This window comes from Cetorhinus maximus, chromosome 21, assembly GCF_964194155.1.
Source record: "Cetorhinus maximus chromosome 21, sCetMax3.hap1.1, whole genome shotgun sequence".
NCBI classification, from domain to species: Eukaryota; Metazoa; Chordata; class Chondrichthyes; order Lamniformes; family Cetorhinidae; genus Cetorhinus; species Cetorhinus maximus.
In genome coordinates this window covers 7416042-7488130 of record NC_135899.1, presented here as the reverse complement: position 1 = coordinate 7488130, position 72089 = coordinate 7416042, and the positions used below count along the sequence as shown (strand labels likewise).

At 44.5% G+C, this 72089-nt stretch overlaps 1 protein-coding gene across 3 annotated transcripts; it reads right to left on the bottom strand.

Annotated features, from left to right (window-relative positions):
* Positions 1-32358: 32358 nt before the first annotated feature.
* LOC144695621 (cytochrome P450 2K6-like) lies at positions 32359-58041 on the bottom strand. Of its 3 annotated transcripts, none has more exons than XM_078566520.1 (9): positions 57900-58041; positions 44986-45148; positions 43032-43181; positions 41819-41979; positions 40769-40942; positions 38711-38852; positions 36999-37186; positions 36409-36550; positions 32359-32860 (listed from the first exon to the last, which is right to left on the bottom strand). In XM_078566520.1, exons 1-9 carry the CDS (start codon positions 57915-57917, stop codon positions 32670-32672), a joined length of 1329 nt encoding a protein of 442 aa, XP_078422646.1. In that variant the 5' UTR covers positions 57918-58041; the 3' UTR covers positions 32359-32669. The 3 variants fall into 3 exon arrangements, with proteins under 3 accessions (XP_078422646.1, XP_078422644.1, XP_078422645.1); XM_078566518.1 differs by having other exon boundaries at positions 57583-58000; XM_078566519.1 differs by lacking the exon at positions 57900-58041 and adding an exon at positions 56862-56996.
* Between the last annotated feature and the right edge of the window lie 14048 nt (positions 58042-72089).

Here is a 72089-nt window from a genome sequence, read left to right as displayed (position 1 = left end):
AAGGGGAAGCCAGATGAGCACATGAGGGGGAAAAGAATGGATGGGCATGCTGATAGGGTAAATGAAGTAGGGTGGAAGAAACACCCCCCCCCCAACCCCCAAGGACCACGAACACCATGAAATAATTGATGGAATGATCTGTTTCAGTGCTGTGAATTCTATCATAATAATATATAAAAGGACCAATGATATTTTACTGAGGCACTGGGTGGCATTTTCTAATATCTTACATCATCGGTGGGACCGTGCATGGAGCTGGGAAGCCATTGGGAGGCTGCTTTGATGTACTTGGCGGTCTCCCCATGTTATATGTGATTCCACGACTGGGCAGCAATTGCTGAAAACTCCCGAGTGACCATAAGACCATAAGACCATAAGACATAGGAGCAGAAATTAGGCCATTCAGCCCATCGAGTCTGCTCCACCATTCAATCATGGCTGATAAGTTTCTCAACCACATTCTCATGCCTTCTCCCCGTAACCTTTGATCCCCTTACCAATCAAGAGCCTATCTATCTCGGTCTTAATACACTCAGTGACCTGGCCTCCATAGCCTTCTGTGGCAATGAATTCCATAGATTCACCACTCTCTGGCTAAAGAAGTTTCTCCTCATCTCTGTTCTAAAAGGTCTTCCCTTTACTCTGAGGCTGTGCCCTCGGGTCCTAGTCTCTCCTACTAATGGAAATATCTTCCTATCCAGGCCTTTCAGTTTTCTGTAAGTTTCAATCAGATCCCCCCTCATCCTTCTAAACTCCATCGAGTATTGACCCAGAGTCCTCAAACATTCCTCATATATTAAGCCTTTCATTCCTGGGATCGTTCTTGTGAACCTTCTCTAGACCTTCTCCAGGGCCAGAACATCCTCTCTGAGATACGGGGCCCAAAATTGCTCAGAATATTCTAAATGTGGTCTGACCAGAGCCTTATAAAGCCTCAGCAGCACATCCCTGCTTTTATATTCTAGTCCTCTCAAAATAAATGCCAACATTGCATTTGCCTTCCTAACTACCAACTCAACCTGCAAGTTAACCTTAAGAGAATCCTGGACTAGAACTCCCAATTCCTTTTGTACTCCAGATTTCTGAATTCTTTCTCCATTTAGAAAATAGTCTATGCCTCTATTCTTCCTACCAACGTGCATGACCTCACACTTCCCTACGTTGTATTCCATCTGCCACTTCTTTGCCCATTCTCCTAACCTGTCCAAATCCTTCTGCAGCCTCCCAGCCTCCTCAATACTACCTGTCCCTTCACCTATCTTTGTATCATCTGCAAACTTAGCCAGAATGCCCTCAGTTCCGTCATCTAGATCATTAATGTATAAAGTGAAAAGTTGTGGTCCCAACACTGACCCCTGCGGAACTCCACTAGTCACCTGCCGCCATCCTGAGAAGGACACCCTTATCCCCACTCTCTGCCTCCTGCCAGACAGCCAATCTTCTATCCATGCTAGTACCTTGCCTCTAACACCATGGGCTCTTATCTTACTGAGCAGCCTCCTGTGCGGCACCTTGTCAAAGGCCATCTGGAAGTCCAAGTAGATAACATCCATTGGCTCTCCTTTGTCTAACCTACTCGTTATCTCCTCAAAGAATTCTAACAGATTTGTCAGGCATGACATCCCCTTGATGAAACCATGCTGACTTTGCCCTATTTTACCATGCACTTCCAAGTATTCTGAAATCTCATCCTTAATAATGGACTCTAAAATCTTACCAACGACCGAGGTCAGGCTAATTGGCCTGGCTAGTTTACCCTCATATTTAATCTTCAATTTCTTTTTTAGTTGTCCTCTGTTGGTCTTTGTAGGCTTCCCAATCCCCTGGTTTCCCACTGTTCTTCGCTGCATTGTATGCTTTCTCTTTAGCTTTTATGCTGTCCCTGACTTCCCTTGTCAGCCATGGTTGCCTCGTCCTCCCTTTAGTATGCTTCTTCTTCCTAGGGATGAATTTTTGCTGCATCTCCCAAATTACTCCCAAAGACTCCTGCCATTGCTGTTCCACTGTCTTTCCTGCTAGGCTCATCTCCCAGTCAATTCTGGCCAGCTCCTCCCTCATGCCTCTGTAGTTGCCTTTATTCAACTGTAATACCGTTACATCTGATTCCAGCTTTTTCCTCTCAAATTGCAGGGTAAATTCTATCATATTATGGTCACTTCCTCCTAAGGGTTCCTTCACCTTAAGCTCCCTTATCAAATCTGCCTCATTACACATCACTAAATCTAGAATTGCCTGTTCCCTAGTGGGCTCCACCACAAGCTGCTCCAAAAAGCCATCTCGTAGACATTCCACAAATTCCTTTTCTTGGGATCCACTACCAACCTGATTTTCCCAGTCTACCTGCATATTGAAATCCCCCATGATCACTGTAACCTTGCCTTTCTTACACGCCTTTTCTATCTCCTGGTGTATCTTGTACCCCACATCCTGACTACTGTTCAGAGGCCTGTACATAACTCCCATTATGGTTTTTTTACCTTTGCAGTTCCTCAACTCTACCCACACAGATTCTACATCATCTGACCCTACGTCATTTCTTGCAATTGATTTAATTTCATTTCTTACTAACAAAGCAACCCCACCCCCTCTGCCAACCTGCCTATCTTTTTGATAGGATGTATATCCTTGGATATTTAGCTCACCATCCTGATCCCCTTGCAGCCATGTCTCCGTGATGCCCACCACATCATATCTGCCAATTTCAATCTGCGCCACAAGCTCATTTACCTTATTTTATATACTGCGTGCATTCAGATACAACACCTTCAGTCCTGTATTTCCCGTCCCCTTTCTCATTGTCGTCCCTTTATCTGATGTGCTTGAAGTTAGATTCCTAGCCCTTTCCAAACACTCTGTCCTATTTTGTGTTCTGGAGACTTTAATAGCCTCTCCTGGGCTCTCCTTTCTTTTCAGTTTTTTCATAATTTTCCATGAAGTTGAATCCACCCCCCGCACATGCTAACCTGCTGCTTTGCTTCCCATTAGTCATACTTCTTGGAGTTTTACCTTTCCCTTCCCCTCACTTTCTAGTTTAAAGTCCTGTTGACCACCCTATTTACCCTTTTCACTAGAACATTGGTCCCAGATTGGTTCAGGTGGAGACCGTCCCAACGGTACAGATCCCTCCTGTTCCAGTACTGATGCCAGTGCCCCACGAAATGGAACCCCTCTTTCCCGTACCACTCCTTTAGCCATGTGTTTACTTCCCTTATTCTCGCGTCCCTATGCCAATTTGCACGTGGCTCAGGTAGTAATCCAGAGATTATAACCCTGAGGACCTGTTCTTTAATTTAGTTCCTAGTTCCTGATAATCCCCAAACAGGTCCTCTTTCCTAGTCTTACCTCTGTTATTTGTCCTGACGTGGACCACAACAGCTGGATCCTCCCCCTCCCTCTCCAATATCCTTTCAAGCCGGTCAGAGATGTCCCTCACCCTGGCACCGGGCAGGCAACATACCATGCGGGACTCTTGATCCTGCTTACAAAGGATGCTATCAATTCCCCTAATTATAGAATCCCCTACAACTACCACTTGTCTTTTTGCTCCCCCCTCTTGAATGGCCTCCTGTGCCACAGTGCCGTGGTCAGCTGATTCATCCTCCCTACAGCCCTGTTCCTCAACCACACAGGGAGCAAGTACCTCGTACCTGTTGGACAAGATCAAGAGCTGAGGCTCCTCTGTTCCTGAACACAGGATCCCTCTACCTGCCTCACTTGTAGTCACACCCTGCTGACCCTGACCACTGACCGAATTTGAGGTATTTAATCTACCGGGTGTGACCACCTCCTGAAACAAAGCATCCAGGTAACACTCCCTCTCCCGGATATGTCGCAGCATCCAGAGCTCGGACTGCAGCTCATCAATTCTGAGCCGGAGTTCCTTCAGCAACCAACACTTGCTGCAGATGTGGTCACTGCGGCTTGCAATGGGATCTGCCAGCTCCCACATCATACAGCTACAGCACATCACCTGCCTAGCCATCTCGACTTAGATAATTAATTTATTAATTAGCTTTGCAGTGTTTTTTTTTCAAATTTGGTGCAGATTTCCTACCAACCAATCAGGTCACAGCTTTCCTGTGATGTTACTTTTTCAGTTTTGGCTTCAGTTACTCTGTACCCCGAGGTTACCGCTCCGGTGCTCCTTCCTCCGAGTCTGCTCCCTGGAGACCAGGCTGCGAACCCCCGAGGTAAGCTAGATTTATACTCACCGCTCTGGTGCTCCTCCCTCCGAATCTGCTCCCAGGATTTACTCACCAATCAGCTGCTTTTTCTTTAAAATCCATGTTCAGAAGAGTGTCCCTCGCAGGTCTGGCGCACTCCTGAAGGCATTGCCTCTTCCTCTCTTTTTTTTTAGGTTTGAGGAGGAGGAAGGGATGGAAACACTACAGCAATGTAATGTTTGGGGCTATTCCGTTCTTTGACAGTGGATCCTCCTCAATTCCCTCCTGAGTGCGCTAATAGCTACACTAACAAACCAATTTAAGATAATCAGTCGAGCTCACAACATGGCTCATTTACTGTTGCTAGAAGTGACTTACGTTCATACAAATGGACTCATTCTTTGTAAATAAAAGGAATACGTTCAAGCCTTGTGCCATTTACTTTGATTACCTGGGGGCTTGGGGAGCCTATAGACCCCTATTGCTTTTCCCATGGCAGCACTTTGGCCAATCAGAGTAGACTTGTCAACCAATCAGCACCCTTTTTCTTCTGTAGTATAAATTGTTGTGATCATTTGAAATTTGGCATTCTTGCATTTGTCCTGAAGCGTGCAAGGCAAAAAGCTTGAGTAACTTGCCCCTCTTGCCAGCAATATTTGAGTTCTGTGCTACCAAGCGACTGTCAGTTAATTACCTTAATTGGCCACCGACTTCAGGGTCGAAGGTGGGGGGCTCTGGTAAAATTCAGACCAGGCTTTCTCAGGTCAGCTAGGCTTCTCTATGTAAACATCTCCCCACTGCCCCATTCTCCCTCAGCAACTCTGTTTGTTTGCTTTTAATTTCATCGTTGGATGTACTTTTTTTAGGTTTTTATTTACGAGTTTCTCTGCTGCCAGATTTTATTTTGTCACTGAATGAACATTGTCGCATCTCAAGGCTATTGTATGTGAATGAAAGTGACTAAAGCTTGAATAATGTGTCTACTTCGCCTGGGGTCTGGTTTGAGGGATGGGGAGATGGATGGACATGAGATTTTATCTATTGGAATTAATCCAATGCTTTGAAAATAAAGTTAACCATTACAAATTCTATCGGCTTCATTGCAAGGAACGAACACAAAAGGGGAAAAGTATTCTGGAGAGGTTTGTACAGAACAAGAAGAGCGAACGTGTTGGCCAACATGGTGCTATTTACCCAGAATCCCGTGCAACATGGTTCAGGCCCACACTTGGCGCTCGGTCAATTTACAAGGTTATAAGTACCACAGCAATGATTTTGACAATTCTTTGATTTCTGACAAAAATACAGATTGAGTCACATAAGAGTTATTCGGTGCCTTTGAGACCAATGCTGCAACTTAACTTGCTCTCCTGGTTAGGTTTCCATGAGTCGTGATGCCAGCTGGAATTAGTGTTTTGTCTCCCCAGTAGCATTACTGGCACCATTGAGTTTCATTGTGTCAGCTCTGGCTCAGTGGTTAGCATCCTTGCCTTTGTGTTAGAATGTTGTACCAATTCAGGCACTTGAGCAGAAAGAGCCTGACCCTTCCAGTGCTTCACTACAGGGGCGGGCGCTACCTTCGGGATGAAATGTTGAATCAGGACCTTGTCTCTCAGATGTACATTACAGGTTCCATATCATTACTTGGTGGAAGTGGTGGTGTAGTGGTATTGCTGCTGGGCTAGTAATACAGAAATAGAGTAAGGCTCTGGGGATCCAGGTTTGAATCCCACCATGTCAGATGGTGGACTTGAGTTCCATTAAAATCTGGAATTGGAAGTCTAATGAACAACCATGGATCAGTTGTTGTAAAAACCCATCTAGTTCACTAATGCCCTTTAGGGAAGGAAATCTTGTGGTGTGCTGATAAGCTGTGCATATCTGACCTACATGTGAATCCAGACCCACAGCAATGTTGTTGACTGTGGAATGGGCTGTAAATACCTGCCTAGTCAGTGATGCTGCATCCCATGAATGAATTTTTAAAAATGATTTTGATAAAAGAGCAGGGGACTTCTCCCAATTTTTACCCTTCTATCCACAGCACTAAACAAAAAAGGTTATCTGATTACAGTGCTGTTTGTGGGAGCTGGCTGCGTGCAAATTATTTTCTGTGTCTTCTACAAACAGTGCCTGTACCTCACTGGCTGTATTTGAGATGTCCTGAGATTGTGAAAGGTGCTGTTGCAATACAAGTCTTTCTTTCAATGGGAATTCCCCATTCTGATGTGTCCGGTAGGACACTGGTATACTGGATGGATGTCAGGTTACGTGGAGTGCACTGCACCCACCCAACTCCTATGTTTTCAGTCAGAGGTGATCATAGAAATGATTAGGGCACATGGTTCTCGGGGGTCGAAGCATGGTGCCTTGCTGCGCCTGACTAACCATGTTGTGCCAGCTGGGTCTTCAGGATCACTCCCTTGACAACAGATTGTACTTTATAGAATCTTTCACTGATATGATGCAGAAGGAGACTGTTTCGCTCTCCGTGCTTTTGCCAGGTTTTTGAAGGAGCTATCCAATCAATCCCACTCCCTTCCTGTCTGCTCCTTCTGAACTCCCACCTTCAGCCTTCAGGCTTGCGCAATGTCTGTCTCGCACACATATACCTTTAATTGTCCCCATCCTTTTAACTTTTACCTCCTGCTCCCACTGTGACTGTTTATCCATGAGTAAGAGTCATGTTATCCATGAATCAAATGTGCTGACCCATAAAGTTTGGTCGTTATTATCCTGTTACCATCCCAACAAGATTCGAATCATTAACCAACTCAAGCAGCTTTAAACAAAGAAAGAACTTGTGATTTATACAGTGCCTTTAATGACCTTGGGTTGTCCCAAAGCACTTTACAGACAATGAAGTATTTTGAATTGTTGTCCCAGTTGGAATGTAGGAGATGCAACAGCCAATTTGCACACAGCAAGATCCCATAAACAGCGATGAGATAATGACCAGATAATTTGTTTTTTTAATGATGTTGGCAGGATGTTAATGCCTTGGCTGAGTTAAAGAGTCTCAGCAAAGCCTGCTCCTTCACAATTCAGATTCTTGGCCCATTACCAGTCCCATTGTCAGTCCTGACCAGTGGCTGACTTTACAACCTATCAGGTTTTGCTCACCATTCGTCGGGCGCGCTCGATTGGCATGCCCAGAAGCGGGTGCGGAATGTCCTTCTACCTGTGATCCGCCCCCAGACACAACTTCACGCTGGCTGGCCAATTAATGGGCAGCCAGCATGAACCGCGCACTGAGAAAGGCTCGGCGCTGCCGGGAGGGGCGGGAAGAGGGCGGGCGCCATGAAAAGTGAGAGTGCGGGTGGACGCTTCTAGCGAGCTCCCTGAAGGCAGGCAGCTGCTGCGGAGCTGCCTCAGGAAGCTGAAGACCTGGACAGGTTAAATGGCAAGAAAAAAATGCAGCAAACTGCGTCTATTCAGCAGATTCAAGCACCTAACAGCAGAACTCAAAATAAATCACTCCCCAGATTCTTTAAAAATTATAATTCGCCCTGGACATTTTATCGGGATTGAGGTTTTGGCGAAAATGTAAAGGCGCCTAAAATTGATTTCAAGTGCCTCCTTAATGGGCTTAATTGCCCGCTTAATTGTTGGCAGGTGAGTGCGCAATGGCATCGGGAAGTCAGGAGTTGTCTTCTCATGCGATTTCACGTGCTGTCGGGTCAGGCGCACGCCTGCACAACCAGCGTAAAATCCTGGCTATGGAGAATATCGGGCAGGGGTGTAAAATCTTCATTCCACCAATTCCTTGGGACACCTCTCTGAGGACATGGGTTAAAATTAACCTCGAAGTATCATTGGCAACACCTGATGCTTCCCTTGCTCAGACAGCTGCATTCATAGAGCAATTTGCGGATAAAATCGATTGAAGCAGATCTAGTACATTAAACAAAACCTTAAGAGGGTACAGAGGAGATTCACAAGAATGAGAGACTTTAGAAACAAGGTTAGGTTGGAGAAGCTGGGGTTATTCTTAGAGTAAAGGAGATTGAGGGGAAATTTGACAGAGGTGAAGGTAGATAAAGGGCAGAATTTTGCACTCCCCCGTCGGCAGCTTTGTAGGTCGTGGGTGGGGGTGGCTGTAAAATTTCTTGGGCGGCCTTCCCACTGGGCTCCCGCCCGCCCCAACCTCTCCACAATTTTACGCTTGGGCAGGCAAAGGCGAGGCCAGCCTGCCTGCCCTTACCTAAATTGTGCCCCTTAAGTGGCCAATTATTGACCACTTAAGAGCTGATTCCCACCCAGCCTCAATTTTATAGGCTGGTCGGAGGAATTTAGGAGCAGGGGCCAGAGCTGCAGGAGTTCAGTAGCAAGGGGGAAGACCGAAAATGAATTGTGTTTGGACCTTGCGCGGGAAGGGTGGGGTGGTGCCTCCATCAGCAGCCCCCTTTTTAAGTCGGCTCCTCCCTCACCCACCTGCCTCTGCCCACTCTGCTGGGCCTCACCTCTCCTCCCCCATCCTGAGACCCCCACATACCTGTTCCTGGACTCCTGGGGATTCGGCTCTTGGAACTGCATATGCAGTCCCAGTCCTGTCCACTGCAGCTTCTGGCACTGCAGGCACCAGTGAGCCACCAGCCAATCAGATTGCCCAGCAGCTCTCTGAGGCTGGACTTTCTGCTGAGTGAGTGGGGGGTGGGTGGAAGTCCCATCTCCAGCCAATTAATGCTTATTGGAGAGTTAAATGGGTGGGGGCAGGTAATAATGGCGGGGATGTGTACTCTGCCAACTCTTTGGGTTGGGGGAAGAGAAACCCCACCACCCTAAAAGGCCTGGCCAAAGATAAGTTGTTCCCAGCAGCTCATGGGACAAGAGCTAGGGGAGATAAAGTTACTGTTTTGGGTAAGAGATGCAGGGGTGGTGTGAGGAGGAAATTCTTTGACTCAGCAAGTGGTAATGAGCTGGAACTTGCTGCCTATGAGGATGGTGGAAGTGGAGACAATGAATGATTTCAAAAGGAAATTGGATGGGCACTTACTTGAGGGAAATAAATTTATGGGGATAGAGCAGGGGAATGGGACTGACTGGATTGCTCTACAGAGAGCTGGTACCGTCTCAATGGGCCAAATGGTCTCCCGCAGTGGTTTAATGACTCTATGACTCTGTAAGATCAGCTATGATCTTGGGGAACAGATTCAAGGGGCAGTGTGGCCTTACACCTGCTCCTATTTCTTGTGTTCTAATATTGATACATTGATCTCGCCATTTTAATTCACTTTTGTAAGTAAGCTGAGAGTACAACAAGATTCCGTGTACCTCAGTGAGATAGGTTTGCATTTTGGTTCTACAGTATTTTGCAATTATTTGAACACATCTTCATTTGCAACAACAAACAACAACACATTGCACTTGTATAGCACCTTTTAGGCAGCAAACAATCCCAAGGCATTTCACAGAGAGTGTTAATCAGATAAATTGGACACTGAGCCACAAAAAGACACTAGGACAGGTGACCAAAATCATTGCCAATGCTTGGCGTTGTTTGTTATTGGCGGTGCCAGCAGTGTCAGTATTTCTACAGCCATGTGCAAAATGTAAATCCCCAATACAATGGAGAAAGAACCATCTTTGTATCTGAATATCATTTAATAAATGTGAAATATACTTGTTTGAATGCTAAGTCTGAGGATCATAGTTTGGAATTGTGACTAATTGTAACTTTCATTTCGCTTCCATAGTGAAGGCTTGTACAGGGTAGGGATGTGAAAACCACATTAATTCTGTATAGGAATACTATATGAGCAGCCAGAAAAGTACAAGCATTGGTGGCAGAGGCGCTATTTACAGTTCAGCTCTGACAGCTTGGATCTTGTGGATCCTGAGCTAAGGGCAACTGGAGGTGGCCCAGGGTGCTCTAGTGGTAGCAGTGTCATCTCATTTATTTTACAGATCTGTGATTGAAGGTTTGGGAGCCAGTGATACATGATCCATACTATAAATAATACATTGGCAGCAGGTGGCAGAAATTACCCATTCAACCTTCACAACAAGTGTACTATGTAACCGCAAACTACAACCCTCCGAGAACTCTGTGTTCCTCCTAATCTCCACTTGTGCATTTCCCATCCCTTTCATACCACCAGTGGAGACAGTACCTGCAGCCACCTAGGCCTTAAGCTCTGAAATTCCCTTCCCATTCCTCTCAGCCTCTCCAACCTCTCACTCTCTCTTCCCTCCTTTAAGATGTTGATTAAATGACAAATGTTTGCTCAACACAAAAACAGAATTACCTGGAAAAACTCAGCAGGTCTGGCAGCATCGGTGGAGAAGAAATCAGTTAACGTTTCGAGCCTTCACGACCCTTCGGCAGAACCGTTCTGTCGAAGGGTCGTGAAGGCTCGAAACGTTAACTGATTTCTTCTCCACCGATGCTGCCAGACCTGCTGAGTTTTTCCAGGTAATTCTGTTTTTGTTTTGGATTTCCAGCATCCGCAGTAGCTTTTAGCTTTTTGTTTTTATCCAAATGTTTGCTCACTTGTCCTAATGCAACAACCATAACTTGTATGTATGTAGCACCTTTAAGGCAGTGAAATATAGCAAGATGATTCACTGTGTTAATGTCTTGTCAATTACATTGTTAAGATTAAGAGAAATAGCTGATGGGTATTAGTTGTCTTTGAGCACATATAAATAGGGTATAGCTGGGACACTGGGTGGTGTGGGAGGAGAGCTGTGAGACTGAACAAGTCAATAAAACCTCTCAATAAAGAAAAGCTCTGTGTCTTAGTTTCAGCTTCACCAACTTGGCTTGGATTCTATTAACACACTGGAGTATGGAAAAAAAATTTGCCATCGAGCCACTAAAAGAGGTATTGGGACATCAGAACAAAAGCTTGGTCAAAGAGGTAGCTTTAAGAAGTGTCTCTATGGAGGAAAAAGAGAGATAGAGAGGTGGTTGTGTTTAAGGAGGAAATTCCAGTGTTTAGGGCCTCGACTGCCAAATGTGGAGTCATTAAAGTCAGGACTGCACAAGAGGGCAGAATTAAATGAGCAAGATATCTCAGTATGTAGTGAGGCTGGAGGAGATTACAGAGACAGGGCGGGGCAAGTCCATGGCGAGATTTGAAACAAGATGATAATTTTAAAATATCTTCCTTGGCTTGATGGTATTAGATTATGTTTGCTAATGATCCTATGAAATGCTTTGGGATATTTCATGAAATGAAGATTAAGATTTTAAAGGTGCTATCTTAATGCATTAGATTGTCAGTCAATCTAATCTGTACCAAATTGCAGAAAACTCCAGAAAATATTGGTGGGAGGAAGATTTGGAGAAGCTTAATTTCCACAAAAAGATGATCATTAGAAAGAGGGGCCTCTTGAATTTTCATTCTGCATCTCGACCAGGTGCAACAGACTGAAAAACACTTAAGGAAATGAAGACAGATGTGGGCGGAAACCTGGCAGATACGCTTCACAGATAATGGACTGTGAGAAAGCTACGAGGAGTGATAGGAAGCAGCTGATCTTGCAAACCTTAATTAAAGCTTACTTCAGAGACAAGGATAAATTGGAAAAGCTGCTTCTGTTCTCCTTAGAGAAGGTTGAGAGGAGAATTGACAGAGGTATTCAAAATCATGAGGTGTCTGGACAGATAGGGAGAAACTGTTACCCTGGTGGAAACGCCAAGAACCACAGGGCTCCCATTTGAGGTGATTGGCAAAAGAACCAAAAGGGATGTGAGGGAAAACCTTTTTACGCAGCGACTGTTTAGGATCTGGAATACTTGAGAGTGTGGTGGAGGCAGATTCAATTGCAGCTTTCAAAAGGCAATTGAATAACTGCCTGAAGAGAAAAGAATTTACAGGGCTCCAGGGAAAAGTCAGGGGAGTGGGACTGGTGAGTTGCTCTTGCAGAGAGTCGATACAGACATCAGCGGCTGAATGGCCTCCTTTCAAGCTGTGACAATTCTATTCTATACTAAATCCTGGAAAGTGCAACCCTGGGAATTGAACACATATTAGATTGACACTTGTAATAGTTGAGTATTAGAATCTATTATCAAGCAATAAGAGTAAAGGCATTCTGGTGTAAACCTCCAACTGTTTTGGTCACAGATGGAGCTGAATTAAGCATGTATAACCTTATATTTAACGTGGAAACCAATCGATTCCAGCAAACTGGCAACACAAAGTCCTGCAAATCACAGTGTTCTGAGGAGCCATCCACCCAGAAGTCCGTCTTAGCTGTCAGGCTTTTGTTAGGCCAGCATCCCAATAACAACAACTTGCATTAATTCAATGCTTTTAACATAGTAATCCTGAGGCACATCAGAGGAGTGTTATTAGACAATAATTAGACACCGAACCACATAGGAGGTATTAGGTCAGGCGACCAAGTCACTTCGTCGATGAGATCGGTTTTAAGGGGCATCTTAAAGTGGGAGTGAGGGAGACTTATGGAGGTGGAGAGGTTTCGGGGGGAGTTCCAGGGTTAGGCCCTTGCTCTGGCCCAAGACATAGGTTCGCAGCGAATGGGTGTCATACGGTTCATCTGTTATACACTCACCCCACCCACCCCTCCCTAATTAGTTGCATTCACTTCAATAAAACCCAATATTAGATGTTTGGTATAAACAGCTGGTGAAACAATTCCAGCTTAAATGGCTCCCCATCCAAGTCTAATTTTGCCACCCCATTCCATACATCAGTTCATACGAAATCTTAGCCAGGCCCAATTTAACTGGATTTCTCTCAGCTGCTACTCAGTAAGGGTTTGTTTATTTGTGTGTGCAGTTGCATCCATGCACATGGATATGTGTACTGATGGGAGATTAGGACAAATATATAACAGCTCCTCTCCTTTCTTTGGGTCTGCAGAAACATTCAAAGTTACCAATCCAGGCTCTTTGATGTGACAATGCTTCAGGTGGAGAGAGAGATTCTCTCAAGATTGAACCTCTGACCTGCCTTGATTGACAGTCCGAAGTTCCAGGCCCCTGAGGCAAACTCTTGCGATACCTTTAGTCAACTTGCTTCATTTAGCCCCACATTGTGCATTGAGTCACAAGGAACTGAAGTGCCTGAGTTACATTTATGGAAGATACATTTAAAATAGGACATAGATTTCAGGTATTTTGTAAAAGAGCTAAGGGAAGATGAGAATTTTTTTGATGCAGTGAGTTATTGTGATCTGGGATGCACTGCCTGAAAGGGAGTTGAAGACAGATGTGGCTTTCAAAAGGGAATTGGATAAATACTTGAAAAGGAAGAAGATTTGGGGCGGGAGTGGGACTAATTGGATGTTTCATTCAAAGAGCCATGATGGGCCGAGTGGCCTTCTGTTCTGTAGCATTCTGCAAAAGAATGAAAGCAGCTCTAATAATTCAAATATTCAAGGGAAAGTTTAATCACAAAAATCGGATGGGTTTGGGTCAATTGATGCATTAAAGTGTTCAAAGGCTGAATTTTGAACCCCAACCTGCCGCCAAGTCACTCACTTCTGGTTGTACCAGAGGAAGGACAGGGGGTGAGCAGCCTATCTGCTCCCAGGAGGGACCTCCTGGGTCCTCCTTGCACAACCTGCAAGTTAAGCCGAGGTGAGGGACTGCTGGATCAGAAGGAAAGTTATTTTCCATTGTAGCTGTCTGACCAAAACCCCCACTATCAGACATCCTCCCTCACCAACTGCTTCAACTTTCCTTGCCCGATCTTCCCCAAGAGGCATCCAAGTTCCCACAAGGCCTGTGACCCCATCACCTCACACCCCTAAACCATCTCCAGGCTCCTAACCCCTGCCCCAGCACCAGGCTGCTGATTGCTTCTGAGGCTCCAATCTCCACCGTTACCTACCCTCTAACCTTTCAGGCCTGCGATCTCTGGCCCTCGCCCTCCTTCCCCCTCCCATCTGCCAAAACCACTCCGCCCGTATATCCCTCACTCCACTGCAGGAATTAGACTTCACTAAAGTCCGGGGCCTGGGCTTATCGGATCCTGGAGCATCCTCACCCAAGTGGAAACCAAGCCTGTCAGTCAGGCTGACTTTCGGACAATGAAACTGTTGATATGTTGTTAAAACTTCACATTGCATGGGGATCCCTGACTTGTGGGTTTTCCACATTCCACATCGCAACCCTCCACTTGCTTCCAGCATGTCGAGAAAGTTAAAAATCCCCCCTCGACACCAAGAGCATCTTAAATTCTGCCACAGCCAATGCCATCTGTTCTATCTTGTTTGAACATTGTTGGATTATGAGAAAGAAACATTTCTCAGCCCGATGACCAATAATAAATATCTTAATTTAATATTTAAAATGTCCAAAAGTGGTAGTAGTGGAATCTTTACTTCTGACTTCAGTGCACATACCTTCTCGTAATAAAAATACAAATTGCAAATCGTTGTGATAGCTTGGCCAAGTTTCCCTTTGGGATTTGGTCAGCCTGGCAATTGCCAACTGCCGTATCATAACAACCTGACATCATAATTTAACCTGTTAGCCCTGCTATTCTAATGAATCTGTGCGGCACCCCCTCCAAGGCCAATATACACTTCTTGAAGTGCAGTGCCCAGAAGTGACAGCAGGTGGGGTCTGATAGACCAGTTTGCAAATGTGATTTAAAAAAAAGGAATTTATTTTTTGCTTCTGATTATCATCCCATCGTCCATCTGGCTATAAATCAGGAAAAAAAATGTCTTTGTGAGAACATGGAACTTAATGCCTTATAATTAAGGCAAAGTCAACTGTCATATTTTAAAGGGGAATAGATATGTGTTAAAGTCATTCTTGGGATCTGAGCATGGCTGGAGGGAATTTGAGTTGAGGATCTGTCCCACCATAGTTGGCGTGGCTCTCGACTGTGTCCGTTTCCTGCACTTATGCCCTTACCCCTCCCCCTCCCTTCCAGAACCTGATAGGGTTCCCCTTCCACCTTCCATCCCACCAGTCTCCATATCCAACGGACTATTCTCTTCCTTTTCTGTCACTCCAAGCATGACGCCACCACCAAACACATCCTCTCCTCTACTCCCCTTTCAACATTCCAAAGGGGCCATTTCCTCCATGACAACTTTGTCCATTCCTCCGTCACCCCCAACGCCCACTCTCTTTATTACAGCCCCTTTTTGCGGAAGCTCAGGAGACGTAACACCTGCCCTTTTACCTCCTCCCTTCTTTTCACTACCGAAGGCCCCAAACAGTCCTTCCAGGTGAAATGGCAATCTACTTATACTTCTTCCCAATTTCGGATATACTGTATTGCTGCTCAGAATGTGGCCTGCTCTACATTGCAGAGACCAAACACAGACTAGGTGAATGCTTTGCGGAACATCTCCATTCAGTCTGCAAGCATGACCCTGAACTTCCAGTCACCTGTCATAATTCCCCACCTTGCTCTCACACTGATCTCTCTGTCCTCAGTCTCCTGCAGTGCTCCAGTGGAGCTCAACGTAAGCTTGAGAAGCAGCGCCTTATCTTTCAATTAGGCGCTTTACAGCTTCCTGCACTCAACATTGAGTTCAGCAATATCAGGCGGTGATCTCTTCCCCGCTCTGCCTGTGACCTTTCATCAGACCAGACCTGAAACATTGACTTTGTTTTTCTCTCTCCACAGATGCTGACAGCCTTGCTGAGTGCCTCCAGCACTTTCAGTTTTTATTTCAGATTTCCAGCATCCATGGTATTTTCATTTTATAAGAATGATTTTCGTATCATTGCTTTTGTGTCAATAATAAAGCTCACTACAATTTCACAGTGTCATAATTGAAGAGCCTCTGCATAATAAATCATTCTAAAAAAATCTCACTCAAAGGGCAGCACCTTAGACAATACAACACCCCCTCTGCACTCTGCTACTTAATGCCAACATAGGGTATGAGCTGTAACTCTGAAGTGGTCTCGAGCCCAGAACAATGCCACAGTTAAAAATAAATTTTGTCTTTGAGTACACCTTAAGTGGCATCTAAACAATGACATCATAGCAACGGCAGAGCTGTCATGTCACCATAGCAACAGAGCGACCACTGTGAGATCAGCAGCTTAGTAACCATGTAAGTGTCGCTAGAAATTGGTCGCCAGGTCAATTTTCCTTCTCTTCCCTCCACCTTTCCTGAGAGATCGTGTGTTTTTCCATTGCTGACCTCCACGCTTTACAATAAACCCCAATGGGAAAAGCTGGGTGAGTTCAACCTGGCTCACTTTCTGGATGTCGAGGGGAGATTTGTGAACAAGGATGCCTTCGTGTCTTTCTCTGCAGGTAAGTTGCTGATCACCTGTTTAACTGAATTTTCACAGTTTTAGAATATTAGCAGGTGCAGTAGTCAGCTTTGGCTCGGTGGCAACACTCCTGCTTCTGAATCAGACAGCTCAGGGTTTGAACCTCACTCCTGGTCATCAGCGGCTCTGAATTCTGGGGTAACATCCAGTGGGATATTCTTGTTCGGTGCGTGTGGGTGGCCCCCTGTGCACTTATTCTGTGGGTTAAAGAAGGCCATAAAACACTCCCCACCTACCCCCCAGTCCCCCCACTTATCGGACTAGCCCTTATTTTTCACATTGCAGACTGTTATAATCAGCATGAGAATTCTCCCACTACTCCAGCCTGTTCTCTGGGAGAACAGGGTGAAGATACAACATTACTATACGGAGGTATGTGAGTGAGCAGAACTCTTGAGAGTGACTTTACAGTAAAGTGGGTCGCCATCCTTATCCATCCATGCATGTTCTGGTGTAATGTTCACATGTATGCTACCCTAGCCTAATTTGAGCGAGATAAATGACTACCCATGGAGCTTATGATCACTCCTTAGTAAATTTACTCATCCCAATGTTGGGATCAGTGAGCTGTGGATTTCACCATTGAAGTGTCCCTGTCTGTAATCAATAATGTCTTGCCTCCAAGAACACATTGGGCAGGATTTTATGTCCTGCGGGAAGGCGCATGCCCGACCCGATCGGGTGTAAAACTGTGCGCGATGATGTCGGGCGAGTGTCCTGATGTCATCGCGCACTTGTGCGATATTTTGGTCAGTGGGCGCGCGCGAGAGTCGGCTGCATGCCCACCGACAATTATGAAGCCTATTAGGGCTATTAAGCAAGTAATTGGATGCTATTTTTGGCTGCCCATCCAACCTTAGGTTGGCGGGCAGGCAAATAGGCCAGGCGGCCTTTGCATTTTTTATGAAACCTCATCCACTGGCGGGATGAGGTTTCCAACAGTAAATTAAAAAAAAAATAAAAAAAATTTTAACAATTTTTAACGTGTCCCTCTTCATGTGACTAATCGACAGGTGGGAACATGTTTATATTATTTGTCAAATCTTTATTTTTCATTTAAAAATTCTTCAGCTCCCTGAGGCAGCTCTGTGCCTTCAGGGAGCTTTCAGTGAGCGCAGGTTTCAGCGCTTGCGCTCCTCCTGCCCCACCCTGGCAGTGCTGAGACCCTCAGCGCATGTTTCACGCTGTTAATTGGCCAGTTAGCGTGAAATCGCGGTCAGAGCCCGGTCGTGGGTGGTGGTTTGTTTCGCAGCCGAAACCGGGCCTACCCATCACACCCGCGCTATGAAGGGAAAATCCTGCCCAGTTTATTGCCTATACTGGACAGCAGGGAGAGGGGTTAAATCCAAAAGCAGTAAGTGTTTACACACTAATGGCTCTGGTGACAGCTGCTAGCCATGCAAGTTCTCTGTTGTTCTGAAATCCTTCAGCTTCAACACTTTGCAGCGATGGGCAGCTCACTGACTCTGAGCTGTCTGGGAGTCAGGTTCACACAATGAATGGTACCCAGTCAGCCTGGAGGAATTTTCTGCTTCACCCTCCCATTACTGAGTTTACTTTCCATTGATTTTGGAGTTGGGGAGTGCAGGGGGCACTGCTGACAGGCAGCTGATCCATTTCACCAGTTTACCACCCAAGGGGCAGAGGCAGCAGCCACTGTGGCTCAGTGGGCAGTGGTTTTGCCTCCAAGTCAGGTGGTTGTGGGTTCAAAACCTACTCCATAGGCTTGAACACAAAAAATCAAAGCTGACACACCCAGCATCAGACTGAGGAAGTGCTGCACCATTAGATGTACCATCTCGCAGGTGTCCTCTCAGATGAATGTAAAAGATCCCGTGGGTTATTAGTCTGAAGGAGAGTGGGGGAGGGGTGCTCTGCCCAATAGCTATCCCTCAGCTAACGTCACAAAAGCATTGTCACGTTGCTCTTTGTGGGATCTTGCTGTGTACAAATTGGCTGCTGCTTTTCCTACATTACAGCAATAACTACACTTCCAAAGTACCTCATTGGCTGCAAAGCACTTTGGAACATCCTGAGGTCATGGAAGGTGCTGTAGATGTTTAAGTTCTGTCCTTCTCCCCACCCCTCCCCCACCGATTTGAAGAAGTCGAGTGTTTTGAGTAAGACTGCATGAGTCCTCTCTTCGTTTTTGCAGGTGGCCGGATTTGTGCTGGAGAGACTTTGGCCAAGGTGGAGCTCTTCCTCCTCTTTACAACTTTGCTCCAGAGGTTTCATCTGCACACTCCACCTTCTGTCACTAACCTGGACATCACACTTGCTGTAGGAGCGACGCTAGTGCCCAGGCCTACAAGATGTGCGCTGCGCCCTGCTAGATGCCGAGGACCTGCTGCCTGGCAACACCTCAACTATGGATACGTTTTCTGTGGCATACGAAGGCCATTAAAGGGCCCCTATTAGACAACGTTTAGCACCTAGAATTAATGCACTGATAGCTTGCTGGGGGAGTTCATACCTCTCTACTCATAGAACCTTCACCAACTGTGTATGTTAGAAGCCGACTTGATCTAAACTCCTCATTTCATATGTTGATTCAGTTTCCACATTACACCCTACTGCTATGGAAAAACAAACAGTTCTCCAGTAGCTATTCTAGCAATTTGCAACAAAATAAAAGCAAGGAAACATTAACGCCTGCAAGATGGATGATGTTACAGAGTTCAGCCCAAAGCATGGAGAATGACTCCTAGGGATATTAATGGCAAACTCCTTTATCACCAATGTTTAAATGTTTCATACTCATAGCCCTAACACTAAGAGGCAAATAAAACCTAACTTTAACATATACTCCTGTATGATATTAAAAAAGAGTCTATTGCGCATTGCCTACAGTGACACAATAATATCTTTCTTTGATGGCTCAGTTTTTGCTAGTGTGTTGTCCACATTTGAGCTGAGGTAGACAGTGATGAAACCCAATCGGGGTATCTGTGTTTCTTCATTCATATGTGGGCTGTGAGCATCGCTGACAAGGCCAGCATTTATTGCCATCCCTAATTGCCCTTGAGAAGGTGGTGGTGAGCTGTATTCTTGAACCGCTCCAGTACATGTGGTGTGGGTACATCCACAGTACTGTTAGGAAGGGAGTTCCAGGATTTTGACCCAGTGATAGTGAAGGAACAGCGATATATTTCCAAGTCAGGATGGTGAGTGGCTTGGAGGGAACTTGCAGGTAGTCGAGGTTGAGGGTTTGTAGGGTGATCACGAAGACCTGGTGTGGGGTGAATTCACCAATAATAACTACTGGAATAGTATGGGTCATGCGCTGGGGAGTGAGATGTGGGGGTGGGGATGGTAGCCAATCTTCCCACTCTCGTTCCCCATAAGCAAGTATTGCAGCAAGAATGGACATGATTAGGCTCAAAGGGGATGCCCTCTGGCAGTTAAGTGTAATTGAGCATGAGTAATAAGCAAGTGGACATGAACCCATGAAAGGTGTCAATGCCTTCAGGAGCAGAGAACCATGAAAAAGGAAGATAACTCTTTGAAGACTACCATTCTCCACTGACTATTGATACATTAAATCGTGTGGAAGATAATTCATTCACTGTCACAATGAGTGCTGGTATTTCTGACTTACTTAATTGAGTGATCACATTGAGTGGTCAGCCTCTTTGGATCCCCAGCAAATATTCCATGAATATTGGACAAAGAGATAAGAGCCTGACTTTAAGCTAAACTGTCCTGCAGCAAAGTGGGGAGGTTCAGAGCAGATATTTTGCAAGCATTTTGACTTCACACCCCACTGAAGTTAGTGTGGTACTGTTGGGGAGTGTAAAACTCGTGTTCCACACAATCCCATGGGATTCCAACACAAATGAGTTCAGTCACAATCACAGCCTCCTGAGAATCCTAAAGGTGACAACCCCGTTTTTAAAATTCCCTTAAATTCATCAGCAGCTCCATTGATTTTTAGTTTTTTTTGTTTCATCCATACTCCCTTCATTCTTAATATTTTCCTAGTTAATTAGTTGAATAGAGTATATAAAAACATATGAATTAGGAGCAGGAGTAGGCCATTCGGCCCCTCGAGCCTGACCAGCCATTTAATAAGATCATGGCTGATCTGATTGTGGCCTTACCTTCACTTTCCTGCCTGTTCCCCAAAACCCTTGACTCTCTTTGATTAAAAATCTGTCCAATTCAGCCTTGAATATTCTCAATGACCCAGCCTCTATTGCTCACTCTGAGGAAGAAAATTCCAAACACTATTGACCCTCTGAGAGAAGAAATTCATCCTCATCTCCGTCTTAAGTGGGACCTTATTTTGAGACTGTGCCCCCTAGCTCTAGATTCCCACACAAGGGAAAACACCCTCTCAGCACCTATCCTGTCGAGCCTCCTCAGAACCTTATATGGTTCGATAAAGTTACCGATCATTCTTCTAAACTTCAATGAGTATGGGCCCACCCTGCTCAACCTTTCCTCATAAGACAATCCCTTCATCCCAGCAATCAGCCTAATTAACCTTCTCTGAACTGCTTCTAAAGCAAGTATATCCTTCCTTAAGCACTGAGGGGGAGCTGCATTGTCCCAGGAGCCTTTCAAGATGAGACGTGAAAGGGAGGTCTGGCTTACCTGTTTGGACATGATACGGATGAGGAGCTAGAACTTTTTCCAATGCCCTTAATCAACACCCCTCTTTCACACAAAAGCACCAAAACACACCTTTGACTTAGAATCATAGAATGATACAGTGCATAAAGAGGCCATTCAGTTAATCAGATCTGTGTTGACTCTTTGATGGCACCATTTAATTTATCCCACTCTACCCCTTCTCATTCCCCCTAGCCCTGCAAATGTTGTCTTTTCAAGTATTTATCCATTTCCCTTTTGAAAGTTATTATTGAGTCTGCTTCCAGCACCTTTTCAAGCAGACTATTCCGGATCACAACAAATTAACGTAATTTAATTTTCCTCATGTTGCCTCGTTCTTTTGCCAATCACTTTAAAACAGCATCCTTCCAGTTATCACCCCTCTTGCCACGTGAAATTGTCTCTCCTTAATTACTCCATCAAAACCTGTATCAAATCTCCTCTTAAACTTCTGTGCTCTAGGGAGAGCTTCTGCAGTCAATTCACTTACAGTTTTATTCATCCACACATGGAGCATGAAGAAGACTACTTCAATGATGAGTGTGGTGCTAACTGTTCAGCTAATTGGGTTGAAATTTGGCTGATGGATTTGAGTGAACTTTTCAGTATATTAGAGAGAACTGCTGGGTAGACTGTGGGGGACTATTTCAGCAGGTTGGGAAGTCTAGGCTTCAGGAGTGTAATCCATAAATTAGATGCAGACCTTTCAGACCTGAAATTAGGGAACACTTCTTTACACAGGCTGTGGTAGAAGTTTGGAATTTTCTTCCACAATAGGCAATCAATTGTTAGTTTTAAATTTGGGGCTGATGGATTTTTGTTAACCAAAGGGATTGAGGAATATGGGGCAAAGGCCCATATGGAGTTAGGACACAGATCAGCCATAGAATCATAGGGTTATAGCGGTCTACAGCACAGAAAAAGGCCCTTCGGCCCATCGAGCCTGCACCGGTCAAACCAGTATCTAACTATTGTAATCCCATTTTCCAGCACTAGGCCTATAGCCTTGTATGCCATGGCATCACAAGTGTACATCCAAATACTTCTTAAATGTTATGAGGGTTTTTGCCTCTATCACCCTTTCAGTCAGTGAGTTCCAGATTCCCACCACCCTCTCATAATCTCATTGAATAGCAAAATAGGCTCAAGGAGCTGAATGGCCTTCTCCTGTATTCCTAAATTCCTATAAGTCTCACAAATCAGGGGAAAGGCAAAAAAAAGGGCAAAGAATAAACGTTAGGTGGATTGGAGGGAAATAATTTAGGAAATCTCTGCCTGTCGGGATAGCGGGCCCGACCCAATCTCCTGCGGGTGGGGAGCTGATCACCGCCGGAGAAGCGGGTCCCGCCGCCATTTTACATGATGTCCGGCGGGAAGCGCTATGCGCTCCCTGTGCGGGCGGGGGGGGGGGATTCCCCAAAAGCGAGAGTGGTGTCTCAGGGAGATCGCTGACGCTTTGAAAAATATGAAAAATAGAGAAAAAAAAATTCCCTAACATGTCCCCCTAATGTCACATGAGATGGGACATGTTCATAATTTATATAATAACTTTATTAAACTTTTTAAAACCCTACATGAAACCTCATCCCGCCGCTGGATGAGGTTTCATGTTTTTTCTAATTGCCGCCGGGGCTCCTGGCCTGTCCGCCAACCTTAAGGGCAGGTCCTTTAATTGCACAATTGATCCTGTCAATGGCCTCAGTTGGCCATTGACAGGTCGGCGGGCCCACAGCTGATTTTGCTGCGCCCCCGCCTTCATGAAAATTTAAATGGGCCGGTGTGACGTCGGGGATTCCGCCCCCTGCTCGCCGATGGCAAAATTCTTCCCCCTGTGTGGGTGCCTGAAGGTGATGAAGCTTCAGCGGATCCGGTAATATCCTGCTTCTTGTCACTCCCGCCACTCCATCAATGGCTCACCTATACTCTTCTGTGTACAGAGAGATGTTCCAGGAACAATATGATAACTGGGTGACACATAGCTCCACCCCTCACCCAATGGCTCACCCTTACCAGGGCCTTTTATATCTCTCCAAAACTAGACACCGTTTGTAGGTTCGACCTGAGTGAGGCCTACGATAAAGAACTGACCGCTGCCCATTATGGATTGGATGTAAAAGATCCCACGGCACTGTGTCAAAGGAGAATGGGGGAGTTATCCCCAGTGCCTTAGATAATATTTATCCCTCAGTCAACATCACAAAAATACGGTCATTGTTGCATTGCTGTTTGTGGGATCTTGCTGTGTGCAAATTGTCCATGGAATTTCCTACATTACAGCAGCGACCTACACTTCAAAAGTACTTAATTGTCTGTAAAGGGCTTTGGTTGTCAGAAACATTATACAAATACAAGTCTCTATTTCTTTCTGTTGGATGCCCATTATACATGCTGCCTGAATTTCCTTTCCTGTAAAGTCAACCATCTTGTTTCAAAAGTGAATATTAACCCCATACGGTGTAGGTAATAATCTACCCACTTGAGTTGGTGTTGCTCAGTCTCATCCCCAGCACCCCAGCCCCGCCCCGGCTGCCCGCCAACCCGTTGAAATCAATATCAAGAACAATGGTAGTAATCAAAGTCCCACCACATGAGGGCAGTGTCAAGCTCAAAAGCAATGGTTGATTCAAATCACCACTAGAAAGGGAGTGAGGTTCCATGGAACTCTTGTGATCATCTGCCTTACCTGCAGCAGGACAACTGCAGAAACCCCAGTAAAGCAGCATAGCTGGCATTCACATTCCTTTAACAGGGATTTCAATGCTCTTCAGCTGAAACGACAGCGGACGATCAGAAAAAGACCCACAAAAATTCAACAACAACAGCTTTCATTTACATCACGGAATCATAGAATGGTTACAGCACAGAAGGAAGCCATTTGGCCCCTTGTGCCTGTGCCAGCTCTCTGCAAAGAGCAACTCATCTAGCACCACTTCCCAACCTTTTCCCTGTAGTCCTGCAAATCTTTTTTCTCCAGATGATAATCCAGTTCCCTTTTGAAAGCCATGATTGAACATGCCTCCACCACACACTGGGGCAGCGCATTCCAGGTCCTAACCGCTTGCTGCTTTTGTCACCGTTGCTTCTTTTGTCAATCAAAATGGGTGACCTTTGGTTCTTGTTTCTTCCGCCAATGGGAACAGTTTCTCTCTGTCAACACTGTCCAAACCACTTATGATTTTGAACACCTTCATTACACCTCCTTTCAACCTTCTCTTCCCCAAGGAGAACAGCCCCAGTCTCTCCAATCTATCCACATAGCTGAAGTTCCTCGTTCCTGGAGCCATTCTCATGAACCTTTTCTTCATCCCCTCTAATGCTTTCATATCCTTATAACACCATATATAGCACCTATGATACAATAAAAAATGTCCCATGTCACTATACACGAGTGCTCATCAGACAAATTTTGACACCGAGTTACAAAATGAGATATTAGGACATTTGGCCAATAGCTTGGTCGAAGAGGTAGATTTTCAGGCGTGAGTTAAAGGAGGAAAGCAAGGTAGAGAGGTGGCAATGTGCAGGGAGAGAATCCCAGAGCTTAGGCCCTAGGCAGCTGATTATGCTCAAGAGGCTGCAGCTAGGGGAGTGTAGGGGTTTCAGAGGGTAGTAGGGCGAGAGGAGGTAAGGAGGGTGCCAGCCTTTGCAGAGATTTTAACACAAAGATGAGAATTTTGAGTGCTATCAGATATGACTAGCAGTAGTGAATAAAGAATGGCCGTGAGTTTCTCTCTGTCGAACTAATACTTTTCCAATTTTGTTTCCAGCGGATGAGATATGCTTGTTATTATACTGAGTGACACACACACATATAAGCAATCAATCACAAGCCTCAATAGGCCTTGCTGAAAGCATGTTTTAGACTCAAACCTAATTGACAAGAGAATGGCATGAGCTGAAAATGCCACATTTACCACTGTGAATGAAAGGAATTAATTACATTGCAAAGTCATGAACATAAATCATTCGACAGGATAGTGTCAAAAATATTTGCTTCTGACAACTTCTCTAAATCACAACAAAAATGCTATTAAAGAGTGTGTGCTTTAATAGCACGGAGCTCATTCCCAAGCTTCATTTGAACCTAGCTTCTAACGGGTAATCTCACTGAGAGAGCTCATAGAGCAGGGATATCAGCACAATTCATCACAGGCTGGTGTCAATAGGCATGGAAAGGGTAATGGGCTGGGAGTTTTACATTCGCCGTGAGCAGTGTTGTCAGACTTTGTCAGAAGCAAATCATTTTTCATGCTGCCCTCTCAAATGATTGATTTTCATGAGCACACAAAGCCAGTTACTGGCTGACCCAGTTTTCCTTGGATCTGCAATTTCACAGCCCAGCCCCTTGGAAGCATTCATACGTCTGAACAAGGGTGTGCACTTTCAAAATTTACAGGTGACTCAAAATTTGGAAGCATTGTAAGCCGTGAGGAGGATAGTGATAGACTTCAAGAGGGCATAGGCAGGCTGGTGGAATGGGGACGTGGCAGTTAGAATTTAATGCAGAGAATTGTGAAATATTATATTTTGATAGGAAGAGCAAGGAACGGCAATATAAAATAAGGGATACAATTGTCATGCCAGTGTGTCACATCAGTCTCATAAATCATGAAAACTGTATTTTAAAGGTTACCTTTTGAAAAATGGAATGTAAGTCAAAATGAAGTTTGAGGTCACATGACTTTTCCTGTGGATTTCAACCAGTCTCTCTTATCTCATGAGACAAAAAGTTACATTCTTAGACATGAATGCCATTTGGAATTCAATGAGTGCTCAAATAGATGCGCTGAGTTTGATGGTTTCTCTTCAGAAACAAAGGCATCAGCTGATAAGAAACTTTAAGGTGTGAAAAGCCACCACAGCAGGTAGGAGGAGGATTCAGACTGTAATTAAAATTATCATCGTGCCTTATTTGGAAGATGACTTGTCATTTGTTGTAGGGTCACATGATACAGTGGCCATCTTTGCTCCCCATTTAAAACATAGCAAACTGCTCCAAGAAGACAGAAATCCATGACAGAAGTTCACCACACAGGGAACAAGGGACCAACAAGGACAGCCGTTGAACTGCTGTAATCAACCAGGCTAAAAAAATGGATCACGCCGCAGTTCCTTGAAAGAGAAATAAAGAACATCCTCTTCCCTCCCCTACCTGGTTCCATCTTCAAGAGAAAGTCAACCTCCTGCAGATCGACTATGGGAGCCATCACAACTGCTGAGCCATCTCTGCAATTTCAAAGCCTTCACTTCAAATAATGTAACAACGTGACTACAAAATAAGAGGCCTCCATCGAAACAGAGAGTGAGATCCATTGCATCTTTATAGGTATTGTTTTTATCTTCATCTGTATCTAATTTGGTGCATACGTGAGAGTATGAGTGAGAGAGACAAGGGCAAGGGTTTTTCATTTTAAATACAAAAGGCTTGCTGCTGGGTTATTTAACATTAACTCACTAAATCCAAGGGAAGAAATACGCACAACCACAAACAAATATAAATGATCACAGGCAATAAAAGGTAGTATCTTAAAATTACTCATGACACAATTCTAGAAGGAGTGCAGGAACAGGGAGATCTGGAGGTGTATGTGCACAAATTGTTGAGGGTGGCAGTTCATATTGAGAAAATGGTTAAAAGTGAATAAAGGATGCCGGGTTTTGTAAGTAGAGTACAAAAGCAATGTAGCCTTTATAAAAACAAAAACCGAATTACCTGGAAAAACTCAGCAGGTCTGGCAGCATCGGTGGAGAAGAAAACAGTTGACGTTTCGAGTCCTCATGACCCTTCGGCAGAGGACTCGAAACGTCAACTGTTTTCTTCTCCACCGATGCTGCCAGACCTGCTGAGTTTTTCCAGGTAATTTGGTTTTTGTTTTGGATTTCCAGCATCCGCAGTAGCTTTTAGCCTTTATAAAAGGCTGGTACAGCCTCAGCTAGAGTATTATGTCTAATTCTGGGCATAAACACTAGCATGGACTAGTTGGGCCAAATGGCCTGTTTCTGTACTGCATATCCTATGTAGTCCTCTGTAAAACATTTTGACAAATGAGGAGCACTATAGAGCCTCTATTTGCCTTACCCCGTGTGTGTCAGCATTATTCCTTTTAGAAGAATTTATTGATCTTCTACTCGTTAACCACTCTTCCCAGATAAAGCATTTTGTTCTATTTGTTTAATGATAAACTGTGATGCAATGCAAACATAAAGTGACCAAAGCACCAATGTTAAAATCATTAAGATTGTTTCATTATTCCTGCAGGAGCAGAATGAGGGGACACAGGTTCAAACCAGTAAATGGTAATTTTAAGATTATTAAGGGGTGTCATATTAACCAAACCCACCCAGGGGAAGATGGATGGAATGGAATCACCCTGTCTGATTTATTCTCACAGTTGACTTTAATATACTGCACTGCTTCACTCTGTCCCAATAAAATACCTTACACTCAACAATGTGCACTAGCCCCAACTCAGTTGATAAGCCTAAATTCACGGGTGAACCTTTCCACATCCTTGTGGATCCTGACCACTTTCTGAGGCTGAAGCAAACCTTGGTGTCCTAATTGATCAGGAGATGAATAACTCAGCCACATTCTCTCCATCACCAAAAATACAAGCCTCTGTAATATCAACCATAATCTCTTCCTCAGGTCATTGTCATCCATGCCTCTGTTACCTCCAGATTTGAATATTCCAGTGCTCTCCTGGCCAGCCTCCCATCTCCCACCCTCCATGAGCGTGAGCTGATCCAACACTCTGCTGCTTATCTCGTAACCCTTACCGAGTTCCATTCGCTCATCGCCCCTGGGCCTACACTGACTCGTGCTTTAGCAATGCCTCAAATTTAAAATGCTCAACCTTAGAATCATCGTGCATAGAATTATAGAACATTCATGGCACAGAAAGAGGCCATTTGGCCCATCATGTCTGTGCTGGCTGAGAAATGAGCCACCCAGCCTAATCCCGCTTCCCAGCATTTGGTCCGTAGCCAGGCAGATTCCAGCACTCCTTAAGGTGCACTGCAGGAACTCAGCAAGGCACATTCGACAGCACCTTCCAAACCCAGTGCCTCTACCAGCTAGAAGGACAAGGGCAGCAGACACATGGGAACACCACCACCTGGAAGTTCCCCTCCAAGTCACTCACCATCCTGACTTGGAAATATATCGCCGTTCCTTCACTGTCGCTGGGTCAAAAACCTGGAACTCCCTCACTAACAGCACTGTGGGTGTACCTACACCACATGAACTGCAGCGGTTCAAGAAGGCAGCTCACCACCACCTTCTCAAGGGCATTTAGGGATGGGCAATAAATGCTGGGCTAGCCAGCGACGCCCACATCCCAGGAATGAATATAAAAAAAGGTGCATATCCAGATACCTTTTAAATGTTGAGGGTTTCTGCCTCTACTACCTTTTCAGGCAGTGAGTTCCAGACCCCCTACAACAGGTGAAAAAGATTTTTCCTCATCTTCACTCTAATCCTCCTTCTAAGCATTTTATATCTATGCCTCCCTAGTCCCTGATCTCTATGCTAAGTTAATTAGGCCCTTCCCATCCAACTTTGCACATCAGGATCAAATTTTGCCTCAGCCACTCTGTTCCAAGAAGAACAATCCCAGCCTATCCAGTCTTTCCTCATAGCTGCAATTTTCCAGTCCTGGCAACATCCTTGTAAACCTAGTGTTCAAATCCTCCATGGCCTCTGCCCTTCCTATCTCTATATGCTCCTCAAGCCCCACAACCCTCAGAGATATCTGAGCATCTACAAATCTGCATCCTCCACATCCTCGATTTTAATCATTCCACCACTGGTGGCCATGCCCTCAGCTTCCTGGGCCCTAAGGTCTGGAATTCCCTCCCTAGAATGTTTCACCCTCTGGGACCATATCATTCCAGACTAGGGCTAGAGGTTGTCCAGCTGAGCAAGCATGTCTGCTCACACTATTGCCGAATGTTTACTAAATGGCTTTTTCTGTATGAGTCAATGACCTCAAATGCACTAACTGTGACATGTGCTGGCATCTGCCATTGTGACGTTCAGGTACGCTTCTATTGTGCAATGATGCAGAAGGAGGAAGACTGGAAAATTGCTGCCAGCCTTTCAGCATGAAGTGAAGGTAGAAAGATTAAGACACCAGTTGACTTCCTTTTATTTCCACCCCTATGAATAAGAGAATCATTCACAACAAGCACTTTTTGACTAATAGAAGAAACTGTGGGGACCATTTGATTTCCAAAATGGATCTTTAAGGTTACAATGTCAATGTAATCATGGCAGCCTATCCTTTCTTATCCTCCTCAATTGCTCTGCAGACTCATTTTTATTAATTCACGGGATGTGGGCGTCGCTGGCTGGGCCAGCATTTATTGCCCATCCCTGATTGCCCTTGAGAAGGTGGTGGTGAGCTGCCTTCTTGAACTGCTGCAGTCTCCCTGTGGTGTACATACACCCACAGTGCAGTAATGGAGAGAGTTGCAGGATTTTGACCCAGTGACAGTGAAGGAACGGTGATATATTTCCAAGTCAGGATGGTGAGTGACTTGGAGGGGAACTTCCAGGTGGTGGTGTTGCCCTTGTCCTTCTCAAAGGTAGTGGTCATGGGTTTGGAAAATGCTGTCTAAGTGGCCTTGGTGAATTCCTACAGTGCATATTATAGATGGTACACACTGCTGCAACTGATCGTTGGTAGTGGAGGAAGTGAATGTTTGTGGATGGGCTGCCAATCAAGCAGGCTGCTTTGTCCTGGATGGTGTCAAGCTTCCTGAGTGTTGTGGGAGTTGCATTCATCCAGGCAAGTGGAGAGTATTCCATCACACTCCTGACTTGTGCCTTTTAGATGGTGGACAGGCTTTGGGTAGTCAGGAGGTGAGTTACTTACTGCAGAATTCCTAGCCTCCGACCTGCTCTTGTAGCCACGGTGTTTATATGGCTAGTCCAGTTTCTGGTCAATGGTAACCCTCAGGATGTTGGTAGTGGGGGATCCAATGATTGTAATGCCATTGAACATCAAGGGGAGATAGTTAGATTCTCTCTTTTTGGAGATGGCCATTGCCTGGCACTTATGTGGCACAAATGTAACTTGCCACATGTCAGCCCAAGTCTGGATATTGTCCAGGTCTTGCTGCATTTGGACATGGGCTGCTTCAGTTTCTGAGGAGTCGCGAATGGTGTTGAACATTGTGTAATCATCAGCAAACATCCCACTTCTGACCTTATGATGGAAGGAGGGTCATTGATGAAGCAGCTGAAGATGGCTGGGCCTAGGACACTACCCTGAGGAACTCCTGCAGTGATGTTCTGTAACTGAGATGAGTGACCTCTAAAAACAACAACCACCTTCCTCTGTGCTAGGTATGACTCCAACCAGTGGAGTTTTCCCCCTGATTCCCATTGACTGCAGTTTTGCTAGGGCTTCTTGATGCCACACTTGGTCAAATGCTGTCTTGATGTCAAGGGCAGTCACTCTCACCTCACTTCGGGAGTTCAGCTCTTTTGTCCATGTTTGAACCAAGGCTGTAATGAGGTCAGGAGCTGAGTGGCCCTGGCTGAACCCAAACTGAGCATCAGTGAGCAGGTTATTGCTAAGCAAGTGCCGCTTGATAGCATTGTTGATGACCCTTTCCATTATTTTACTGACAATGGAGTGTAGACTGATGGGGCGATAATTGGCAAGGCTGTATTTGTTCTGCTTTTTGTATACAGGACTTACCTGGGAAATTTCCCACATAGCCGGTTAGTTGCCAGTGTTGTAGCTGTACTGGAACAACTTTGCTAGAGGCATGGCAAATTCTGGAGCACAAGTCTTCAGTATTCTTGCTGGAATATCGTCAGGTCCATAGCCTTTGCCGTATCCAGTGCCCTTAGCCATTTCTTGACATCACGTGGAATGGATCAAATTGGCTGAAGACTGGCATCTGTGATGCTGGGGACCTCCGGAGGAGGTCAAGATGGATCATCTATTCGGCACTTCTGGCTGAAGATTGTAGCATATGCTTCAGCCTTATCTTTTGCCAGTCTGGGTTCTGGCCTATAGAAGGAAGCTTGTTAAAAATTGTAAAAATGTACCCAAGCCTATTCTGCCCCTCAATCTGGATCTCACAAGCTTTAGCCTTGTGGCCTGAATGCTCCTGCTATTCAGGTGAAAATAGCAGTCAAATCCCAATGACATCATCGGAGCCTTATCTGCATATTTAAAGAAGAATGCCGATGAGTGCCTTTTGCTGTTTGAAGTTTTGAACTGCGGTCAGCCTGATATGAACTAGTTTTGATATGTACTTTGATATGTACTAGTTTGAGGTGTAAACAGAGAGGTAGAGTGTATTTGCATTTTTTGAATAGAGCATTCAAGAAGTGGGGTGAAAACTTGATGCCTTTCTAGCAGATACCAAACCATATGTTTATATTACTAATAAAATAGATACTATGAAAGGGATTTCATTGTTAAAATGTGAAGTTTAAAGAGGCTGGTGAGACGAGAACTTGAATTTAATCAGAGGTGGTAGTACAACTTCAGTGGTTTTTGGGTGTGCAGAGCACAGGCAATGTGAGAACAAAAGGCAGCTCTAAGCCTCCAACTCTCTCCATAGGAACCAAAGTGAAAGAACCTCATTTTGAATTTGTAAGGTGAAAATGCTTTGCCTGGTGTTTGGTTAAGTCTATGGGTTGCTGTTGCCTTAATGGAAATTAGTTTAGGAATTTGTTAAAAGTTATGACAGTAGTAATTTGTAGCCATGTGAATATATCTTAACCTGTGTAAACTAATAAAATGTTTCAATTAGTTTAATGTAAAGCCTTGAGAACTGGTGGTCTGATCTCTGAATTTGGAGTCGCATCTCAAACATAACACTTAAAATTATAGGTTATGACAGTTGTTTAAAGTTTCCCTCTGGGAATTTTAAATAACTCTGCTTTACCAACAGCATTGGTCGTAACAAGTGTAGAGTAAGGGGTTAACCCTGACAATACTTTAACAATAGATACTGAGCATGTGTGTAAGGAGCTATGTAGTAATGGTATCACACAGAAGAGAATGAGGACAATGTGAAAGAGGAGCAGTGGCTCTGTCCGAGTGCTTTTTGACCCTGTACATAGTTGAATATGTAAATAAAGGCTACTCTGTAAAAGGATCTTTGCCTCCAGCCAGATCTCTTGCTAAGAGTAAGACAAACAAAGTCTTCCAAGACAACCCAATAACAACAGCAACAGAATGGGATGGGGTGGGGTGGGGAGGTGGTTGGAGGGGGAATATTCTCCCGTTTACCCATCTATAAGGCAATACATGTTGTCTCTCAATCTGCATGTTAATACTTATTTCAACCGTTGACTCAATGAGCAGCAGTTAAAGGTTCATTGTGGTAGACATGAAGGCCTGGAGATTTCATGTCAATTTACTTGATGAGCCCAATGATAGATTTTAAAGATGACATTTTTTAACAATACTACATTTTATTGAACCGCCTGGTACATAAACCAGTCAGAATAAAACGGACAGAAAACACAATGTAACAAAAGAAGGATCTTACTAAGATGAGCGAGGCGGTTAATGCCTGTGGCATCAATATCTCAGAAATGACTAGATGACGGATTAGCAATGCTGCAAGACCCTATTAATCATCAGAGTCTTTGCAATAATCTGTCTGCACTGCGAGAATGTTAGGGCTGATTAACGATGGCAGATGTGAGGTTTAACGCACACCTGATGAGGCTTTGGATTCAATATTCCCCCTACGACCGGGGTGAGGTCTAATTCAGTCACTCCAGGTGGAGAATGCAAGTCAAACTTCTGCAGCAAAGATACAAAGAACAGGAAGAGCTCCACCTTGGCCAGAGTCTCTCCTGGGCAAATCCTGCGACCTGTTGGACCAAAGCAAGAAGGAAGACACATTGTTAACAGTTGCCTTGTCAGCGCAAGTATCCAAAAGACAAAATACTGTGATGTTGAGATCTGAAACGTGAACAGAAAATGCTGGAAATACTGAACAGGTCAGGCAGCGTCTGCGGAGAGAAAAACAGTTTTCACTTCAAGTTTCTGACCTTGAGACTTGATGAGAAACATAACTGATTTTTTAAGAAAGTACAGGAATAGGGAAAGGTGAAGCAGAGGGAAGAACAAAGGGGAAGGTCAATGATAGGGTGAAAGGAAAAAAAGTGACTTGAATGAACAGCAGAATCATCACCAACACCTTCTATCCAAAACAAATTGGAGCTATGGCTATCATCTGAAGTTGTTGAGTTAGAATTTGGGTGGCTGTAAAGCAGTGGTTTGCAAAGTGTAAACCCCATGTGGACCCCAAAATGCATGGCTGAGGCTGTAGGAGAGAACAGGCCAGAACCCTCAGCATCACCACTCATGTGACGTCCACTGCTCTCTAGGGAATGACCTCCTGATGTCTTAGATCTGGCCTTACACAACTTAAAATTGTGGCCAATTTTGCTCAAACAAACTGGCTCCTGGATGAGCAGCTGGAGTTGACGTAAGCACAAATAACGACAATGCAGCTTCATAAAAAAATTCATATCACTGTTAATTTTTCCTGATTAGTATGGTTTTAAGAGGAATATTAGTGTGATTATTTTATAACATACTGCAATGTTTCAAATAAATGTGTTCTCTTTTGGTATATGAAAATGCCTATGTTTTTGTTTCTGACTTGAATGAATAATTTACTTATGACATTTAATTAAAAAAAATTAATGCACTTAAATGTATTGTGTTCCTATTAACTCTGACGAGCTTTTTTGCAATAGCAAGTGAAAGTTGGAGGACTAGGACAGATAGGTGGTCAGTGAGGTCTTTGCGCACCCCCACCTGCCCCACAAGAGGTCCATGGACAAAAATATTTGAGTGTCACTGCTTTAAAGTACCTAACTGAAAAACGAGGTGCTGTTTCTCGAACTTGTGTTGAGGTTGAACAGTATGGGAGGCTGAGGACAGAGGGGTCAGAATGGGGTGAACAATTAAAATGGCAAGTGACCAGGAGCTCAGAGTCACACTTGTGGACTGAATAGAAGTGTTCAGCACAAGGATCATTAAATTTTCTTTTGGTTTCCCTAATATGGAGGAGACCTTGTAAAAATATCGTAGTCATCAAGATCAGTTAAAACAACTGGTACTTTACGCTTTAGAGAAACGTAGATGTTGAGGTGATCTGATTGAACCTTATAAGATGATGGAATAGATTGTGTTCCATTTGACAGATAGTAGGTTAGGGAGGACCAGCGGCCACAATTTTAAGTTATGTAAGGCTGGATCTAGGTAATATGTCAGGAGGTCGTTTCCTAGCGAACAATGGACCTCAGGAACAGGTTGCTGCCTCACTCAGAGGACACTGAACTGATGAACTTCAAGTGAGAGCTGGATCTCTGGCTGGAGATCAGCTCTTTCAAAAAGTAGGCACTGCGTTGAATTATAAGGGCCAGAGGGATCTTCTGAAGCAAGTTTTATCACCTTGTCTATACATTGTACGACATAAGGTATCACAATTGTGTGGGGCAGGCTGGATGGAAAAGAGGGTCTTTGCCTGTCTCTCAATGGCCACGTATTCATAAATCTTCATCAGGGGGATCCTATTTATCATGGCACTGAACGATCTGCATGAGGAAGGTCCCACATACAATCACTATCTAATATTAAGTTAGTAGTTCACAATTGAGGGCATCAGTACATATGATGCCCAAGTGGGCAATTGGGTTCAGTGTCCCAAGGTACAGAACAGCAGAAATCATCTGGAATTCCTTCCCACCTTGTCTGATGCCAGGTAAGGATGGGAATAGTCTTTACCAGTGATTGCTCCACAGCCAGTTAGCTCACCAACACCACATGAAGCCTGGCCAGTTGGCATTGACACCAATCGAAAAGCAGCTAATATGCACCATGAGGGACAATTTCACTAATGAGAAGTGAAGCTCACAAGGAGACTGAGAATCACGACTTGTGGTTCGATTTTCCATCCATTCATTTTAACATTGGGAAATCAAAATGAATTTCTAAGGTACGACTTCCTAGGAGCAGCCTTCCCTGCAGAGAGTGGGGAATGGCAAACTAAAGAGAGAAGGTTAAATTGTTCTGTCAACCCAGCTAGCCACAGTTTATGAGGGAGCTAAGTAGATAAGGGTGAAAGGAATAAAAGGAGACTTTTTTGATGGGGTTAGACGACGTAAGCAGAATGGAAGGGGGCTCATGTGGAGAATAAACACTGGCATATGCCGAATGACATGTTCATATGTCGTAAATGCTATGTAATACATGCATCAGGAGTGGAGAGACAAATGGTGGCAAAAAGAACATCCCAGTTAAACAAGAGGAGTGCAATTGAACCCATGCAGTACAAACAATGGGGAGCAATCTGAGATCTGTGTACAACACAATTATTTATAGAGAGTTCTAATCTGCAGACGAGCAGAGAGACTTGGGAATCCAAGTGCACAAATCATTTTTAGGGCTGGTAGACAGATACAAAAAGTAATTGAAAATGCTATCGGAGTGCAGGGCTTTATCTCAATGGGGCTGGAACACAAAGGGGAGGAAGTCATGCTTCAATTTTACAGAGGCCAGTTGAGGCCCTCATCTGGAATACTGTGTTCAGTATTGGATACTGCACCTCAGAGAGAAAACATTAGCCTTGGAGTGAGTGCAATGAAGATTCACCAGAACAATGCCAATATCTTATTAGTTATATTGTTAAGGTTTTATGGCAATTACATTGTAAAATAGGAGATGGATATTTGTGCACCTATAAATGGGGATAGCGGGGACACTATGGGGGTGGAGTAGTGTTGACTGTGAGCTAAGTAAATAAACTCTCTCCAGCAAAGAAAGCAGCTGTGTCTTAGTTTTAACTTCACCAACCATCATGGATCCTGTTAACAAATGATACCGTGGCTAAAAGAGTTAAATTGTGAGGAAAGGTTGCATTGACTGGTCTTGTACTCCATTGAGTAGTGAAGAATTATGGGTGATGTAATTGAGGAGCTTAATTGATAGGGTTGGGAGAGAGAAACTATTTCCTCTTGTGGGGGAAGAGTCCAGAACAAGAGGGCATAACTTTAAAATTAGAACAAGGCTGTTCAAAGATGTCAGGAAGCACTTCTTCAGTTGGAATCTGGAACTCTCTCCCCCAAAAAACTGTAGAGACGGGATGGGGATGGGGCGTTGTCAATTGAAAATGTCAAAAATGAGATTTATAGATTATTATTAGATGAGGGTATTAAGGGTTACGGATCCAAGGTGATTAAGAGTTCCAACACAGATCAGCAGTGATTTAGTTCAATGTCAGAACAGGTTCAAGGGGCTGATGGGCCTCTCAGTGTTCCTGTGTGAAAATATGTTAGTTACATAGATACATACAAACTATTCATGAATTTTTATTTTTTAATGCTGTGTAACGTCCCAGATGAGTTACCTGTAGAGAAAGGTATGAAGGCATCTCTCCTCACAAACTTGCCAGTGGCATCCAGAAAGTGAGCTGGGTTGAACTCGTCAGGTTTTTCCCATTGGCTTTTGTCATAAAGTACTGAAGCCAGTAAAGGAATGATATAAGTTCCCTATTGAGAAAACAAAAACATTCATCTAGTGCTCACTTATGATGCAGTTTGCTGCCTTGACATCAGCCTGGAAAACAAGAGGCAAGCTTGAAGAGACACTGGGGAGGTGAAATGGGATTGTGTTGGTTTGCCATGGCAAATGGAGAATGATGCCAGCGCCAGAGCAGGTAGGCCCAAAGCCCATTACCGAGGATTGAAGTTAGACTGGTGATCTGTGAAAGCCAGCTGTGGGCCCTCAGGCAGCTCGTTAGTCAAGTGGACAGAAAGTTTGGGCAATTGGACAGGGCATACAGGTCAAATTCTTGCTTTTTATTCATGTTTGATCATATCAATCAAATGATTAACAACTTGTTTGGATTAAGCCTTCTGAATACCAAAAAATGGTGGGACGTTATATCCTGCAACCGGTCAAATAAACTCTTACGTGTGATAGATTTACATTCTCTACCTTAGGGATAAAATACCCTTGGAAGTTGATGTCCACGGTTGTGGCTCGTGGGATTCCCAGAGGGGCAATATTTGCAAACCTCTGGACCTCATGGATAACTGCATCAGTGTAGGGCATATGCTTCCGGTCCTCCATCCTGGGAGATCGCTCTGAACCAATCACTCGGTCGATTTCTTCCTGAACTTTCCCTGCAACAGGAAAAGGTAGAAATGTGGCTTGAGGGCAGCATGAATTGGGTAGCATCACATCTGACTGAATGTCAAGGGAAAGGTATAATGGACATCCTTTCCCATACCTCCCGTTCTTCTCCCACCCACCCGAGACATGTAATCCAGATTATACAATAAAGAGAAAGGCAATGCTCCTGATGGTTCTGATGTAAATCATTGTTTGGCAGCAGATAGCGTAATCCCAAAGACTGGCTTTAAAAAATGTGGTATTTCTTTACTTCCCAGTCTCTTCCATTCCACCATTGCTGCCCCTGAAGTGGTTCAGCTCAATGCATCTCCACGGTACATCTGATGATGAGGTGCTGGATCTGAGTCGACCCTCTGAAACAGGCCTCTCCAGGTTCTGCTGCTGATTGGGGCAACAATCTACGACCTTGGCTGGAAGAGGTGGGATTGTCACTGGGGAGCTGAGGCTTTTCCCAATTGGCTGAGAATAATCTTGGAAGCCACAATGGACAAACAGGAGACTTACCTATGCCATGTGGCTGTTTGTTATCGCTGGTTAAATTCTATCTCTATGCACACTGAGGGTGGTCCCTAAGCCTTGCTTCCTGACAACCCATGGCCTGGGATCTGTCAACTTTTGAGTGTGCACCTTCCATCATGAAAGGTTATACCTGATAGACCTCAAGCTCCTTCTTTTCATTCTCACTGATGCTGATTGGCTCACTACATATGTCCAGAATTTGCAAGTTTATTTTTCCGAAGAAAGTGTGGTGTTTTCCAGTTTGAGAGTTACTTACTTGCGGCCAGTCAAACAGGAACTCTTATAGGAACACAGAAACAGGAAGAGGCCATTTAGCCCCTCAGACTTCTTCCACTATTCAATTAGGTCGTGGTTGATCTGTACCTTAACTCCATGCACCCGCCTTGGTTCCATAACTCCTAATACCCTTAAGCTAACAAAAATCTTACAATCTCAGTTTTGAAATTTTCAATTCTCTCCAAACCTCGACAATGTTTGGGCGGAGAGTTTCCCGATTTTCACCATCCTTGTGCGAAGAAGCGTTTGCAGACATCAGCCCTGAATGGCCCAGATTGAATTTTAAGGTTATGTTCTCTTGTTCTGGTCTGCCCACCGTCAGCCCCACCACCACCAGAAGAAAGTTTCTATCTACCTACCCTATCAAACCCTTTGATCATTTTAAATGCCTCAATTTGATCACTCATTAACCTTCTCTAACTCAAGGCATGCCTAGTCTATAGAGCCTGTCCTCATAATGAAATCCTTCTTCTGCTTGTACCTTCCTTTGAGTACTAATTTGGTTTCTCATAAGTTTGAATGTTGGTAAAGATGGCGATGAGTTTTTGGATATCTGACTAACTAAGGAAAGATTCCATTCCTATGCTGAGAATAGGAAAGACAGGAAGTCTTTTCTTAAGCTTTTGAGAAGGTTAATTGGTGCGCCAGAGTGAGCTGTAGCCTGGCTAATGTCCAGTTGCGCTGGAAAAACGAAAGGGATATTTGACATTCTTTCTTACTCTGGATATCTGGGTATTTCATCATGATGTAAAGTGCCCAGCGAATGGTGGTGGCAGCAGTTCCCATTCCCGCAATGAACAGATCACTTGTTGTGATCAGTAAGTTCTTCTCATTGAAATATGTGTCTGGGTTCCCTGCCTCCTTGAAAAGGAAATAAAGGGTCACATAATGAGATCAGAATATTCAATGCTCCGTCTCTGTTAATGTGCAGTATGCATTTTTACAATTCCCAAGTTGCTATTATTCTGATTTAGTATAAGCTTCACTTTAGTTACTTGGTTGTATAAATTATCATGATAATTCCAGGTTAGACCTGGCAGAAGCAGGTCTCAAAATTGTGAAGCCCTTTGGGAGGGGAAGGTGGGGTGTCCTGTTGGAGAGGTACAGTACCCCTTTGCATGTGGTCCTGGGACACCTTTGGGAGAAGTCAGGTGCCCCTTAGGAGAGGTAAGGTGCCCCTTGGTATTGTTAAAATAGACATGAGTATGCGTAAAAAGTGCATAAACTCATTAACTGTCAAGCTCATTGGTACTGTGAAAACGTCAAAATGAACTGTCAAAGGCAGCTGTCAAAAGCTCCTATTTCTTATCTTAGCTGTCAAAGGCAACTGTCAAAAGTGTCAAAATGAGCTTTCAAATGCAAGTGTCTAGCATTCAAGGTATTTAAAACTCCTGCCCTTTAAACCATTGAAAAAATGCCTGGTGTGTTTAAAAATATCATTGCTTGCTTTCTCACCATGTCTGCTGACATAAATCTGAGGGTTACCATTACCAGATTAGTGCTTCATGACTGATTTCACAACCTTCCATTATCATAGTAGGGTGCCTTGCATTTCACAGTTTGATTCCAGCTTCCAGTAGTTATGGACTCTTTGAAGCGGAGCTATGAATTCCAATGTTTGTTTTTAGAAGGAATTAAGCACTTGAATGAAATGTTAGTTTTTATAAGGATGTAGTTGAAAGAATGTAAATGTAGTGAATGTGTTTTTATGAACCAGAGTGCTTTTTTAATGAACTTTATTTTATTTAATCCCAGCATGGGGCCTCAGGTCTGCCCATGGTGGATACTGGATGAGTTGGAATGATGAATTTAAAAACAAAGGGTGATGGATGGGGGCATAGGTTGGTATGAGCTGACACTATTGGCAAGGGGTTTTAATGGGCCATGCGGGTGTGGGTGGAGGGACATAGGTTGGAATGGAGGGTATGGGGGCCATGAGGGTGGGTAGAGGGCATGAGGTGACATGGGTTTGCATGGGGAGCATGTGGGAGGGCTAAGGTGGTAGGGGTGCAGGTGGAAGACTGTGTTTTTGTTTTATTGTTTTCTTTTAAAATCTTGGACCTAGTGCTGAAGCAAAGAGACAGGTCTTCTGCCCAGCCTGCCTCTCCATGCATTCCGGGGGCGGTGGGCCGGTCTCCCAGCAAACCCTGCCATCCCAGAACAAAAATCCAACCTTCTGAGACACTTTCTGCCGGGTCGAATTTGCAGAGCCAGAAAATGTCCTAATTCTGCTCTCTTGACCCAGGAGCAAAAATCCAAGCCCATGTTAATCTGAAAGAAAGTCTTGCATTTATATGGCACCCTTCACAACCTCAGTACGTCCCAAAACACTTTACACCTAATGAAGTACTTTTGAAGTTTAGCTACTGTTATAACATCGGAAATATGACAGTTAATTTGTAGACAGCAAGATCTCACAAACAGAAATGTGCTAATGAGCTGGTAATCTATTATTCAGTTTTTAGTGATGTCGGTTGGGGGATAGAAATTGGACCGAACTTTCTTGCTCTTCTCCAAAATATTGCAATGGGATCTTTTGTATTCACCTGAGAGGGGAGGCAGGGTCCTGGTTTAACATCTCATTTAAGAGGCAGCACCTCTGGCAGTGGACCATCCTCTCAGTCTGCCCTGGTATGTCAGCCTGGATTATGTGCTCAAGTCTCTGGAGTGAGACTTGACTTTCCAACTCAGGAGTGAGAGTGCTACCCGCTGAGCTGGGTGTTGATTATCATTGTAATTGCATCCTTTTAATTACTGCATGTACATTATGCCCCTACCTCTTGCTGTTTGACAATGTACGTATCAATGAAGCTCCTAATGTCATTTTCATTTAACTCCTGTTGTTTAACATTGATGATGTCCTTCAAACATGTCTTCAGCATCTCAAATTGTTTGCAAATCTCTTTGTGACTTCCAGGTAGAAATCTCAGCAATGGGTAAGCATTATACACCTGGCGAACATTATATTAAACCATCAGTTACTGGCAAAATAATTTGGTACGAGCAACAGATCATTGCTTCTAAGCTAATATTTGCATGGGGGAAAACAGCAGGTGTTAAAACATATCTAGCAACAATTTTGTTCTAAAGTCACTTGAACCTGGAAATTATATTGTACAATGATAATGGATCAAATTTATTATTTTAATGAAATCATTAATTCACGTACTTTAAATGGGTTAACACTTCTGTTAGAAACACATTCTTGCATCCAATACTTTAAACTGTTAAACCTTCATATTTTACATTGCACAGGATTAATTAGTGGGAACATTTAAAGAGGAATTAGGCCAAAGAACCACTCGAGCCTGTTCTGCCATTCAATTAGATCACAGCTGATCTGTAAAGTAGAAACTGGTTGCGTAAAACAGGCAAATTGACCACCCATTGTATACGCCACCTGTCTCTCTGCTCCATTGGCTTGAACAGAAAGGGAAATCACACCATATTGTATAGTAGGGTGGCTAATTCAATATCCTCCATGTTATACCTCCACCCAATATAAAATGAGCCTAATCATGTCTAGCAGTGCAGAATTCTCTCAACACAGCACCATTAAATTCAATTTATATTAAACATAAGTGTAATGTAAACCTTGCAGGAAGTCTCGAGCCCACAACTTTCTGATCCAGGCAATTCGACTTTAGCAACCAAGTCAAGCTGGCAGCCAAAGATTGCAACTCAAAGAGAACTGCTCCTTTTCCTTCTGAATGCAGTTCCCTTTCTTTATAATCAGGGCTCAAGACTAGTTCCAGCTCTGATGGATGGAAGTGTTATAGCAATCTGTAGATCATGACATTTCCACAGTTGTCAGCTGCTGGAGTTACCTGGACCATGGGGCTGCCAAGCAGTCGAAAGCTTTCATGGACCATGTTTCCTATGTTGAGAAATGTCTTGTCCTCATAATCAAACCGGTCTCCAAATACGATGGAGCAGATAACATTGGCTGTAGCAAAGTTTGTTATAACATCCGTGCTAAACGGCTGATCTGCAAACATGAAGATGCAGAGTGGGGACAGATAAATGTTAATAATTCGGAGAGGTTTTCCTGAATCTGAGTTTGTGTGTTTCCAAACCTTCATGCACATTCTTGCACATGCACACGTACACAGACAGACACGCATGTAGATACATACATCGTAGCTACCTGGGTGAAAAGTTGGAAATACACCTCACTACCTCCCATTCAACTCATTAATGAGAGCTTCTCACAACAGTAGAACTTGCTCCTTCAATATCCACTTAACCCTGTAATCTACAGAATTTAAACTAAGTATGTTGTCACCTAACCACATCTTCTGATGATGCTCATTATCTCCTCTGAGCCAGTTCAATTTGAATCCAAATCTGGCCTCTTGTGTATCCCTGATTTTCATCATTCCCCCATTGATATCTGTGCCTTAAGCTGCCAAGCCCCTAAACCTCTCAGTCTCACCCTTCTGACTGCCACTAAACCCATCTCTTTTGACAAATCTTTTGATCACCTCTTTTATTATCTCCTCATGTAGCTCATTAACAAATTTTGTTCAATAGTGCTCCTTGTGAAACGCCTTGGGACAGTTTAATATGCTCAAGGCGCTATATAAATGTAAATTGTTTCTGTTGAATGATTTCTTACACAGTGGAGCTTGGCCTTTCATCTATTTCTCAACCTCGGATGAATGAGTCACTCAGACCTAATTAGCAAATACAGACTAAATATGGGCAGAGGAGCTTATTCCCAAGTGAAACTCAGTTGATTTCTAACCATTAATTTAAATGATTGGTTAAATCAGATAGGCTTGATCCCTCCCAGGCACAGATTCCTTCCTGGCTGATTAGTTGCCATTAAGTGATTCAATGGTTCCAGACATAGGAAGAGAGAAAAATGTCCCTCTAAATCATTTCTTTCTTTTTTACTGATTTATTTTACAAGGTTTTTTTCAATGTACCAGATTTGGCATTACCAGGACAGTATGGGAGGAACTTTAAAGTATCTGATGTGTGAGATCGATATGTGTAAACATTAAATCCTCATTCAGTAGGACTGAGCTAACACACCTTTGTATGATTCAATCTTTTTCACCAGGAACCCAGCTTCCTCGACTATCTTTTCCTCAATGGATTTCTTGCCCATTCCAAAATCCCGCAGGGTCGATAGCATGAACCTTCGCATTTGTTTCCATGGCTCCCCATTGGACCAAACGACACCTATAGGAAAACCCAAAGAGCTTGTCAACTCTGTAAGTCCTTGCTCAGTGAGATGGAGAGATCAAAGGCCAGCGGGCGCCAAGTTCTGTATACCAGTATGACAGGAACACCCCTGTTATCACCTACCGAATCACATGGAACAAAAGGAGGGCATCCTGTCCATCGTTCCGGTGCTGGCTCTTTGAAGAGCTTTCTAATTTGTCCCACTATCCTGTTCTTTTCCTATAGCCAAGCACAGTTTTTCTTTTCAAATAATTCCAATCCCCTTTTGAAAGTTATTATTAAATCTGTTTCCACCACCCTTTCAGGCAATGCACACCGGATCACACAACTGACAATTCACTGAGTAAAAATGTCTCCTGAACACACCCCGCCCCCATCCCCCCCACCTTCCCACATTGCATGCCAATTCTCTGCTGTTTCTTCAACAACATTTTGTGGAATTTCAAAGGAAGACTTATAGGCTATTTCAGCAGAAGTGTGGGGCATATCACAATGCACCACTTACACATAGACACAAATAAATACTACAAATACCCCACTGTCCTTAATAGGAAACCTGTGTATGGCTCAGCAATATCTGTTGGGCCTAATGCCTTTTTTATGTGCTGTAAAATTCTATTTGAGAATGCATTGGTAAAGAGGTTCTTCTGACATTTAGGCTGCTCGAATTCAAACACAGCTGGAGAGCTGGTCCAACACGCCTCAGAGGTGAATGGGTGCCTCACAGACTCCCTCTATCTTCTTCTCAAATACTGTTGAGATAATTCCCACCTGTCCAATCCTTCCCTAGATATGGACATTTCACCTGTTTTGCTCTTTTCTTGTCATTGCGAATGCTGGACAGAATTTAGAATGCAATGGAACGCTCAATCCTGTCTGCCTTGTCCTTTGGTTCAGTCGGATGTTAAACATCCAGTGCCATTATTTAAAGAGGAGTTGAGGATTCACCTAGTGCCCTGGCCAATAGCCCTCTCTCAACCAATACCAACAAAAGCAGATCTTCGGATTCTCCATCCAATTGGATGGTTGTTTGTGGGATCTTGCTGTGCACAAGTTAGCTGCCACATTTTCCTACACAATAAGAATGAGTTAAAAGTGCATGTGAAAAGTTGCTATAAAATGACAAATGTTTTTATCTAGGACATTTTTAAAAATTATTTTTAGGGATTATTCATTCCTAGCTAGAAATCTAAATTTTTAGTGCCCTACAATCCACATATATTTGTCCCTTTGAAAGAATTATCATGCAGCTTCTAGCTTCCAACCATCAGTACCAGACCAATCACACATCTTGGTGAGGAGGTCACGTTCAATGACCCACAATAACTGAGCCCTGAATTTCTCTCCAGGTGTTAGTGCCTTCATGTTTATGTGACAACACTTGATTCCACTTTCATGAAATTGTTGGAATTTGCATGCCATGTTCTGAGCATAATGTTATTCACACCTCCTCAAGAGTAACACAGAACAGGATATTGTGATGTTATTGTATTTTCTTCCACTTAGTGCAGATTACGATTTACTGAGAAGACAGGTGTGTTTGAGTAGCTAGTACATTTTCTGCTTTTAATAGTCTCATAATCATGTTGCACTGTACAAGAGTTGGAATAAATAATTTTCCCTGTTTACTTCCCCGGATAATCTATAAGTTAGAAGTGATTAATTTGGTTGAGTGTAATATTTCCAATGCAAGAGGGAAATTCAATTGGAGAAATGAGGAGCCAATATAAGGAATATTCCCTTGTACCTCAATGCACTGTCGCAAGGTCACACAGTTTAAGAACAGATAGCAGGAATTTACCAGATCCTTCTTTCAGAACGTTCATGATTGGTACGTCAGGTCTTCCTAGGAATTCGTCAGCATAGTTGATGAGAGCATTCTTCACTGTCTCATACCCAGCTAGCACCACCACTTTCTCCGGACCCAGTCTCACGGAATACACTGAGCCATACTTCTCTGACAGCTGTAAAGAAAAGAAACAAGCAAAGTCTGTCGCTTAGCAGGTGGCTTGTCGCATTAGTAGATAAGAATAGATGAAGAGGGGCGAGAGGAGGTTTGTGTCATACATAAACTTTACATTTACCAATTGAGCTGAAAGGCCTGCGTCTGTACTCTATCCAATGCTACGTAAGAAAAAATATTTTACCTTATAGCTTGGTGATGTAATATGTAGCTGCCATGGACCATTAAACCATCTAGTTGGGAGCCATGTCTGAGGGAACCTGCATTCTAGAATTACTCATTATCTTTTCTTTATTTGATCATAGGGTGTGAGCATCTCTGGATAGGCCAGCATTTATTGTCTATCCCTAATTGCCCTTGTTCAGAAGTCATTTTAAGAGTCAACTACATTGTTGTGGGTCTGGAGTCACCAGACCAGGTAAGAGCAGCAGATTTCCTTCCCTAATGGACATTAATGAACCAGATGGGTTTTTGCAACAGTCAACAATGGCTCATTGTCATCATTAGACTTTTAACTCCAGATTTCTTTTTATTGAATTCAAATTCCACCATCTGCCAAGGAGGGATTCGAACCCAAGTCTCCAGAGTTTTACTATATAAAAGCAAAATACTGCGGATGCTGGAAACATGAAATAAAATCAGAAAATGCTGGAAAAACTCATCAGGTCTGACAGCATCTGTGGAGAGAGAAGCAAGTTAATATTTTGAGTCCATATGACTCTTCTTCAGAGCTTTACCCTGGACCTCTGGATTACCAGTCCAGTAACAATACCACCACCGCTTCCCCATTATTATTGCACCCCCCATCACCAACCTAACCCTCCCTTTGAATGTGTATACTTGTAAAAGCATGGGAATGCTGGATTTAACCTATGATTTCTCATGTGGCTGGTTCTCCATCTCTGTCAATCGTCAAGAGGGGACATGTCAACTGAGGCATGCTCATCACTGTAGGAAAACAGCTGATGATTGAGTTCAAACTTGTGACTCAAACCCGGCTAAAAGCCAAAATCAAACTCAGGAAGTTAGAATTACAAACACATTGACCTACGTGCCAGAGGTCTTCCTCTAGTCTCCCACTTGCAGCTACTAGTTTCATATTCTCTGAGATTTTACCCTCAGAGTACTCCTAAAGCTGTGCCTGGGGATTAATAGTAGCCCCATGAAATGGCATGGCTGGTTTTTCTTAACTCAAATTTTTCGAGAGGGAGAGAGATTAAAAGATTTTATTCTGTGTAGAGTCCTGTTCAGGAATGAAATGCCTGACAATAAACAATGGGGGGAGCTTTTAAATGAGAAAGAAAGAAATATCTAAAAAAGAAACATTTCCATGGGTCTGGGGCCGGGGAACAGATGCTGTTTCAGAGAGTTAGCTTGCTACACTGTTCAGCTTCTATAAACTGATTGGTTTGCACCTTTTTGATAATGTTTATAATTTCAGTTGTAACCAACAATCATGGCACCCCTTGACATTTATACAGCACTTTTAACATAGAAACAATACTCCAAGATACTTCACAGAGGTGCAATGAAAACATGGTCACCAAGCCAGAAGAATAGCCATGAAGTAGGTCTGATAGAAAGATTGGTCAAAAGGTCCAGGTCTTAAGGAAGTTCTTAATGAGCACATGCAGGGAGGTAAGCATTTAGGGAAGGAATCCAGAACATGGAGTCCAGGCAGCTTTTTAAAATTATTCGTTCGTGGGATGTGGGCATCACTAGTTAGGCTGGCATTTATTGTCCATCCATAATTTCCTTTGTTTGGAGGGCATTTTTAAGAGTCAACCACATTGCTGTGTGTCTGGAGTCACATGTAGGCCAGACCAGGTGAGGACAGCAGATTTCCTTCCTTAAAGAAGTCAGTGGTGAGACAAAGGGTGGGGGATGCACATGAGGCCAGATTCAGAGGAATGGAGGGTAGTGGGAGTGGGTTATAGTGCTGGAAGAGGATACACAAGTAGGGAGAACTGAGGCCATTAGGGGATTTCAATATAAATGAGAAAATATGAAATTTGATCTACTGAGGTATCAAGGTTCTCGTTGGTCAGAAAGTTCTTGGTTCTGGGATAGGATATGGGAATGATGCACCGCTATCAGACAGGATTCATTTATGCCTTTGGTTCCAGGGCCATTTCTATGCTGTGGTTAGGCAGAAACCTGATCAGAAAGTTTCAGACAGGGAAGTATGGCCATGGATTTGGGAGGCAACAGCACAATCGAGAAGCGACAAAGGACTTTGGGGATCATAAAATAATAGAGCACAACTGAGGCTATTCAGCTTAAGATGTGATAATGAGATAAAGTAGTTTGAAAGGTGGAGAGATTGAAGGTGGGCTTTTGAGGAGGGGATGATAATGCTTCTCTGAAAGGGCAGAAGCAATGCCTGAACAGAGAGAACCATCTACAGTGTGAAGTAACATGGGGACAGGAAGGGGACTTGGCTGGTCAGCAGTTCATGGGGTCAAGGAGAGCAGAGGTGGGTCTGGTGGATGACATAAAGAGATACTTGAGGCTGACATTAGGTACCCACAATGTGAGAATAAAATTGCATTTCTCTAGCACCTTTCACAGCCTAACAAGGTGCCAAAGCCAATGTAGTATTTTTCAAATATAGCCACTGCCATAATGTAGGGAAATGCAGGAGCCAAGTTGTGCACAGCAAGGCTCCTCAAACAGCAACAAGAAGAATGACTGGATAATCTATTTTGTAATGATGTTGGTGAGGGATAAACATCGACTGGGACATCATGAAGAACTCCACTGTTCTTCTTTGATCTTTAGATCTATAGAGAGGATGGCAGGGTCTCAATTTAATGTCTGATCCAAAAGAAGGAAAGAAGATTAAAGGGTATGCAAGGAAACACAGGCATCAATGGTAAAGTGAATAGTTCCTTTTCTAGTTAATATTTATTTTGTTGCCTTTAAATCTGAGTGATGTTGTTGCTGGGAAATCAAAGACTTTCACATTGTGGGTACCTAATATCAGCCTCGAGTATCCCTTAGTCAGGTACAGTTTGGACTGAATATAAAGAGTTCTTCATGTCTAACTGGCAGCTGAGCTAGTTAAAGTAGTGAGCATCTAATCTGCAGATATCACAATGATTCTCAACTAACCCAGTGATACTCAGCTAACTATGAGGCTGATCAATCAGCCTGATCATTATGTGGAGACTTTCACCCTCTCAGTTCTTGACTGGATTCAAACTCAGGTGCCAGAGGTGAAGGGTAAGTTTTACCCTACTACACCCTCACTCACTTAGGTTCTTTCTCTTGTTTACTCATACCGAATGCTAGTCTGGCAATATTTCCATAGGGAATAACCTGTTCTGGGTGTTCAGTTGATTTGGTGATAGATGTTTTTGGAGCAAGTTTCCTTTTACTGTCTTCTTGTGATATTTCATCTCAGTAAGAAAAGTGATCACCTGATTACTTTCCTCAAAAAGAAGTAAAACTGAATTCTGAATCATATAGTTTAGTCTAGGGTTCAATCCCTGGTCTGCGTTAACATGGTTTGGACATTGGTGCTATTAATTCCTTGAGGATCTCTGGGCTAGAGAAGTATCTAAGTTCCAACTATTCTACAAGTGGCACCTCCTGGGGAACAAGTGCTTGTGGTGGTATCAGTTGGAAGCGGCATCGAGCCCAGCTGTGATACTCTGCTACCGTTGGGCAGCCCATTAGTACTCATTGTCTGTCTTCACCTGAGGAGCATGCACTCAGGTGAGGTACTGAAGGGAATCCCATATCCATGGAACAACATGGGTGAGCCCCTTGAGGTAAGGAGTGGCTAAATTGGAGCAAACAAAACTAGTGACACTGGAAAGATTACACAACCAAGGGAGCTTAGTATTTCTGTGTTTAACAGCATCTGCCGCACTCCCAGTGGGCAATCCCTGTAACAAACTCCTCGATTAAGAGTGAAATACGTGTAAGACTGTCATGAAGAGATATTAATGTCTATAATGTTATTGGAAATTATTTTTAAATTGGACTTGTAGTAGGGTCTGTGGCTATGTGGGTGTCTATGTGGGTGTCTGTGTGTGTCCTAACTGGATTAAAGCCAGCTAGTCTGGGTGCTTTGATGTACAATAGTTTGAGATGTTAATTAGATAAACATAAGTTAAAAGGTAAAGTGCAATTTGCACTTTTAAATAAACCATTCAAAAGAATGGGTAAAATCTTGTACCTAGCTGGGAGATGCCAAGCAATGTGCTTATATTACTAGTAAAATTTGTGGAATGAAAGAATTATTATTAGGAGAAGCAAAATTTAAAAAACCTAGTAATACGATGGAACATTTACATTCAAAGAAGAAGCTAGGTATAAACAGAAAGGAGTTTTATGTGTGGAGGGCAGAGGCATTTAAGACCTAACCAGCCTGTAAGCCAACAACAGTGTCTGCAAATTGCATTTTGAATCTGCCAGGTCAAATGTGCTTTGCCTGGTGTCTGTTTAAAGTCTATGCATTTTTGTTGACTTGGTGAAGATTTACCTGGGAGTGATTAATTTGGGGATTTGTTTAAAAATGATTATGGTAGTAATTTGTAGACATGTGTATATGTTTTAATTTGTTGTTAAATTAATAAATGTTTAATTTAGTTTTATATAAAAAGCCTCTAGAGGCTCAGTGGTTTTATTCCTGAATTCAGAGTTGCATCTCAAACTTACCAATTGAAAATATAGGTTATGACAGTTGTTCAAGTTTCCCTCTGGGATTTAAACAACTTGGCCTTTACCAGCTGCTGTGTCATAACATCGACCTAAATTGGAACCTGTCTTAAATTGAACAATTTTCATTACGTTAAATTTTTCAGAGAAAACCAAGGGTAATGTTAGATCTTTAGGACTAAATGATGACAGTAGTCCAGTCCTCAGCTTACTAAATCTACAAAAAGAAAAGTGAGGAAAGAGCCATGAGCCCATCACTATTCACTCCGTCCATCAGATGGTACAACCTCATACACTGCCCTCGGCTCAATGGTGGAAGTCTCACCACTGAATCAACAGGCTGTGAGTTCAAGTCGCCCTCCATGGATGTGAGCACATAATTAAAGCTGGCACCTGACAACAGTACCGAGAAGATTTAAACCAACTTTTGGGATTTTTCGAATGGTTTCTCTTCCCGCCATCCGAAGAGCTGGAGGGGGAGGGGGGGAGCACATCCCTGCTGACACTGCCTACCCTGCAGCCATTTCACGCTCCAATGAGCATTAATTGGCTGGAGGAGGGACTTCTGCCTTTCACTTGGGAGGAGGCCCCGCCTTAGATAGCTGCCAGTCAGTCTGATTGGCCGACAGCTCTCCAGTTCCTGCAGCTCCAGAAACTTCACTGAGTGCAATCAGTCCCCAGGGCCTAAATCCAGGGATTCCAGGAACAGGTACATTTTTGATGGGTGGTGGAGGCCTGGGGAGGGACAGAGGTGGATTGGGGTGTCACTGGGGGATGGAAGTCCTGAGGTTACTGGACCTTAAAGGAGGGGGGGGTGCCCGATGTAAAAAGGAACTACTGCTGATGGAGGCAGCCCTCCCCCACCAAACTTCCTGCCCGAGGCCTGAACACGATTATTTTCGCGTTTCCCCCATACCCGCGAACTCGTCCTGCCAGCCTGAATATTGAGCCTGGATGGGAAACGGCCCTTAAGTGGTCAATAATTGGCCACTTAAGGGACTCAATTGGGGAAGGATGGGTGGACTGTCAGATGTCTTGCCTGCCCCAGAGTAAAATTGCAGAGAGGTCGGGGTGGGTGGGAATCCGGGAGAAGCCCATCCAAGGAATTTTAGGCTCACCGCCCCGCACCCACAAAGCTGCTGGTGGGGGAGCATAAAATTCTGTCCCAACATTTGCCCCTCAGGTAAATGCTGCTACTTCAAAGATGAGCAGGGGCCAATATCGTAGCCAATGCTTTTTGCTCAGCCAATGAAAGAGATTATCTAATCGTTCACTCTTCGCTGTTTTTGGGAGCTAGCTTTGCATAAATTTGCTGCATCTTTCCCAGATGATGACAGTGACTATGCTTCAAAAGTATTCAATTAATTGTTAGGACATTGGCTTATGCTGAGGTCCAGGGTGAGAAACTTCAGTTGTGAAGATAGATTTGAGAGGCTGGGACTGTTCTCCTTGGAGAGGAGAAGGCTAAGAGGAGATTTGATAGAGGTGTTCAAAATCATGAGGGGGCTGGACAGAGCAGATAGAGAGAAGCTGCTCCTGCTCATAAAAGGATCAAGAATGAGAGGGCACAAATTTAAAGTGATTTACAAAAGAAGCAAATGAGATGTGAAAAAAATATTTTTCACACAGCGAGTGGTTTGGGTCTGGAATGCACTGCCTGAAAGTGTGGTGGAGGCAGGTTCAATTGAGGTATTCAAGAGGGCGTTAGATGATTATTTAGATTGAAACAATGTGCAGGGTTATGGGGAAAAGGTAGGAGAATGGTACTGAGTCATAGGGCAGAAGTAGTCTACTTGGACTTCAGCAAGGCTTTTGATAAGGTCCCACATGAGAGACTGATAATGAAGGTCATGGGATCCAAGGCAATTTGGCAAATTGGACCCAGGATTGGCTGAGTGGCAGGAAGCAGAGGGTGATGGTTGAGGGGTGCTTTTGTGACTGGATGCCTGTGTCCAGTGGGGTTCCATGGGATCAGTGTTTGGGTCCCTTGCTGTTTGTGGTATATATAAATGATTTAGACTTGAATGTAGGAGGGTTGGTCAGTAAGTTCGTGGATGACATGGAAATTGGTGGGGTAGTAAATATTGAGGAGGATAGCCTTAGATTACAGGAGAATATAGATGGGCTGGTCAAATGGGCTGATCAGTGGCAAATGGAATTTAATGCGGATAAGTGTGAGGTGATGCGCTTGGACAGGACAAACAAGGCATGGGAATACACAATGAATGGTAGGACCCTGGGAAATACCGAAGATCAGAGGGACCGGTGCATGTCCACCGGTCCCTTAAGGTAGCGGGGCAGGTAAATAAGGTGGTTAAGAAGGCATATGGAATACTTGCCTTCATTAGCCGAGGCATAGAATATAAGAGCAGGGGGGTTATGCTGGAACTGTATAAAACACTGGTTAAGCCACAGCTAGAGTATTGCGTGCAGTTTTGGAATCCACATTATAGGAGGGATGTAATCGCAGTAGAGAGAGTGCAGAGGAGATTTACCAGGATGTTGCCTGGGTTGGAGAGTTTTAGTTATGAGGAGAGATTAGATAGACTGGGGTTATTTTCTCTGGAGCAGAGGAGATTGAGGGGGGGACATGATTGAGGTGTATAAAATTATGAGAGGCATAGATAGGGTTAGACAGAAAGGAACTTTTCCCCTTGGTGGAGGGATCAATAACCAGGGGGCATAGATTTAAGGTAAGAGGCAGGAAGTTTAGAGGGTATGTGAGGAAGAATTTTTTCACCCAAAGGGTGGTGGGATTCTGGGACTCACTGCCTGAAAGGGTGGTAGAGGCAGAAACCCTCATAACATTTAAGAAGTATTTGGATGTGCACTTGCAATGCCATGGCATACAAGGCTATGGGCCTAGTGCTGGAAAATGGGATTACAATAGTTAGGTACTTGTTTGAGCGGTGCAGATTTGATGGGCTGAAGAGCCTTTTTCTGTGCTGTAGACCTCTATGGCTCTGTGAATCTATAATTTTCCCGTTGGCTTGCGGGGGTGGGAACCACATGCTGACGCATAAAATGACGCATAAAATGATGATCTCCGAGGTGCGCCCGCCATTAATTAACGGGCCACTTAAGACCCTTGAGGTGCCAACTGATGGTGATTTTCCAGGGCCCGTGCAATCTTCGGGTTGTCACACGCGTGTACCGAGCAGGCGGGTAGGACACATTTGTATAAACCTCATCCACGGGTGGGATAAGAGGCTCAGTGGGGTCGCAAGCGTGCTCTGTCAAATATTTATTTTTCAAAGTTACTGATACTTTCCTGTGTAAGCTGCAATACTTCAAAACGCACACCAGCTGCATGGTCTGGACTCACAACCTTCAGGTCAGCACTCTACAGTGAGGAATCTTTTTTTGGACTTGCAGGTTCAGGAAGCCTTCCCTTAGCCTGGGAATGGGAGCTGAATTGTCCACTGGAGGCACCTCTTCTGAGGAGGAAGGGAGGATTAGAAGGGGGAGGAGGCCAGGAGTGCACATTCAGCCTCCAGGGGAGCCACCTTTGGGAGGACAGGAGCAGGAACAAGGGGTGCAGGGCCAAGAGGTAGTCCAAGGCGGAAGGGGCCGCAGAAGATGCCACTATCCTGCTGCCAGGGTATACAGGCGGCGAAGCAGCTACCTCAATATGTCTGAAGACAGTGCCTAAGGAGGCTCCCTCTCTCAAGGGAGACAGTAAACTACATCTGTCAGATGATTGGGCCTGAGATCTCTGTGATCTATGTCGGTGGACACCCCATGCCAGCGGCTCTAAAGGTCACAGCTGCCCTCAACTTCTATGCCTCTGGCTCTTTCCAGGGGTCGGTGGGTGATCTTTGCAGTGTCTCCCAATCAGCTGTCCACACTTGTGTCAAGCAGGTTACAGACGCTCTGTTCAGACGGGCATTGACCTTCGTCCATTACCGTTGGGACCAGGCAAGTCAGGCATAGCGAGCCAGAGGCTTCGCGGCCATTGCTGGCTTCCCCCGTATCCAGGGTGCTATAGACTGTACACATGTGGCCATCAATGCACCAGCAGGTGAGCCCAGTGCCTTTGTCAACAGGAAAGGCTTCCACTCCATGAACGTGCAGATAGTGTGTGATCACAGGATGCAGATTCTACAAGTCTGTGCAAGGTACCTAGGGAGCTCCCACGACACCTACATCCTCAGATACTCCCAGGTGCCAAGGCTCTTCAGTGCTCCAGCCTGGCTGGATGGATGGCTGCTGGGTGACAAGGGCTATCCCCTCAGGAGGTGGCTCATGACGCCTCTCCGCTATCCAAGAACAGAAGCTGAGCAACGGTACAACAGGAGCCACGCCTCCGCAAGGGCTGTGGTGGAGAGAGCCATCGGTCTTCTCAAGATGTGCTTACGATGCCTGAACCGTTCAGGGAGCACAATCCAGTACCCCCCCAGATCATGTTTCAGTGTTAGTGGTTGCATGCTGCGCTCTGCACAATCTTGCGCTGGAAAGGGGAGACGCTGTGGGCGATGAAGATGTCGAGGCAATGGTTACGGCTGCACATGATGGGTCCAGCAGTGCGTCCGAGGATGAGCATGCACAGGGAAATGCTGAGGGGGTAGACCTGACCCGGGCATACTCCAGGGAGGCAGGGATACCTGGGAGGCTTTAATCCAATGAACCTTCAGCTAGCACCCCACATATGGACCTCCAGGACAAGCCTGGGCTGCAGGCTCCATACTCAATACCTAGGTGCAAAATCTGCCTGGATAGGAACAGTAACTAAGGGCCTTGTCAATAAAGCTGAATGTCCCACAAATCACTCATAACATTATTGGTAACCATCTACATGCAAAAGAAAAGAGGCACCCTCAGCCATGGTGATATGTCTGAATTTAATGTTACGGCCAAAGGAACTTTAGAAAACAAAATGACAAAGGTGTTAAAAATCATACCAACTCATAAAGACCTCATTTCAGGTCAACACAAAAGCACCAGTGATAAACCCGTGGTGTGGCTAAGGTGCCTTACGTTTTTGTTTCCGGGTGCTACGTCTTGGTGCTGCCCCCTCCCTGGGACTGGTTTCTGAGCCAGCCTGCTGACTCTGCTGTCCTGTTGGCCTCGATGATCTTGGCAGTCGTCCTCTGGCCCGTGGAGCCTGTGCTGGCCCCACCTGGGAGGGAGTGGCCAGTTCCACAGCTGCCATCTCCCCAGTCGTCATAGCGTCATCGGATGCAGTGGTCACTGGGAGAGGGGTGGAGGAGCAGCTGCCCTCATCTGGAGCGCCCTGAGAGGAGCCCGCAGAGAGGCCAGGCAGCTGCTATGCCAACGTGAGGTCGCTTCGGACCTCCGTGCTCACCATGGATGGATGGGCACCGAGCTGGGAAACTTGGTGCCCAGACCATCTCCCACACTGGCACTGACCAGCTGAGGTCAATGCCGATGTGAGGGTTTGCAGGTCAGAGTGCATCCCCAGGAAGACCTGATTGGTCTCCTGGGGGAGTCTTTCCACAAGGGTCGCCACTCTCTCCATGGAAGATGTGTGGCGCTCGGCCATGAGGCTCATTGCATCGGCGATGGTCCGTGTAGTCCCCTCCACCACGGACACCAAGCCACGCTTAGTTCCATGTATTTCCCCCAGATGCTCCCGTACACCTGGCCTCATTTCCTGCATTTGCTACATCGTGAACGGCTCCAGAGGAACATCATTAGGCTCCGACTGAGGATGTGCTTGGTTCACTTCAGTCCTCCGACTGCTGGTACCATGGGCACTCTCTATCTCTGCCAGCTCCTCCAGCGACTGTGAAATGCCCCGGAACACTAGCCGATAATTCCCATTGAGGTGCTAGTATCTGAACTGGTGCCTGCCTGGCAGAGATGGTGTGACGTTCGTGAGTCCGAGACTTCAGGACCCTCAGGTGTGAGAGGGGGCCCCTGTGCCTCCTCCTCCCGGCCCTGCTCCGGTGATGCTGAAAGGAAGAACAGGGACATTTTATCAATGTCAATGTGTATCCCTGTCCACCGGATCATTATGTGCTCATCCTTCCATAAGCAATGGTCAAGCCATGTTGCAAACTTCAATCACTGAATATTCAGCACTGCCATGGCTGTTGGGAGAACAATGGTGACCTCATTGCTGGGCAAGCAAATCTGCCCATGGCACCCCAGCCTCACCGACATCAGTGGACCTGGGCGCATGGCGCCTCTCCAGGTCGAGGGCCTCCTGCTCGGACCGGTAAGCATCACAGCCTGGGCTGGCCCTCCGCCAGTCCTCGCCCGCTCGGCGGCATTATGTGCATTCTTCTCCTGAAAAGGAGAGAAGAGCATTGATTAGTGCGACTTGTACCTGGATTCTCTTTGCGGACGGCCCACCCCAACCAGAGTGGGACATTGCAGGGCTCCAGTGTCTCCTCACCCCACTGCTGCAGAACACTCACACAAAGATACTCAGCTTGTCCCCCCACCACCTCCCCCTTGGCCAAATGCTGCCGACATCACACTAGGCACCACACGGTATATCCTTCCATAGCCAGGAGGCGCAAGCACGTGGAGCGCAGAGGGCAGCAGATGGTTCGTTGCCATGCCACCTTGAAGCTCCCCTCCCAGCACGTCACCACCCTGACTTGGACATGTCCTGGAGTTCCAGCACTGCGCCTAGGTGCAGCTCCTCCAGGTTGCCCCCAAAACAGTAATGAGGGTCTCAGTGTACCACATGCGGCGAGTGCCACACCTCATGTCTGCTGGCCCACCCAGCAAAGGACACATGCCGTCACTACACTCAGCCTTGGGTGGGGGGCCGCCGGGGGGTCGGGGGGAAGCCTACCTGCTGGGTTAAGTGACCAATGCCAACATGGTACACACCCTTCTCGAGCGCAAGAGGTCGTTGAAGCGCTTGCGGCACTGGATCCAGGTGCGCTGCACCACGTCGTGGGAGTTCATCACCTCCACCATCTCCTCCCAGGCATGTTTGGTCATGTGGGGGGGGGGCCTCCTCCTCCCATCCTGGTGTATGAGGGCCTCCCACTGTACTGCCAGCTCCTTGAGGAGGGCAGCAAGGCAATCGTCAGAAAACCGAGGGGCACAGTGCCCCCCTGCCTTACCCTCCTACCTCCTTCCAGTAGCCATGTTTGACATCCTTTGAAAGGCTGCAGCAGCATTTTAAAACAGGCCGCCGTGTTGCCATTGGACCCGGTGGTCATTGCAGTCCCACCACTGCCCGCCTACTCCCAATGCCCTTGGGAGCTGCGATTCATGCTGGGCGGGCCTTAATTGGCCCGCCCACGTAAATTGGCGGCGTGGACCCGATCGCGTCTGCGCCCGCCCGCACCCAGTCCGCTCCATCTGCCCACCAGCCAGAAAATTCTGGCCATAATGATCACTCGGAAAGCCAGTGCAGACACGATGGGCTGAATGCACCATAACAACTCTGTGATTCGGTAACGGAGGCATTGTATAAATACTAATTCTTTACAGTTACCATTTCCAACTGCAATTCATACTGACTCCAAAGGGAGAAAAGAAAACAACATGTGATCAACTTCAGGATAAACGTTGACAATATTCTATAAGGCAACAAAGCAAGTTCAAACAGCCCATGGTTAGTATTGTTACTTAGGTGAACAAAATGGACTAACCCTACAATCCAAACCCTAAATGTCCTCTCCTCTTAGGAACTTGTCAAGATATCTTCTTAAAGGACTGAAACATACCTGTACACAATGGGAATGTAAACTAACAAATTCTAAAAAAAAAATCAGCTCTATAAGATCCTCAAGCATCCACTGTTAACCATAATGCCTGATTGGTGGCCAATTTTCTTACCTTGACCAGAGATTTGTAAAGTCTCTTCAGCTCCAGCTGGTGCAGGTTGCCAATTATTGGGAGGGGTGTGGGTCCAGGGGGGTAGTTAGTCTGAGGGCTGCTTCTGGAACCGGCGATGAAGTAAATCAGGAGAATCACAAGTAGGGAATAAAGCAGTAATGTGGTGGTGAGGCTGGATGGAAGCAAGTTGAATAGAACCATTGCAAATGGAATATCTGTAAAACCAAACCACTTGGATACTTCCACTCTATGTCTTCCCCGTGTGCAGGTTTCGACTTCTGTTGACTTTGTGTAAGCATTTGACACTCCTACCTTACCTGATAGGTGCCTAACATCTATCCTGAAACAGGCACATTCCAAGCGTAATTTGCAGCTGTCTTCATGCAGCCTATGATCAGACCCCTCGTTACTTATCAAAGTTATCAAAGTAGGTTCATTGGACTTTTGACTCCACAGTCATTCACGCTTGATCAATGACCCTCAAATGGGCTGCAGCCAGTCTCATACCAACACATTGATTTTGTCATACAATTGTGAAAAGTCCTTTGAGCTCAAGTAACCCTTCACAGAACAGGCCTACAAGATTATGATTAAAAGATTCTGGATGTAAATTCCACCTTCATAGCGCCACCTCCAGAGGTGCGATGAAAGTCTAGCACTTTACCTGGGGCTAGCGGCTGCCAGCGTCTCCCAGCATGGCCTCCATGACACACCCCTTGGGAAGGCTCCTGGGTGGAGGGGTGTGGGTGTGCGTTAAATGACATGTCCAGTGTGCACCAAAAGCCGAAGAAGGAACAGCTATCCTGATGTCACACAGCCCTACCAGCTGATATAGATGGTAAGGGTTGGTGGTGTAGTGGTAATGTCAGTAGACTAGTAATCCAGAGGTGCAAGGCTAATGCATCATGGGTTCAAGTCCTGCCATGGTAGTTGGTGCGATTTAAATTCAATTCATTAAAAAAATCTGGAATTGAAAACTGTAATCAATTATTGTAAAAACCCATCTGGTTCACTAATATCCTTTAGGGAAGGAAATCTGACTCAAGGCCCATAGCAATGTGGTTGACTCTTAACTGCCCTCTGAAGTGGCCTATCAAGTCATGCAGTTCAAGGGCAATTGGGGATGGGCAACAAATGTTGGCCTTGTCAGTGGTGCTGAAAAAAATGACTCTGGACATGCATGGCCCAAATTAGGCAATAAATGTGCAAAGTGCTGAATTGCAAAATGGACCCTGCACTTATTTAAAGGTATCGGCAGGCAAGGTCAGTTTGAAGAACTTGTGGTGTTGCAAAGTATTGTGGGGTGTTTTTGGAAGTATTGTGGTGAGTTTTAATATTTTCCAGAGCAAGATTTTATTACTTTCACTTTTGAAAAGTGGGTGCCACTGGCAAGGCCAACATTTGTAGCCAACCCCTGAATGCCCCTGAAAAGGTAGTGGTGAGCTGCCTTCTTGAATTGCTGCAGTCTACATGGTGCAGGTGCATCCACAATTTCTGTAGCGGTTTGATACAATTGAGTCATTTGCTCGGCCATTTCAGAGGACAGTTAAGGGTCAACCACATTGCTAAGGGTCTGGAGTCATATGTAGGCCAGACCGGGTAAGGACGGCAGATTTCCTTCTCTAAAGGACATTAATGAACCAGGTGTGTTTTTTTTCCCAAAAGCTTGCTAGTTTATTGACCATTATTATTAAATTCTGATCATTATTAATCAGACAAGCATTTTGTTCCAGGATTAATAATTAATTGAATTTGTGGGAGTTGAACTTATGCCTCTGAAGTATTAGTATCCATCCAGTCACATTACGCCATGCCACCAGACCCCTAGAATTGTCCATCCTCACAAGGGAGAGCAGAGGAATAAGTAACCTGTGTATACAAAGGCATGTATACAGGTGTCAAGGCTGCAGTGATAGTGGCCGGCCCCGCCAGTGGTGGGAATCATTGTGGGCAGGGCCAGAAAATTTAGAGAGTGGCCAAAGGTCCACTGACTTTGGGCAGGAATCTCCGGTTCTGCCCAGTGTTTCTACAACACAACAGGGAGTTGGAGCAGGGTCTATGGAGAGGGCCAGCTCTGTGTAATGCCCTCTGTCAAGTTAGAGCTGGACTCCTCCATGTTCCTTGACAGTGACAGGAGACTATCTGCAGACCAGTCGACGTACCAATCATCATGGGTGTACGTGCCCATCAGTGCTCTCCTGTACGTCGCCCCATCGAGAATCCTCTACATCAGAATCTGCCTGCAAGTTCACCTTCTTGGTTAGCTGGCAAACAAACCAGCTTTTACCCCTGAAACAAAAACAAAAATTGCTGGAAAAACTCAGCAGGTCTGAGAGTATCTGTGGAGAGGAAGACTGAGTTAACGTTTTGAGTCCATATGACTCTTCATCAGAAGAGTTCTGATGTTCTGATGAAGAGTCATATGGACTCGAAACGTTAACTATATTCCTCTCAACAGATGCTGTCAGACCTGCTGAGTTTTTCCAGCTATTTTTGTTTTTGTTTCAGATTTCCAGCATCTGCAGTATTTTGATTTTAGCTTTTACTCCTGGCCTGGCTGCCACCCAGTCATGCCCAGTCACTCAACATGTAATGATCTCAACTCTTCAAAGGTAAATGCAGGACCACTACTTAAGCTGGTGCCTGCGTCAGATCATGTGAAGGGGCCTCTTCACCAGTGCAGCGCTGTTGCTCTTTCTCTCTCTCTCTCTCTCTCTCTCTCTCTCTCTCTCACTCCCTCCTTCTTCTTGGATTTATTCCTCATGCCATATCTCAAATTGAGAGCGAGTTGTGAGCTGTAAAGGGCTTAAGGCAGGAACATGCCATCAACCTCAATGTTTTCAGTAATGCTGGATGATGCAGGTTCTCTCGCTGTTGACTTCATGATGCCAAGAGCTCAGGAGATACAAGTATCCTGTACCCATTCTGCTCTATGCCCTTCTATTGCATGCCACCTTGTCCTGCAAGATAGAGCACAGAATGTCAGTGACTGTGTAACAATTGGGTGGCATTCCTGTCATTGCTGAATAGCTGGAGGTATGTGGAAGCAGAGAGTGGAGACGCTGACAGGATCGCTAGGTGTGTGAGGATGAGGAGAAGTATCTGAATGAAAGGCAGTGAGCCCTAGGTGCTCAGGAATGCTGCTAGGTGGGTGATGAAGGTGTGGTGCATTGAACAGCGAGAGAGGTAGGTGATGTGGTGGGTACGAGATATCGTGTGAAGAAGCATTCGCCTGCATGAGGTCACTAGATTGCTTATAGAACTGCTGCCACATACTTGGAAACAGGCACAGGGAATTGACCTCCCTCAACACTCGATTTCCACTCCTTTCTGATAGCGGTCCTTGAAGGTCCCTGAGCCCTTGGACCTCTGAGGAACCATGGTGTCTCCCCAACTGTCCAGCACCATCACCAATGCTCCAGTCTTGCGTTCATGATCATGGAACCCTTGCTCTACCATGGTGTTCCATTTTCCATGTTTTAAATTCCACCAATATTATTCAGTGCAGCTTCATTTTAAGAGGGACAGCCTGCCTTTAAGAACAGGAGGTTGCTGCATCAGGCGGTCTCAGCACAATGCTGTTGGGCTGCCTGTTGAACAAAGAGGCAGCAGGCAGCGCAAAGAGGACTTCAGCAGCGAGGAACCCACTTGACTTTATACTACTATCATGATAATGAAGTTGGGGAACACTAAGTTTGTGCGTTGTCCGCCTCCAATAGAACTGGCATGGGCAGGTCATGAATTTCTACTGCTGAACTTAATAAAGAAGGCAGAGGAATTGTTTGACCTGGCTTTATTCATTTGCAGTCTATCATTTCGCTGACAGTTATCAAATTGATTTTCTGACATGGAGGCTTAGGCAGGACTCTTGCTGTTACTGATGAACAAACTCTCGACATCTTCATATGTTGTCTGCTTTGGCATAGGTGCTAACCCATCTACAATAAACAGGTTAATGCGTGAAATAAAATGGAAGAGAAAGAAAAAGAGGAATGTCAAACAAAGGCTTTAAGACCTCATCCATCTGATTTTCAATGTGAACACTACATGGGTAGAGTTTGGTGACAATATTATGAGTCCATACAGATGGTGGATGAAGATTCTCCAATCCCTCACCCTCCTCTCACCCTTAACAGCACAAGTCAGAAGTACAGGCAGGCACTGATATGCTTCTGTGACCATTCATTTTAATGATCAGAAAGCTATGGTTAGGTATCAATTGTGGCTCAGTCAGTAGCACTGAGAATCAGGTGTACATTGAAGCTCCTGCTCCCTTTTTATAATGATGGCTATCTGAAATATTTTTCAGTGCAGCGCTGATGGAGTGCTGCACTGTTGAGTTGCAGTCTATCGGATGAGACATTAAACCAAGGCCCCCATCTGTTCCCTTAGGATGTACAAGATCCTAAGGCGCTATTTACAAGAAGAGCTAAGGAATTTCCCCAGTACCCTAACCAATACTTATCCCTCAACTAACATCACTGAAAACAGATTACCTGATCATTGCCACTATAGTGTATTGAAAAATGCATTGTGCTTTTTGTCCATTGAGGCTACCATTTTGTTTATTCTTTCATAGAATGTGGGTATTACTGGCAAGGCCAGCATTTGTTGCTCATCCCTAATTGTCCCTGAGCTGAGGGGGTTGTTAGGCCATTTCAGAGGGCAGTTAAGAGCCAACCACATTGCTGTGGGTCTGGAGTCACATGTAGGCCAGACCAGGTAAAGATGGCAGATTTCCTTCCCTAAAGGGACATTAGTGAACCAGATATGATTTTACAACACTAATTTCACAGTCATCATTACTGAGACTAACTTTCAGTTCCAGATTTTCTTAACTGAATTTAAATTCCACCAGCTGCTGCAGTGGGGTTTGAACCCATGTAAACTGCTCCATTCCCAAAAACTTCACAATCCCATTGTTGTTTGTGGGAGTTTACTGTGCACAAATTATTTGCAATGTTTTCTATGACAGTGACTACACTGTAAACAGAGTGACCAACCATGCTGGATTTTAGGGATGGTCCCATAATTGGGCCGGTTGTCCTGGGTTGTTTGAGGCTGGAACACTGTTTTTCCCGTATTTGCAATGTTCGAGCTTTGCGCATGCGCACACTGCGCTCTCCTCTTCAATCTTCTCTCTGGTGGTCTGAAAAACTCCGGCAACTCTCCTGCTCTCATGGCTCCAAGCCCCCGTCACCAAACCCCCATCCCGCACTTCTGCCTGAGGAAGCTGGGAAGGTTCCTCCTTTAGCTGAGTAGAATCATAAAATAACCCTTTCCTTTTACACACTTTCCTATACGAAAATGGTGACATTCTACATTACATATTAGTACAATAATGTTGTGTCGTAACATGTTAAGCGTGTTTGCAAAGATTTCCTTCTAAAACAGATTTTCAATATTTTCAGAAACACGCAAACAGGGGGAATCTTCACGAGCACATGTATGATGTAGAGGGACCAGAGGAATGTGTCCCTGTGAGTAAACACTGGCTTCGACTGGGATCTCAAATTTACATATAATGTTGTACTAACCAACCACTTACCCTAACAGAAATGTTGCAGTTTACTGACTGAAACCAAATGCATATGAAAACAAGATTAGCAAGACAAACGTTGTAACAAATTTTCCTGATGACGTTCTCCTGTAGGTCTCATTGAGATGCCCAGTATGTAGAAAGCTCAGAAGCTTCCAATTCTGTTGATGTGTGTGACACACTTGTGGAAGATGCGAGTAAAACATATCTGGTGGTCTCTCTCTACACCTCTCTAGTTGATTATCTGCTGGACTGTACATTAGCAGTAATTGTCATAAAACTCCACCCCAGATACTTGAGCACAAAATCCAGGCTGAGACAATCAGTGCAGTACCGAAGGAGGGCTGCGCTGTCAGCTGTGCCGACTTTTGGATAAGATGTTAAACCAAAGTCCAGTCTTCCCTCTCAAGCTGGACTAAAAGATGCCGTGGCATCATTTCGAAGAAGAACAGGGGGAGATCAATCAGTCAATCATTTTCTTCTGTCATCTCTTGCTAAAAAAGCTGGAGTATTAGCAACAGGAACCTATTTTAAAGCTAGTAAACTAAATGGACTTTCTTCACACTTTACATCCACAACTGAAGTAATGGACCACTGCAGCGATTACTAAAACTGCTTCAGTTCTGTGCCACAAAGTGCAAAAGCTCAAAAACAGCACACTCAAGGTCATGGCCTGTTCACTTAATGAGTGAACGTTAGTTTGCACCAGTTGCCAGTGATGGTGGAGCAAAGTCCCCTTTTCCGTCATGCGACTCTTTCTTTTGCCACTTTTCAGGAACGAATCCCCTCAGAATTCGAGTCAGACAGTTGAAACTTTCCCTACTGCATGAAAACCAGTCTAACTGCACGTTAATTAGGAATACCAACCAATAGCAGTAAACCAGGCTTTGAGGAAGCAAAAGACGTTAAGGGGTGGTTTCCTTTCCTCCTCAGAACTGGGGAGGAAGAACTCAGTGGGACTGAGACCTCAGTCTGAAATTAGGATGAGGTTGTAGGGCTTTGTGGTTTCCTGTATATTCAATCCAGATTTATCCAGTTGTGCAATAAATGCCTCCAACCCTCAAAACTCTGAGCTGAGGATAAAATTCTACCATTTTACGTGTCACCATTAAACCAGCTGAGCTGCTGAGCCATTTTGAGAGTAGGTGGTTATCCTGTAGACTGCTGCGGGGTTTATTTTGGAAAGCAATATACAAAGAGCCTACCACCCTCCATCTATTAATGTAGGCCGCAGGATATCAATAAGGAATAGCTTGCTTTTATACAGGACTTTTCACAGCCTCAGAATGTCCCAAAAAACTTTGGAGCCATTGAAGTATGGTCAATGTTGCAAGGTAGGAAATTCTGCAGGCAATAAATGCACAGCAATAAGTAACAATATGATGATGGCCTAAAACTCTCAAAGATCTTGGTTCCTCCAGTTCTGGTCTTTTGTGCATCCCTGATTTCCTTCACTACACCTTTGGCGTTGTGCCTTCAATGGCCGAAGCCCTACAGTCTGCAATTCCCACCCTAAACTTCTCAATCTCTCTCTCTCTCCTCCTTTAAGATGCTCATTAAAACTAACTCTTTGATCGAGCTCTTGGTCATCTGTCCTCATTTCTCCTTATGTGATTCGGTGTCAAATTTTGGTTTGATGATCACTCCTGTGAAATGTGTTGGAACATTTTACTATGTTACGGGTGGTATAAAAATGCTAGTTGTTGTTATCGGGTACGGAGGAGGTTACAGAGATAGGAAAGTGCAAAGCCTTTGAGGGATTTGAATACCAGGATGAGAATTGTATCCAATATAGGTCATGGGGCACAGGGGTGATGGGTGTACAGGAACCTCACGTGAGTTAGAATACAGGTAGCAGAGAAGCAGAATACAGTCACAAATTACTTATGGGCATATTGAACATTTTAAGGAAGGCCTGTGTTTTTTTTAAAGGAATACAAGCAAAGACACTTAGAAAAAGATGGCTGATATTGTAAAGTGACCACTTTCTGGAAAGTTCCTATGTGGATTATACTGATAGATGTACTGAGTGAACATGGAATGTCGGACCTGAAAAGGTGTCGTGGCCTTCTACAAGCAGAGACACTTAAAAAGGAGATAGGAAAGATTCAAAAGACTGAACTTTAATCTCCTGTGTTTGTAGAGACAAAAGACTGATTTGCACGTCTCAGCAGTCACCCAAAAACCCATCTCCTGTTGATTTCTTTCTCAGAATGTGTTAATAGTTCTGAGATGAATGCAAGACATGGAATACACAGGGGAAAATGGCTTCAAAAGCTAGCTGCAGAGAAATGCAGTGTGTGCTGGTGTCCTGTGAGTGTGTCAGCAAGAAGAAAATCCAATCACCCCTGCAGTTTGCAGGCCACATCTCTCTCTCTCTCTCTCTGTTGCTGGAGGCAAGGCTCAGCAGAAGCCACAATCAAAAAGGAAATAGGATAGCCTCTTCAGCTACCCTGCAGAACAAAGTGTGTCCAACTAACTGTAAAGCTGCCAATGTCAGCTCTACTGGAATCAATCAACTTAACGACCATCTACCACCACTTACGCCTCACAGACAAGCAAGGGATTGATTTGTATATTGTTTAAACTTTTATTTGGACTCTTAACTTCTCATTCCTGATCTGTGTGTGTGTGTGTTGCATTTTATTATTTTTCTTGGGTTTAGTAACTAATAAACTTACTCTTTCTTTGACTCAAGAAAGTCTAGTTAAATTGGCTCCTTAATAAAAGTAAATTCATTTGGACTGGGAAAAGGTGTCCATGGGGAAAGGATTTTCAAATTAACTTTGTTGCGACCAATCAAGGGGAGCCAACTCATTCCTCCTCGCGCAGGATCATAACAAAATTGGGGTCCAGTCTCAGTCGTAACAAATTGGGAATCTCACCTGGGAATTTAACAAACTGGGGACCTTGATCAGCGGCCAGTCATGACAAGAGATTTGGATGGACTGAAATTTAGGGAGTGTTAAGTTGGGTGTCTCTAAACTGCAATTTTCAGAATTGAGTTGGTGCCTTGTAATAAGTGTTGAATCATTATGTCTTTCATGGCAATGTACTTCAGATTAAGCCTTCAGATCAGGCAGAGGTTTGTTAGAGGCTTAGGTCACTATTGCAAGAGACATAGGTCACCATTGCTGTTTGCAACATACTGTGTCTCTTCTACGGTACTCCAGGCCATTTAGCTATCTCTGACCTTTATCCTTGCCTAAAGGCCCCTTATCGGGTTCCGATGGATCGATGTTACTATGGCAGCAACATTCCCAACCTACCCCCACCCCAAAACAGAAGCAGCAGGACACCTTGCACAATGACTGGGTCAACGTCCGTCACTATGGCAACCACATTCCCACTGATGCTTTGTTTGAATGGCTGCATAGCTGTTGATCACGTTACTATCCTAGCACGGTCTTTGTTGCTATGGAAACTACTTGTCCACATTCCAGTTCTCCGCCATCCCCTCACCCATTCTGTTTGATAACAGCTGGCTGCAGATGTGTGGAGCTCCCTCTGTTGACCGTAGTGTAAACAAAATAAGGCTCAGGTTCCAGAAACCAATGGTTTTGTTTATCCATGAAAACATTTAATGTGATTGTGCTTCCCCTATCCGATTGGGGGAGTAGGTTTTAATGATGGATGCGCAGGCAGTTGGCCCCAGTCTTTGCTCCTCCCATCTGAACGTGGGACCCAGCACACCCACAAAAACTGGCTCAGCCAGTAGAGAAAGTGGCAGAGGCATCTCGAGAACCGTGTCAGCCATCAATGTAAAAACATAGGCTTGCATTTATCTAGCAGTATTCATGACCTCAGAACATCCCAAAGCACTTTACAACCAATGAAGTACTTTTGAAATGTAGTCACTATTGTCATATCAGAGATGCAGCTACCAAGTTGCGCACAACAAACTCCTGCAAATAGCAATGTGATAATGATCAGATTATCTTTTTCAGTGTTGGACAGCACACCAGGGAGGAATCCACTGCTTTAATCTTTGAAACAGTGCCGTGGGAACTTTGATGTTCACCAGATAGGGTCTCGGTTTAATGTTTCCTCTGAAAGACTACATCATTGAATGACACCACCAGATTTATGCTAGGAGATGAGGTGAATGACTTAGCTCAGAGTTTCCTCAACTCTGACTGATCATTGTCCTAGGTAAGGCCTCCCCATCCATCTGACTGGGGTGGGAGAATCAGGCTGGAATGAATTTCAAATGGGTAAAGAAATATGAAGCTAAACAAAAATAGAAACCACCAATAAACAATACAACAACTTGCGTTCATAAAGCACCTTTAATGCAGTGAAACATTCCAAAGGCACTTCATAAGAGCATTGTCAGATAATAAACGGACACCATGCCAGTTTGGTCAAAGGGGAAAATTCTAAGGAGCGACTTGATGGGGGAAAGTGAGGCAGAGAGGCTGGGGAGCTTTAGGGACAGAATTCCAGAACTCAGAATCTAGGCAGCTGAAGGCACGGGAGGGCTGAGTCATGAAAACCGGGGATGCTAAAGAGGTCCAAATGGAGAAGATCAGATATCTTCGAAGGTTATAGGGCTGGAGGAGGTTAAAAAGATAGGGAGGAGGGGGGGTGAGGCCATGGAGGGATTCAAAACTTGAGCATGAGAATTTTAAATTTAGAGTGTTTAAATTAAATGTGAAGACTTACATCATATGAAGCATTCTCTACTGTCTCTGATCTTTTGACCAGCTGTTAATTAAGCAGGAGACCAATCTCAGCAGATGGAACATTTATTAAATACTTGATATCCCAGCCTTCCAAAACAATTACCATGTATCCAAAATATTAAAAGGGAGTCATTAGGTTCTGAGACAAGGACAATATTATACACAAGAAGGTAAAAGGTTACTGCTGTGATCATCTATCTTTGTAGTCAGATGAATAACGCTGCCTTTCCTTTCTAATCAGAAACATTGGGTTAAACACAGAGCGTTATTACTTTCAGTTACCCATTTGCTAGAGTATTGCCAAGAATAAGGGACTTAAATTATGTGGAAAGATTTTTTAATATTTATTTATTCTTTTATGGGATGTGGGCATTTCTGGCTAGGCCAGCATTTATTGCCCATCCCTAATTGACCTTGAGAAGGTGGTGGTGAGCCACCTTCTTGAACTGTTGCAGACACTGCATGTACACCCCATAGTGGTGTTAGGAAGGGAGTTCCAGGATTTCGACCCAGTGACAGTGAAGGAATGGCAATATAGTTCCAAATCAAGATGGTACTGTGTGACTTGGAGGGGATCTTGCAGGTGGTGATGTTCCTGTGCATCTGTTCCTTTGTCCTTCTAGGTGCTAAAGTTCGTGTGTTTGAAAGTCGCTGTTGAAGGAGTCTTGGCATGTTGCTGCAGTGCATCTTGTAGATGGTACACGCTGCTGCTACTGTGCACAGGTGGTGGAAGGAGTGAATATTTAAGGTGGTGGATGGGACTCATCCAGGCAAGTGGGGAGCATTCCATCACACGCCTGACTAGTGTCTTGTAGATGCTGGACAGGCTTTGGGGTGTCAGGGGGTGACTCAGCCTCTGAGCTGCTCTTGTAGCCACAGTATTTCTATGGCTCATCCAATTAATTTTCTGAACAAGGGTCACCTCCACACTGTTGATGATGGGGGATTAAGCGATGTCTTTGAATGTCAATGGGAGATGGTTAGATTCTTGCTTGTTGGAGATAGTCATTTCCTGGCACAAGTGTGGCATGAATGTCACTTGCCACATATTATCCAAAGCCCAAATGTTGTCCAGGTCTTGCTGCTGGTGGGCATGGACTGCTTCAGTATCTGGGGAGTTATGAATGGTGCTGAACACAGAGCACGTTCAGCGAACAACCACATTTCTGATCTTATGTTGAAGGGCGTGCCATTGATAAAGATGATTGGGCCTTGGATACTGCCTTGAGGGACTCCTGCAGTGATGCCCACAGCTGAGATAATTGGCATCCAATAACCACAATCATCTCCCTTTGTGCTCGGTATGGTTCCAACCAGAGGAAACATTTTTTTTTATGTAGCGAGTTGTGGTGATCTGGGATGCACAGCCTCAAAGAGCAGTGGAAGAAGATTCAATAGTCACACTCAGAAGAAAATTTGGTTAGTGCTTGAAGGTAGAAAAATGCAGGGCTATCAGAAAGAGCGGGGGGGTGGGAGGGGAGGAGGGATTAATTGAAAAACTGGACAAAAGAACTGGAACAGGCACAATGAGCCGTGTGTGGACTCCATTGGTCCTGTATCATTTTATGGTTCTCAGTTATGTTTAACTTGTTCCCACAGCACAACGGAGGATTGTTAAACCTCTTACCCCCGAGGCTGTTCATGTTAGCCTGTTCCCAGGAGAGGAGATTAATCCTTTCACCCAACTCTCCTCATTTACAGGAAATCCCTGGTTAGTCTGCTCCCAGTTTAATTTGGTGAAAAAAGCTTCTTCAGGAATCGGAAAGTAATTTGGGAAATGCAACAGCGCCACTTACTGATGAGCAGCTGTATTACAGCATCGCAAAAGAGTAGGATTGGGGTAGAAACTACAGAACTAGTGACAGCAGTAGGTAATCATTTAACTTGTTCATATATCAGTCTTCTCCCTCATTTTAATGGAGCTTTAAACCCGATTTATTTAAAACAGCAAACCCAAGAACGTGTAACAACATCACATGAAGCAGATTTTCTCCCCCGACAATCGATGATAATTTCAAAGGTAACCATGAAATTAACATCGATTGTCGTGAAAACCCATCTGGTTCACTAATGTCCTTTAGGGAAGGAAATCTGCCGTCCTTACCCAGGCTGGCCTACATGTGAGTTCCGATCCATATGTGGTTGACTCTTAACTGCTCTCAAGGGCAATTAGGAATGGGTGATAAATGCTGTCCTTGCCCACATCCCATAAACAAGAGAAAAGCTTCACATCTTCAGGATCTCCCACAATGCTTCACAACCAATCAAATAGTTTTAGAGTAGTCACAGCAAGCAATTTGAGCACAGCAAGATCCCATAAACAGCCATGAGGTGAATGGGCAGATAAACTGCTTTTAGTGGCTCTGGTTGAAGGGTAAATTGTGGCCAGGGCACCCTGCTTTTCTTCAAATAGCATCGTAGGGTCTTATACCTTAAAGAGCAGTTGGAGGCCTGGGTTTAACATCACTTCCAGAAGATGGCACCTCTGACAGTGCAGTGCTCCTTCAGCACTACATTGAGGTTGTCAGCCTAGATTAAATGCTCCAGTCCTGAAGTGGGGTTTGAATCCACAGCATTCTGACTGCAAGTTGAGAGTGCTGATCACTGAACCAGAGTGAAGAATGACATAATGAGCACATTAATTGTTCATTGTTCACTTCTTCCACTGGAGGCTTTTACCTTAATATTGGCCTAACTAAGGTTTATCTGAAAAAAAATAGGTGTAGCCGCAACAGAATCTATTCTATTGACACAAACAATAGTGCTATTTACAGGTACAGTAATGGGATATTAATCTAGACGGCTGGACTAACAACCCAGAGAATCCGAGTTCAAACCCCACCCGGGAACTTTGTCAATTTGAATAAAGTTTAAAAGAAATTCACTACTGGAAAGCTGATATCAGTAACAGTGATTGTTGTAAAAACCCATCTGGTTCACTAATGTTCCCTGCAGGGAAGGAAATCTGCCATCCTTACCTGGTCTGGCCTACATGTGACTCCGGGCCCACAGCAATGTGGTTGATTCTTAAATGCCCTCTGAGCAACAACAGTTCGGGATGGGCAATAAATGCTGGCTCAGCCAGTGATGCCCACCCCATGAATGAATTTAAAAAAAAATAAAAGTGAACAGGAAGCAGTTGGATTGTCTTAAAACACCAGTGGTTCCTAAATATTTTATAGGGGAAGGAGCCTGCCATCTTTACCTGGTCTGGCCAATATCTGACACCATCTCCACAGCCAACATGACACTTGACGTCTTGCGAAGTGACCTAGCAAGTCACTCAGTTGCATAAAAAAAACTGCTGCCAGTGGTTCAATAAAGTGCCTGCCCCCATCCCAACCCCCAACCTCCTCGGGGCAACGAGGGAATTGGCAATAAATGTCACCTTTGCCAGTGACTCCCACATCTGAAGGTAAAGAAGTAAATGTTAAAGACGTGCATGTCCCATGGATGCACAACACATTTGTGACCTACTAAGTGAGTGTGAGGGCCTAAGAAAAGGTCTGTGCTCACTACCTCATGTCTATACCTGAATCTACATTCCCACTCCCAACACCTGAACTGAGTTGTTACGACACGTCACTCTGGAGTACTTTCACACACCATGGTTACAAGAACACTGCTGAGCAGAAACTCTGGGAACCAGTCATGTTACAGATCAAGGGAGTGCTGTAGATAGAGCGTTTTAAATGTTTATTTTTGAACTGTCGCTTTTCTCTTGAAAAAAGAAAAGCCAGACTTGAAAGATTGTCATTTATGAGCACACAAAGTGTTGTCCACTAACAGTGTCAACTATAATTAAAAGAAAAGCCCGTTCAAGGGCCATCTGTGCATGAATGGGCCTGAGTTTGTGTGAGCTATGGAGGAATGGACTGCCTTGCTCAGATTCAGTTGCTCATGCACAATTGGCTGGGGTAAACAGGCCTTGTTTTTGATGTGCTTCCCATATGACAATAGTGACCATATTTCAAAATAAAACGTCATTGGCTACAACCCTCTTTGGGATGTCTTGTGATCCTGAAAGTTTCCATGGAAATGCAACTCCCTCTTCTTTCCTTTAACGTGGTCCTCAATATTAAAGTGGAGAAAATACATCAGCATCAATTTTAAATTCGTAGACTGTGATAAAAGGGATCAGGGCTACTGTTCTGTGGAGGATAAACATCTGCAAGAGCTGGATGGGCCAAATTTCCTGTTTCCGTAAACAAGAGAAAGACATGTGTTTATATCCTGTCTTTCATGACCTCACAATGTCCCTAAGAGCTGTACAGCCAGTGAAA

Excerpts from the sequence above, each read along its gene's own strand:
- LOC144695621 (XM_078566518.1), bottom strand. The coding sequence starts at position 57,783 with ATGGTTCTATTCAACTTGCTTCCATCCAGCCTCACCACCACATTACTG. Across the intron at positions 41,980-43,031 it reads AAAGATTGAATCATACAAAG|ATCAGCCGTTTAGCACGGAT; the intron begins GTGTGTTAGCTC and ends TCATGTTTGCAG. Across the intron at positions 40,943-41,818 it reads TTGGCAGCCCCATGGTCCAG|GTGTATAATGCTTACCCATT; the intron begins GTAACTCCAGCA and ends AATGTTCGCCAG.